The sequence below is a fragment of the Lytechinus variegatus genome, chromosome 3, assembly GCF_018143015.1.
Source record: "Lytechinus variegatus isolate NC3 chromosome 3, Lvar_3.0, whole genome shotgun sequence".
In the NCBI taxonomy this organism is placed as follows: Eukaryota; Metazoa; Echinodermata; class Echinoidea; order Temnopleuroida; family Toxopneustidae; genus Lytechinus; species Lytechinus variegatus.
Genome location: NC_054742.1, coordinates 33,248,331 through 33,317,101, shown reverse-complemented (window position 1 = coordinate 33,317,101; position 68,771 = coordinate 33,248,331). Strand labels below are relative to the sequence as shown.

Genomic DNA, 68,771 nt, shown 5'->3' with positions numbered 1-68,771 from the left:
TTTCTTTCATGAGGACATAAAACAATATACTACTAGGGTTATATTTAGATTACTGCCCCAGGGGAATGGGCAGTTAGGAGAAAACCACAAATCCCTGATAATTAAGTACATGGCCTATGGGAAAGTTGTCCTTGCCTCTTGTCATAATTTACTTACCCAGTTGCCAATTTGAAATCTACATAATCATAGGGATTTCAATTTTAAAGTGGCCATAACTTTCTTATTACTGGTCCAATTTCTTTCAAACTTTCACCATTCTGTTTTATCTATTTTTCTCCTTTCCAACACTACATTTTATGACCAAGGCTGGATTCCCCTTTAACTGTGGATATAGATATCGGGCTGGTGTTAAATCAGGCACCGATGTGTGACGTTCATGTCCGTCATCGAACATACAGAGGTGGTTACGCATACAACTTGATGGATATAGATTGACCCGGTGATATTGAAAAATCTTACGCATTTTATGACTACAAGTAGATTCAGTTAAAATAACCCTACTTTGAGGGGGGGGGGCTCCATAATGCGTTATAAGTCTCTATATAGAAAGAAAAAAAAATCATCAGTATAGCCTCGAGAGATTGATTACTGCAGTAATAAATCTCTCGAGGCTACTGATGGATTTTTTTCTTTATATAGAGAGACTTATAACGCATTATGCAGCCCCCACCCTCTCCCTAAACTAGGGTTGTTTTAACTGAATCTACTGCGTCATGATTGGAACATCCGCGCTTTGTGGTATTTACGTCATCACAATTGTACCCTTTGTATTGATCTTGAACCAGGTATACACGCCCACTAAACTTGTACAAGATGCTAAGTAACATGTTTAGTGTAGCAACCAAAAAAAGGTCTTATGGTAAGATTATTGACGTGTGCAAATCATAGAGTTATACTAATAGATTTAAAAAAAAAACGCAAAACCGTGCAAAAATTAAACTACCTCATGATATGTTTCATATTTCCAAAGACGATGTCTATGGGTTCCATGTTATTGGTATAATAATAGGCTTCTTACATGTTTTAAAACAAGTTACTTGTTTTAAAACAAATCACCTTAACAAAATTTGGAAACTAAAATTATTATGGATTAAACTAAACATATGTAAAATATCGATCATTCTTATAAAAAAAATAAAATGCGCAGATTTCTAGTATATTGAATGAAGCCTGTATTCGGGATACCCCATTTTCAGCCGCATGATTCACAATAGTCTATAAATACGATGTTTGGTACAATGTAGATTTTATGTTAATTGTCAAATATGATAAGTGAATATATGACTTTTGCGTTACATTGGCATTACAAACTTTATGTGAGCGATAAACGTTCGATCGAAACGTTAAAAAAAGAGTACTCGATCCATGGTTTCTAGGCCCAATATGGAAACTCAATTATTTTGTCGATGTTAGTTGGCGCTGTACTATTTGCCCAAATCTATTTCATTGTTACCATGTGATTCTTTAATATTTTTTTTGGGGGGGGGTGTGAGCGATATACCATATTCTATAGTATGTATGAAATTCATAGGGGAAGGCGGGGTAAGTTGAGCATAGGGGCAAGTTGAGCCACCAGCCCCAGGCCAATAATGAATGAGTCAGACACTGTGGTGGTGTCATGTATTTATGACCCATAGCATAATCCCTAACCCCACCACATTGTTTTCAACTTTGAAACAAAAAAGTAGTTTTTTAGAGGGAAAAATATGAATTTCAGCCAAAAAAGTAAAAAAGAGTGTGAAATAGATAAGTGCTTTATAAACACACACGTCTTTAAATATAATAAAGACATGATAACAACGTTATTAGTCCAGGTATGGATCTTCATTCTTGTCATAGTCTTTTATATGATAGATGCATAATAAATGTGTGGATACAAAATTATCGCACTAAGTTCGGACTGGGGTAAGTTGAGCCAAACAGCATGAGGCAAGTTGAGCCATGGTAATTCCTATGGTAATGTATCTTAAAAAACAAACAAACCATAAAAATCGATTGAAATGCTGGCTGAAAGGAGCAAATTTACATGACTGCTCTTTTCCTTTTAAAGAATGTTAGTATTTATAGAGAATTAGCAAGTGAAAATACTTTAAACAAAAAATTGACATGCTGGTTCTCCCCTCATACATTTTGTACATAGTTTTTGTGGCTCAACTTACCCTAGAAGGTGGCTCAAACTTACCCCATATATGGGGCAAGTTGAGCCATTTGACATCGTTTTTTTCAAAGGTCACGATGACTTTCAGTGTGAGGATAGAAAGTTATATATAGGTGGAAAACATTTGAGAAGAATTAAATTTCAAGGCAAGGTACTTATTTCGACAAGATTATTAATCATATCAATTCTAACATACAAAAAGCAAAAACTGTCACAACTTACCCCGCCTTCCCCTACTCTTTCGTTAACGAGTATTTACACGGTGAGCCTATACCATTTACTTCAGATCTAGAGGTTCAGATTTGCATTACTGTTATTTCTGAAAGAATTATCGATAACATTTGGTCGAAGAAATATGCAAAATATTATGGTCTAATTGCTAAGGAAATGCTGATCGAGAATAATTATCCATTTTCTGAGAAAGTTGAAACTGCTCGCAAAGAAAATCATAGAATCAAAGCTTGAAAAGATCATTATTTTGAGATGGTTCTTTGTCAAACTTTCATTAGAATTTCTGCTCATTTTATGACGTTACTAACTGAAAACCAGTTTGACTGCCCTGTGGGTTTCTGACTTGCGTTGCATTAGTTTGCAATAAATGTTCTATTAGGTATCTAACTTACAATAATTACCGCCAGCTGTCGACAGTAATCATGGTAACAGGAAGTCATTTCCAAATAAAAGGAAATTTTGAAAAATAAGATTTAAATGAATTATCATGAGAAATTTATCATGAAGGAAAACACTCGTGGAATATTCTTTTTCAATTGTTGGTTTATTTTTTTTACAACTGCTTTAAAGCCACCAAGTATGGAATTTGATGCACCCATCTTCAAATGGGACAGGGGATCTTTTGAAAAAAATGAATAAATGAAAAATAAGCGTAAATAAATGATTACATGTATTACGATTTTTTGTTTTGCATTTGAATCACTTGTACTCTTAACCCTAAATGCACCACTGGTATGGGGAGGGGATGGGGATTTATGTGAAGTCCTCCTGTCTTCCCTGCATTCAGTAACATATGTATTTTGTTATGCAACTAAATAATTACTACGAACGCGAAGCGCGAGCATGAACATTTTAAATACTTTTTTTTAAAACAAGTGTACAAATATACGGTTTGAACTGTTCGAAAAGGAACCTGTTGATTGAGGATTGCTTTCAGTTAGCCATGAAGACGTTATATAATTCAGCAATCAAAGAATGCGAGTGCGAAGCGCGAGCTGAAAATTTTTGACATTTGTACCTAAGTAATGGAAATTCTAAGCACTATTTGTAACTTAAATAGGATACCTATATTTTTAAACAATTGATGCAAACGCATAGCGCGAGCGGAAATTTTCGAAATTAAGTAAAACGAGAACTATTTATGTTTTGTAAATCATAAAAAAGATAAGTACTTGGGGATCTTCCTTACAATAATAATTCGAGCGCAAATCTCGAGTTGAATTTTTTTTACTTTTGTACATAATAAATGGAAAATTTGATTCATTTTTTGTAATCGTGAACAGGATAGCTATGTAACTAAACCATTGATGCGAGCGCGAAACGCGAGCGGAAAAAAATCGAGATTTAGACCTAAATCACCGTGGTTATTTCATCGAAATGCACAGTGGTCATGCATATCAAGTGTAACAAGCGCGTCTGCCAAAAATGACTATATTGATTCTATATCGACTACATTGATTTTACATCACTAGCTCTGTTTGTTTCTACCAGAGGGCACAAAAATGTGATTGACAGTAGATAAGAATGTGAGATCTGGTCTCATGAAATGCGAAATGAATTTTATGATATGCCTATGATGGGGGTAGTCACACAACGCCACTGCCTGTGTCCCATCGTCTTTATCTCACTATAGGGAAAAAGAACGATCATCCATAATCATCAGAAATAAAGATAAAATCAAGAACAGCAAGCGAGAAAAATATCACATATTGTGTATGGACAAAAAATTAAGTACGGTGATTCATGCCGATCTATCAATCAAGCCAGCCTGGGTGACTTCTGTATGGTCAAAGAAATTAAAGCAATGTAGGCCCATTTAAAGCCGAAATGGAGGAAAGGCACTAGCGTACCTAACGGGGGGGGGGCAGACTGCCCCCCCCCCGACGATTCACAACTCATACAGGGGACGTATCCCTGCCCCCCTGACGAGTCACAACTGATCCCCAAATTAATTTTGTAATGTAAACATGCAATGAAAACAGACGTGTGCCCCCTCTTTTGAACCTGAAGACCTTTTTTTTTTGCTTGTCAATTTTTTTTCTGGTAAGAAATCCTTCATTTTTGGTTGAAGACCTCTTTTTTTTTTTTTGCTTGTCAAGAAATATCCTTTAAAAAATTAACTAACGCCACAAATCTAGACCATGCTCTTTAACAAAAATAAAATAAAATACATGCCAAATATTTTATTTCAGACCTCAGATAAATAAATACATGTAAAAGGGGAAATACATGATAAATAAATACATTTACAATGACGCAAACACATATAGAAAAAGGGCAAAACTTCCATCGAAATCGTATAATGAGAATACACAGTGTGATACAAGATCCAACTGATTTGTTGTGTACATTTGAAAATGAATGAACGGATGATGTCATCAGCCTATTATTTTGTTTTATTTTGTTGTATGATAATCTTTTCCGTAAATCATTCCAGGAAGGTCAACATTTTATATAGCCCATTCATTAATTGCAAAACACGATCTACATACTTTATTTCAGAAAAATATCAGATTTTTGGTGGAATATTAAAGGTCAAGCCCACCCCCCAAAAAAGTTGTTTTGAATAAAGAGAAAAATCGAACAAGCATAACACTGAAAATTTCATCAAAATCAGGTGTGAAATAAGAAAGTTAGGACATTTTAATCTTCCACTTACATATATTCTTCACAAAACAATTATACACACAACTGAGTGATATGTAAATGAGGTAGTCGATGATGTCCCAACTAACTATTCCTTTTGTTTTTTATTGTTTGATTTATACAATATTTAAATTTTTACAGATTTGACGATAAGGACTCAAAACTTCAAAATAACATGTTCACGAGGAATAAAACTTCGTATCATATGGCAATGAGGAGAAAATTATATTTCATATTCCATGTAATGAAATACAAAAGAAATAGTGAGTTGATGATTTCATCAGTCTCCTCATTTGCACACCGACCAGGATATGAACATAACTATTTTGTGAAATTGAGCGAAAATTTAAATTGTCATAACTTTCTTATTTTACATCCCATTTTGTTAAAATTTTCAGTGTTATGCTTGTTTGTTTTTTCTCTATTAATTTATTCAAACCAACTTCATGACAGGGTGGGCTTGTCCTTTAATATCTGAATATGCTAGGGTAATAATATCCAAGTCCTTTGGAAGCGCATTGGGACGTTATAACACAATGCGATATGCGCTATACAAGAAATGCGTTATTATTATAATTATTATTGCAATATTTAGATGACGGATTCAATTAGTTATAAAGACAGAAATCGTTTGGGTTTTTTTCACATCATGCCTACAATCATATCACACTGACATTATATCCACTATCACCTAGTCTGCTGGGCAAACCCTTCACTCGAAATATGGGTCTGAATGTGCAGCCTACTCATGCCTTGTGTACTGAAGGCTCCTGTATTGGAACAGCAAGTTTTCTATGTGCTAGTCTTTGCGTGGAGGCACACTTGTTGATCAAAGTTCCAATGAGGGTCTGTGCCTGCAGACTAACTATCACCCGTGTACATCCCTTCCCTACAAACAGACAAACACACGTAATTACACGCCGGATGGAAGAGAGAGGGGGGGGGGCGATATTGATGCAAAAGGAAACCAGAAAATGTATTAGTTCTAGCCTTCCGAATGTATATCAATGACTACATTATTTTATCTTATATCAAATATTAATGATATGATTTGCGATTGCTACAAATAGATAGCAGATCGAGAAATATTATTTTTTTACCAATTTTCTAAAATTTTCGCCACGAAATACCTATTGTACCGCGCATTGGCTCATAGTCTCTAGATTAACATGATTAAGACGGAGGCCTGAACATTGATTTCCCCTTTGGCAATCTCTACCGAACAAAATCCTGTCCCCACTTCCAATGCCAACTATCTATCATCTTTATTTATAATTCAATCACATTTTAAAATCAAATTACCTTCCCATTGAATTTTATCTCAAGTTCTGCTCACATTCTTAATAAGACGATTCGAGTTTGATTTGCCATTCATATTTGTGTAGGCTATCTCGTAGAAATCTGTAAATTATGATAGACATACCATGAAGGTTGGTAATATCAATACTTATAATATCCAATATTTTTTTAATTATCATCATTTGTGTTATTATCATTGATATTAGGCCTACAATTTTTTTTATTTTTATTGTTCTTGTTATCATTATGTTTATTATTATCATCATATCATCATTATTATTATCGTAATTATTACTAGCACAAGCATTATTATTACTATTAGCATTATTTGATAAAAATGTTATTATAATTGTATTAGTTCGTTATAGTTTTCTGTTTCCGTGTCCAAAGCATGTCCCAAATGGAAATTCTGCAAGAAAGCCATCTCAGAAGTTTCATAGAATAATTACTTCAATATTATTCATCTACGATTCTTGCATACAATGTTGACCCTACGCCGTGGAATATCTCTAGTATCACATTCTGTGCCGTTCACTATTAAAAAATTGCGTATTCCTGCATAAAAATTGGAGCAAAAACATTATATGATTGCACGTATTACTCGATATTGTATTATGGGACAAAGTGCATTGATCAATTTACAGTAACACTTTCGACAGTGTTTCTTAAATTGATTAGTTTTAGGCATTCAAATACTAATGACGAAACATCGTGTATTGTATACTAGGAAGGGCAATGCATGCATTTTAACGGTAATTTTCGTGTTTCTAATAAAGGATATTAACATTTTTTGTATTACATAATGTTAATTCTTTCCTCTTAGTGAAAACAATGAATTGTATAATTTGTTTTAATCAAAGAAAATAAGAATATAAACTATGCATGAATGCAGTTTGTACCAACTTAATGAAACTGCCTTACATTAATTAAAAAAAAAAAAAATAGACTTGTTTTTCTTTTCCATACAAGTCATATTCATGAACATGGTTTTTATATGTTTCCTTAATTTATATTTTCAAGTAAAAGTAGTTCACAAGCAATGTATAATTATGTTTGGCTTTACCTGTGCCCGGGGGTGAAAAGCCGGTCTCTCCTCCCGATATAACCGATTGGGGGAGTGCAAGTGGAAAACTACACCGGGGTTTTCCCTACTCTTACGAATAGTGCAGTGGGTTCTTAACACACAAAGGTGGTGACTTTCCTCTACACGGGACCTCCATTTAACGTCCTATTCGAGGGACGGACTGTTTTCCATTGTAACATAGCTTGCATCTATAACATATAGGAGAGACGTTCACGCACAACACACTGGCTTCAGTTATCAGCCCGGGACTCGAACCCACGATCTTTGGTTCAACGGGCAGACGCGTTACCGACTGAGCCAACAACGCTCTCTTCAAGTTAAGATGAGATTCCAAAAGAAACACTCTTGGTGGCGCTCCGTTTCTCTCCCTCTCACCATGTAAGGTCTATGCTCTCACACAAATACACTCAAAAACTGGTGTGTTGGCTCAGTTGGTAGAGCGCCCGTCTCACAACCGGGAGGTCGGGGGTTCAACCTCGGCCGCGTCAGACCAAAAGACGTTAAAAGATGGGAGTTGCTGCTACCCTGTTTGGCGTTCAACGATTAAAGGGATAGAGCCTCGTCAATCTGGCGATGCGCAGTGGCTGCCGGGCCCACGATCAATTGGGCAAAGCAAATTTTCGGAACATTTCATTTCATGTCTATTTCGAACAATAAAATATGGATTTTCATTTTTCATTTTTTGATCCCCACCTCCAAACAAGTAGTAATCCTCAGCTCCATATTATGATTAATAGCATGATTACACAAAGTTTCTCTCCTCCCCCGATCTCCCCCCCCCCCCTCCCTCTTCCTCTCTCTCTCCACCTCTCCCTTAACTACCTCCCTCACTCCCTTCTCACTATCTATCAATTTTCTTTTAATTTGTAATTTCGCTAACCACCTTCATTTATTAGACCTTCTTCGAATAGTTTCTATATAGTCATGATCAAAATAATTTATTTATTATAGACTAATGAGAAATGGTATGTACAAGCGAATGGAATAGGAAAAATGCTTTGAAATCCAAATTGGTTTCTTAAAATAAGATGTAGAAATGACCCCAAATCTACCCTCTTCTATTCTATTTCAGGAAGATCTGATTGTAAATCTACAGTTACGGCACTGGAGGTAACTTTGATTACATAAGAAATATTGATAGTCTAACTTGGTCCCTTGGGGTGACGACACAAGTATTCTTTTTTTTTCATAGAAAAGGAGAACGATGAGTTACGTTTCTTTTTTTCAATGAAAACAAACGTATCAAGTAGGCCTATTCATAATTTAAATACAATGAAAGGAATTCTCCCACAATGGAATTTTGTAGAGTGTACGTTGATTCCTAAAAAGAATAACAATATCCTTATTTGTATTGTACGCACTGTGCAGTATCACACCACTGGTAGATACGATAATGAATTCATCACGTGACTACACTTTCCTTCTACCTCTTTTCTTATCGTTTCAGGAATACTGTTCTTCCAGGCATTGATGACCTTATCTGAATCTCGTGTTCGTGAAAACGGACGATCCGCCTCTGATTCACTGTGAGTATTGTTCTTCACCCAACTAAGTACATTCGGGTGAATCTTCATTCCTAAATGCTGATACATCCGCTGTATTTCGTCGAAAGGACTTTTCGCTACATCCTCAAAGCGCACAAGCATGTATTTTCCCTTTAACCAACTTGGTTGTTCATCATTGTACTGTAGATTTCTAGACATATGCTCGCAAAGATCCGTGATCTCGTCTGCATGAGGACCCTTCCGTCGCTTCAAATCATAGTTGGGCTCTCTGAGTTTACGACGAGAATTTATGACTGCCCTAGGATCGCGGACGAGATGGATGATCTTAAGGTTCAAGCTCGGATCCTCAAGGAAACTCCTAAGGTCCTTGATGTCATTTACTCTTATTGTTTTCAGAACGGTGTAAGTGTGATCGGAGCACAGTTTAGAGATGATCGATCCAACCTCTATCCTGGGGATCGTCGGTTCTGGACAGATGAGCTTACATCTGTTCAATGCTTCTGATACCTGGCAAGTTTTGCAACCACCTCGTCTCAGCCAGTTATCAGGTCCTTGACTAGAACTTATATAGTTACAACGGAGAGTGCGGTTCCACACAGAGAGCATTGCTGCATCGGCCTGTTCGTTTTTCATACGGTGATTCAATACATCGAAAGTCACATGAAGTAAAGGCTCATACATGTAAAATATATCTGGATTCGAATTAAACAATTCTCCAACAAAAGATGATCCAGAGCGTTTTGTTGTGACAATTATTATTTGGCCACGTTGTGGTGATGCTGTTGGGGACGGTGTCCCACTCATTGTGAATGGCAATCGGCGTATTCCTTCTGTATTTTGAAAGTTTTGAAGGTGTTCTTCAGATGAATTTTCCCTGGATATAATTCCCTCTCTAGATATCTTGATAACGTCAACGAGAGTATCATTCTGGATGTGCTTTTTAGGATGTGACTCCTTTGAATCTCCCAATTTGTTTCCACGATACTCAAAGATACTGCCATCTTCGAATGAATCATTAAAAGCATCATTCGATATGGCACGCGAAAACCCGTATAGTTGTCCAGAGTTCACAACTTCCTTCGTTACTGCGAACTTCGGCATAAATCCCCTCTCTGTGAATGTAAGCAAGATTAAAACATGACGCTTTCATTAATACACTGTTTAAAAAATGACATGATTTTACAAGGGAAAACAAACAGAAGATTTTGCAGAAAGCAATAACAGAATCATTCTGTAAATTCATAAAAAACGTGATTTTTTCTGCAAATTAACAGAACGGGTCTGTTTAAAACGGGGAAAATGCTGTTTTCTTAAAGGAAATTTGCAAGGTTTCATCCACCAAATACCAATTTCCTGTAAGATTAAGCAATCTGGTAAGATTACAGGTGTTCTCGGGCTCTGCTGCAGGAACTTATTTTATTTTGAGGATAATTTTTCTAACAGTGTAGACACAAGTGAAGCAAAATAAATCAATTTAAACAGAAAAAGAAAGTCGAATAGCACAGGAGATGAGGGGAGAAAATGTCAGGTATAAATCAATATCGGTCTTCAAAGATTGAATGAATATTTATCACGCAACAGTAATATAATAAACATAATACAAAAAACTAACGATGTATATTATCAAATCGTCACTTCATCGATAACATGTACACTCTAAAAAATATTCGGAAAGAGTGCTCCATGAAGGTAATTATTTGTCCAACTAACATTGGGCATTTTTTATTTATCCAGTGTGATGAAAATTTTGCCCATTCTAAAGATATTGCTGCTTATTTTTCAACCTTTCTAGACAATATACTTCCCGCATTGGGTAAAATACTGCCCAAAACTGGTTGGACACATGATTGCCCTCGTGGTGGTAAAAAACTAACCCAATCCTTTCCAGAATTTAGCTGACTTTATCTTGAGTCCATACATTACATAATAATGTTATCATCTTTATTACACACTTTTGTACAATCGAAAATGCTGAGTATACCTGCATTCATGGCGATAAATTTCGTTTTTATCACATTCAATTTCATTTTTATCAATTTTTTTAAATATATTTTCAACAGAAAGAATTAAAGTGGTCGCACATAATTAGTACATAAAATACATTGAGGTATACAATACGATTTCAATTTGGGGTATAGACTTGAGCAATTTTAGAAGGAAACTATGGCTCATTGCGTCATCACAGGGATGAAAAACTTGAGGGGCATAGGTTCGCTGCACGTTTCTTTAACCATGCCTTCTTCGCGACTTTACCCGCATTGTATTGTTTTGTTACAGTTTTTATACATATATATTTATTTGATATATCATTCGGACGGAGATCTAACTCCAGTCACGGTTTCCATTCGGTCTACACAACTCTGTCTACTGTACGATTAGTCTCATCACACGTGATCTTATCCCACTTTGTCTACAACTTAATGCCATGTAATCTGTTTACCGTTCCATTTTTAATTCTCATTTATGCTATGCCATATTTTGTCAATTAACCACTTATTTATTACTTTATACTAATCAATACTTTGTCCATTGTTATATTCACCTATAACCATTTTGTCCTATTACTTTTATGCCTAATTTATCTTGTAATTATCTGTGTTATTGTTTGAATATTTTTTTTGTGTCTTTATTACCTTGTGAATGCATCGCAATTCGGCCTTTTAAGCAAGGTTTCCACTTTGGCGAGTTAGAGTTGCGAGTCATACGCGAGCTGCGCGAGCTCTAACTCGCCTTAACTCGCACAAGCTCGCGTGAAATATACATTTTTTTCTGGAATTTGCTCGAGTGACAAAAGACTCAACATCGAGTTCACTACGCTCGCTGTACGAGTGAACCGAGCGCGAAACGAGTCAGACCGAGCTTAGTATGACCTTTATACGACTTAAGGCGAGCTATAAACGAGTTATCAAGATTTTGTTACGAGTGATAAGAGTTTCATACGACCAAGGGGCGGGACATGCACATTTTTGGCACTCAAAGATGGATGCCGGCGGCGGCGTCAACACCAAATCTTAACCGAAGGTTAAGTGTTTGAAATGACATCATAGCTTAGAAAATATATAGACCTAGTTCACGAAATTTTGCCATAAGGGTAATCAAGCATTACTTAACATCCTGATTGAGTTTCAGGTCACAAGACTAAGGTCAGAGGTCATTTGGGGTCAATGAACTTAGACAATGTTGGGGGAATCAACGTCAAAATCTTAACCTACGGTTAAGTTTTTGAAATGTCATCATAACTTAGAAAATATATAAACCTAGTTCATGAAACTTAAATATAAGCTTATTAAAGTATTACTAAACACCTTGCTTGAGTTTCAAGTCACATGACTAAGGTCAAAGGTCATATAGGGTCAATGGACTTTGGCTAATATGGGGGTATTTGTTAAATTACCATTATAACTTTGAAAGTTGATGAATCTGATTCATGAAACTTGAACATAAGAGTAATCAAGTCTCACTGAACATCCTGTGCGAATTTCAGGTCACATGTCCAAGGTCAAAGGTCAGTGAACTTTGGTGATGTTCGGGCGCGATCTGTTGAATTACCATCATAACTTTGAATGTTTATAGATCTGATTCATGAAACTTGGATATAAGAGTAATCAAGTGTTACTGAACATCCTCTGCGAGTTTCAGGTCACATGACTAAGGTCAAAGGTCATTCAAGGTCACTGAATTTTGGCCAATTGGGGGTATTTGTTGAATTACCATCATAACTTTTAAAGTTTATGGATATGATTCATCAACTTGGATATAAGATTAATCAAGTATCACTGAATATCCTGTGCGAGTTTCAGGCCACACGACCAAGGTCATTTGGCCAATGGACTTTGGCAATATGTTTGGGGGTATTCGTTGAATTACCATCATAACTCTGAAAGTGTATGGATCTAGTTCATAAAACGTGGACATAAGAGTTATCAAGTATCACTGACAAGTCTTAGGTCACATGATCAAGGTCAAATGTCATTTATTGTCAATGAACGTAGTATTGTATCATTAAATGAATCGTGTTTTGTGAATAATTATTTTATAATAGTTTTCAAAGTCAGCACTGCTGCTATATTGAATCGCGTGATGTACGTGAGACTGCCAGAGGCGCTCCACTTGGACCTGGTCTAGTTTGGTGTCTTGTTCTTTTACCTGGCTCTGCTCGTCATTGACCTCCTCTTCCGTTTCAATTGTCTCTTCCTCCACTTCTTCTACTTCTACCCTTCTTTCAATGACATCTTCTTTCGGAGTTTCCCGACCTGAATGGCCACAACTCGTGGATCTTTTGGGTCGAGGCATATTTCTCTCCTTATTTGTTGGTAGTTGTAATAATGGAGTGACAACAGCCTTTTTAAAAGTCCGTGAACATGCGTGTGTCAGTTAAAATGTGCTCTCACTTTTACTCCTCAAAAAAAGTTTGGAAATCTGACTTTGATCGATAATCCCTCCTCGGTTTTAGTAAATATCGATTGGTAATCAATATCAATAAATAGATCATTAATTTCTTTTAAAATTGATACCCTACATGATATGATTATGGTTCACGTGGAGGTGCAGTGCCTTTAAATGGTGGGCAAGGTCAAAATTCAAAAGTTGCAAAATGACACAATATTGAAAGTCACTGTTCTTTTCTTCCATGGTGATGAGTGAGTTTCCCAGCGGTTTCTTTTGTTTTCATGCACCTTAACATCAACATTAAAATGGAATCAAACACTCCTCTGCACAAGCAAACACATAACAAACAAACCAACATAAACCACAACAAAACATAAGAAATGAAGAAGCAGGGGCTTGATTTGAATGGATTTTCATCTCTATTGACACAGACAAAAGAATCATGTTCTGTATTGACCCTTCATGACTATTTCTGCTAGTTTTGCAGCTTTTCAATTCAGACCTCATCCAACACTTTTGAATTTTGCTCTTTTTTGATGGCATGATCATAACAAGCATGTTATCATTTTAAAGAGAATCAACTGATCTTTTGAAAAATATCAAATATGCATTGTGTAAAATTTGGAATTGGGAGAAATAAGTGGCCAAACTCAGATTTTCAAACTTTTTTGCTCGTTTTGCAGCTTTTCAATTCAGACTTCATCTAACACTTTTGAATTCTGCTCTTTTCGTAATGGCATAATCATAACAAGCATGTTATCATTGTAAAGAGAATTAAATGATATTTTTAATAATGTCAAATATGAATTGTGTAAAATTGGGAGTTGGGAGAAATTAATGGTCACACTCAGATTTCCAAAAAAAATTGAGGGGTTTATATATAGCAAAATGGATATTTATCATTCAGCTGGCATGTAAATGAGCACTCGCAACGCACTCTGAATAAACTCATACGAAACTCGCTGTAACTCGGGGTGCTCGAGCTAAAGTCGCGTTAATCTCGTGGGCACCTCCACTTGACTCGTAAAACGATCGCAATGCTCGTATCTCGCTCTAGAGAACTCGGAACGCACTCGCGTATACTCAGATGTGGCGAGTTATTACGAGTTATTACGAGTTTATCTCGAGTTTTTTACGAGTAATTGCGAGTTCTGCGAGTATATAACGAGTTTAGGTGAGTTCAGCACGATTTACAGCGAGTTAGCAAAATTTTTGAACATGTTCAAAAATTTTGAAACTGCTCACGACTTCAAGGAGAGTTTTCCCGAGCTTGAACGAGCTCCGCCGAGCCATGCCGAGTTGTCGCGAGTTATCCCGAGTTTCATGGTGAGCTTTATGCGAGTTATCGCGAGTGCCCCATTTTGGCAACTCGCTATAACTCGCCATAACTCGCGATGTTAACTCGCCAAAGTGGAAACCTTGCTTTAAGCAAGGTTTCCACTTTGGCGAGTTAACATCGCGAGTTATGGCGAGTTATAGCGAGTTGCCAAAATGGGGCACTCGCGATAACTCGCATAAAGCTCACCATGAAACTCGGGATAACTCGCGACAACTCGGCATGGCTCGGCGGAGCTCGTTCAAGCTCTGGACAACTCTCCTTGAAGTCGTGAGCAGTTTCAAAATTTTTGAACATGTTCAAAAATTTTGCTAACTCGCTGTAACTCGTGCTGAACTCACCTAAACTCGTTATATACTCGCAGAACTCGCAATTACTCGTAAAAAACTCGAGATAAACTCGTAATAACTCGCCACATCTGAGTATACGCGAGTGCGTTCCGAGTTCTCTAGAGCGAGATACGAGCATTGCGATCGTTTTACGAGTCAAGTGGAGGTGCCCACGAGATTAACGCGACTTTAGCTCGAGCACCCCGAGTTACAGCGAGTTTCGTATGATTTTATTCAGAGTGCGTTGCGAGTGCTCATTTGCGTGCCAGCTGAATGATAAATATCCATTTTGCTATATATAAACCCCTCAATTTTTTTTGGGAAATCTGAGTTTGACCATTAATTTCTCCCAACTCCCAATTTTACACAATGCATATTTGACATCATTTAAAAGATCATTTAATTCTCTTTACAATGATACCATGCTTGTTATGATCATACCATTACGGAAAGAGTAGGATTCAAAAGTGTTAGATGAAGTCTGAATTGAAAAGCTGCAAAACGAGCAAAAAAGTTTGAAAATCTGAGTTTGGCCACTAATTTCTCGCAATTCGAAATTTTACACAATGCATATTTGATATTTTTCAAAAGATCAGTTGATTCTCTTTAAAATGATAACATGCTCACGGTTATGATCATGCCATCAAAAAAGAGCAAAATTCGATAGTGTTGGATGAGGTCTGAATTGAAAAGCTGCAAAACTAGCAGAAATAGTCATGAAGGGTCAATACAGAACATGATTCTTTTGTCTGTGTCAATAGAGATGAAAATCCATTCAAATCAAGCCCCTGCTTCTTCATTTCTTACGTTTTGTTGTGGTTTATGTTGGTTTGTTTGTTATGTGTTTGCTTGTGCAGAGGAGTGTTTGATTCCATTTTAATGTTGATGTTAAGGTGCATGAAAACAAAAGAAACCGCTGGGGAACTCACTCATCACCATGGAAGAAAAGAACAGTGACTTTCAATATTGTGTCATTTTGCAACTTTTGAAATTTGACCTTGCCCCACATTTAAAGGCACTGCACCTCCATTTGAACCATAATCATATCATGTAGGGTATCAATTAAAAAAAAATAATGATCTATTCATTGATATTGATTACTCATTGATATTTACTAAAACCGAGGAGGAATTATCGATCAAAGTCAGATTTCCAAACTTTTTTTTGAGGAGTAAAAGTGAGAGCACATTTTAACTGACCCACGCATGTACACGTACTTTTAAAAAGGCTGTTGTCACTCCATTATTACAACTACCAACAAATAAGGAGAGAAATATGCCTCGACCCAAAAGATCCACGAGTTGTGGCCATTCAGGTCGGGAAACTCCGAAAGAAGATGTCATTCAAACAAGGGTAGAAGTAGAAGAAGTGGAGGAAGAGACAATTGAAACGGAAGAGGAGGCCAATGACGAGCAGAGCCAGGTAAAAGAACAAGACACACAAAACATCATTCATATAATAATACAACACTACGTTCATTGACAATAAATGACATTTGACCTTGATCATGTGACCTAAGACTTGTCAGTGATACTTGATTACTCTTATGTACAAGTTTTATGAACTAGATCCATACACTTTCAGAGTTATGATGGTAATTCAACGAATACCCCCCAACATATTGCCAAAGTCCATTGGCCATATGACCTTGGTCATGTGGCCTGAAACTCGCACAGGATATTCAGTGATACTTGATTAATCTTATATCCAAGTTGATGAATCATATCCATAAACTTTCAAAGTTATGGTAATTCAACAAATACCCCCAATTGGCCAAAGTTCATTGACCTTAAATGACCTTTGACCTTAGTCATGTGACCTGAAACTCGCACAGGATGTTCAGTAATACTTGATTACTCTCATATCCAAGTTTCATGAATCAGATCTATAAACATTCAAAGTTATGATGGTAATTCAACAGATCACCCGAACATCACCAAAGTTCACTGACCTTTGACCTTAGACATGTGACCTGAAATTCGCACAGGATGTTCAGTGAGACTTGATTACTCTTATGTTCAAGTTTCATGAATCAGATTCATCAACTTTCAAAGTTATAATGGTAATTTAACAAATACCCCCAAATTGGCCAAAGTCCATTGACCCTATATGACCTTTGACCTTAGTCATGTGACTTGAAACTCAAGCAAGGTGTTTAGTAATACTTTAATAACCTTATGTTTAAGTTTCATGAACTAGGTTTATATATTTTCTAAGTTATGATGACATTTCAAAAACTTAACCGTAGGTTAAGATTTTGATGTTGATTCCCCCAACATGGTCTAAGTTCATTGACCCCAAATGACCTCTGACCTTAGTCTTGTGACCTGAAACTCAATCAGGATGTTTAGTAATGCTTGATTAACCTTATGGCAAAATTTCGTGAACTAGGTCTATATATTTTCTAAGTTATGATGTCATTTCAAAAACTTAACCTTCGGTTAAGATTTGGTGTTGATGCCGCCGGCATCCATCTTTGAGTGCCAAAAATGTGCATGTCCCGCCCCTTGGTCGTATGAAACTCTTATCACTCGTAACAAAATCTTGATAACTCGTTTATAGCTCGCTTTAAGTCGTATAAAGGTCATACTAAGCTCGGTCTGACTCGTTTCGCGCTCGGTTCACTCGTACAGCGAGCGTAGTGAACTCGATGTTGAGTCTTTTGTCACTCGAGCAAATTCCAGAAAAAAATGTATATTTCACGCGAGCTTGTGCGAGTTAAGGCGAGTTAGAGCTCGCGCAGCTCGCGTATGACTCGCAACTCCAACTCGCCAAAGTGGAAACCTTGCCTTAGCCGCGATGATGTCTTGATTTTTATTAATAAACCATTTATCTATCTGTCATTGGATTTTTTCCAGTTCGTCTTTTTTGGCAAAGCGTCATTTTGTATGATAAAATAAATCCAGTAACTCTTGTGACCAGTTTCAATAATCATATTATGTTGCCTCGTTTTCATATTTACATAGACCCATTCCATGAAAGTTAGCAAAATGGTAGGCCTAACTGTATACCATCCGATGGTAACTTGAAACCCCAGCATTTTTTACCATTGTATTTCCCAAATAATGGCAGAGTAATCATAACTGTAATCATATTTCTATTTCTATCTCTATCATTACACAACGCATACAAATTCTTGTCTTTTGATTTGTTGAAAGCCATTCAATATTTGTTCCATATAGGGCTGCATGCAAACTTTATTTTCCATTGCAAGGTGACCGGCGGTGCATTTTTTTTTCAATTGTACGGTTGAGCTCTCTCCCTCAGTGCATTTTGTGTGTGTGTGTTACAAAAAAAACGTATTGTACAATAGGAAGATATGTTAGGTAGATTACGGTTCTAATGATACAGCATGAGGTCGAGATGTCCGAAAAACCAAAGGGTACGCCACATGGCGTGTGTGACAAAATTTCCCGAGCGAGCAAAGCAAGTAAGAAAAAAGTTAAATTTCAAGATGAGAATCTAATTTTGTGATTTTTTTGGGGGGGTTTGTGCATCTGGGGGAGAGCATGACCCCAAGTCCTCCCCCCACCCACCCAACTGTATGCCAGAGAGGACGAGATATGAATAAAGGCTGAAGAAAAAAAGCCAGCGGTGGTCACCAGCGCGGTCGAGTAATGTCCTTTTTAAGAATGAATTTTTTTCTTCATTTGTTGCTTCAATGCTCTCTTATATGGATTATGATTTACTGATTAAAAAATTGAGCGGAGGAATTTAACAAATTGTAACCATTAGAATAAAAAGTCTCCAATTTAACTTTTTACTCGAAGGTAAAACGAATAAACCGATCCTTTCTATCATTATTGCTACAAATCTACTATTATTTACGGCTTGTATCTTTAAATTCTTTGTATGATTTACTGGAAGGCGCATTGAACATTTTGCCTAAGAAGTGTAAAATGAAGAACATGTAACATTATTGATCACCACGATAGACGCAGTTCTAGACTAACTTTTTTTTATGGGGGGGGGGGGCTTCTTGGGGTCTGAGATTTTTCGACGTTGGTTTATACTGACCAAGCAGCCAGTCCCCCTCCCCCTAAAACACATTTCTATATCGTGCGAGGGAGCGTAGCGTCCGAGCGAAAACAATCAGATCATTTTCAAAATGCTTGAGCACTTATGCATCAAGACCTGTTGGGTTGTAAGTGGGGGCATTTAAAGGAGTTGTTTTGATAACGTTATTCTCCAAATTTAGAGACTTTGATCGTAAAAGGGTACAATAGAACATGACAGGAGATTGGGTTTTAATGTCAATGACAACCCTGATAAATATTACGAGGAAATTTGGTGACCAGGGAGAAAATGTTTGAAGTGAAACCATTTGGAGCACTTTATGAACTTCCAAATAAATGTACATCTGCAACATCGTTAAATTACTGAATTGGATACTCAACCTGTATTATGATAGGCTGCAAAATACTACGACCCCATGATCACTATCTGTCTACACAATAGAATATTACATATAGACTCATTCTACATGTTGCTTCTTTCGGGACAAGGTGATCGCCATGAAAATGTTAGCGATGATGCAGCAAACATATCGACTTGCCCTGCCCAATATTTTTGACAAAATGAAAAATTTAGGATTCCATTGCAAAAATCTGTGTAAAAAAACATCTGAAAGCGCTATAAATTCATCAAACTACAATATAAAAATATTAATAAACATATATGAATTTGTAAGTTTTTTCGTTTTGCTTGACGTGAAAAAAAATCTGCATTATATATACGCGCCAAAAATTTTGGACAATATCTTTGCCAGCTCTCACCATCCGAAACATGGATCGACACTCTTGACTCTAAACTATTAAAAAAAGTTTTAAATAAGTGTAACGTCAATCAGATAGCATTATAGCGACGGGCCATATCCTAAAGAATGACAAAATTTCGGACAAGAAAAAGATTTAGAGTAGAAAACTTCAATTTTATGGTATTAGTATTGTTGTAATCGTGGTATATATATATATATATATATATATGTGTGTGTGTATATATATATATATATATATAGGGCCCATTGTATATCTATTTTTTTTGTCGAAAACTTTTGGGGGCTTCAGTCCCCAAAGCCCTCCCCCTAAAAAAAAACGCTCCTGCACCACGTATAAATCCAGGGGGTAGTGCCCCCTTTTTGTCCGTGCGTCTATACACAAAGGACAACATGCATGACATGAGGAAAGCAGAGTTATCGTAGGCGCGTTCATTTTTAAATGTATCTTTGGACAGAATTTTAACATTATTATTTATGTACTAATTTCTGGACGCTCCCCGTTCTGATATCCTTGATCCGTCCTAAATGGAAATGACGATGATCATCAATCATGTCATACCCTTTTATATTAACATAGGGGTTGATACGATATTTGCTCCTGCGACAATTTTGCCGTGCTTAATTTCGTGTAAGATGTAGGTTTAGGGTTATGTTTATAGGGCAGCCCAGGGTTAAGTTGGTCGCCTTTGGTCGTTTGATTGGTGTATGGAATTTAGGGCTGAGCAATCGTCGCCGGATGTCATGGAAACCATTTAGGGACTCCGTTTCTTGGATAAAATACCACATTTTCACTATTCTGTGCAATCATAATTATGATAGAGTTTTCAATCTGGGTGTAATGATTCACTTAGAGTGTAATGAAATATCGATTCAAGTAATAAGTGTGTTTGCTTCAGCTGTTTGCGATCATGTGTATGTACATACGTACCTACTTGAAGGATTGAGAATTAATTATGTCCGATATCAGTGGCGTACCATGGGTCAAGGAATGGGGCACCACAACATTTTTTTTAGTTACTTAGTGGGCGTTCGAAAGCGCGCTAAATTGCCAGTTATGCTGTTCTATTTACGACTGTGCCATTAAATGGATATGTATATCACTTATCAAGTAACGCGAGCGCGAGCTCAAAATTTTTTATATTCAGACCTAAAAGAGAGACATTTATATAAGCATTTTTTTAAATCATGATACGTACGCGTCTCACTAAACAATCAAAGCGAGCTAAAGTGCGAGGTGAAATTTATGTACATATTAACCCCAACCAAAGAAATTTTGAGGATTATTTTGTTAGAAATTCATCAATGGAGAATACAAGTCTCACCATCATAGTTATCTAATGCGCTTGCTGATTTTGTTAGAATTACACCTAAACACGTGAAGCACTTTTTGTAGTCATTGTAATCATGAACATGATGCATATCTCACTAATCAAATATTGCGAGCGCAAAACGAGAGCTAAAATATTTTTATATACAGACCTAAAGAGGGGCATTCTAAGGCTTGTTTGTAGCAATTCACTAAGACCATACGTACAGTATTTCACTAACCAAATGATGCGAATGCGAAGCGCAAGCTGATTTTTTTTAACATTCAGACCAAAAAAGGGACATTTTAAGGATTATTTTAAGGAATTCACTAGTTCAAACGTAAGCACGGACTGGAAATGTTTTAAAAGCGTACCTAAAGGTCAAGTCCACCCTCAGATTTTTTTTATTTGAATGAATAGAGAAAAATTAACAAGCATAGTATATACTGAAAAATTAATCGAAATTGGATGTAAAATAAGAAAGTTGTAGCACCTGCCACTCCCCCCCCCCGGCCCCGTGGTTACACCTCTGTCTGACAAAAGGTTTAGGGCTGGAATTAATTCATAATTTAGCGTGACTTTTGAAATATGCCTGTATGTATTTAACAAGTAAACGAAACATAATAATTACATCAAATTATTTTATAATAAATTGGGAGTAGTTTTGCTCAAAAGGTAGGCCATGTATATACATATTTTGTTATTTAGACCTTATACGAGCAATGATTTTTTTTTCTCTCTCTCTTCGCAAATTTGCGGGAAAAAAACGTGGCTGAATTTTATAGTAGGCCAATTCTCTGGACAATGCAGGCATCTTAACTCACCTGCAATTTAAGCAGTGTGCCATCCCAGAAGAAGGGGGTAATATAATAAATTTATCAGTTTCCAAGAATAGGACTATGATTCCACCGAGTATGATTATGGTGGATAAATAATGCTAATTTGTTTAACAATGATAACAAATATATGTTCATAGATGGCAACTTTCTGTTCATGCAAGCTTATGCATGTAATTCAAGATTTAAAGTCAGTCAGGTTGTTGGTTCAGCTATAGGCTACTATGTTGGATTCTGTACCCTTACTCTCCAGCCTGGTAGTGGTTGCAGTAACGTAAGAAAACACTGCTCTTCTATCGCCGACACTCTGCCGATGGACAGCATTTCCGTGAAGCACAGAGGAACAGATGACTACCAAGGAGTTTTATGAGATGGAGAACCATCCAACACATTCGCTTTAAAGCAACTTTGATGCCGCAATGCTAAAATATGTTTAACAGTCGTGTTCTTCATTGGATTTTTCTTGCAGATTGTAGACGTAGGACTTTACGTAACTAGAGACTTACTGGTCAGATACAATAGGAATTATGGTTTTATAATGATAATTACTTTTCGCTGCCTCTGGTCAGACACTCTGAGGAGACGGACACATGGCTATTTTTAAAACATTTTTTGAAACATAAATTGATATCATTCGACTGGCCGCACGTGGCCTCAACTGTATAACACATAACATAAGAAATAGATATAGTTCCTCAAGCGCAGTGTAGGCGTTATTTATAGGTTAAAATCAATTTTACCTGAAATGATACTCATAACAATATACAATAGTATTGTTCTACCTTATTTGACATATTGTAATGTCGCCTGGGGAAACACTTTCAAGTCTTATCTTGATAAATTGAGAATATTGCAGAAAAGGGCAATACGACTGATAACAAATTCTAATTATAGACATCCAAGTACTCCATTATTTCTTCGTCTGAAAATGCTACCACTTAGTAAACTTGTGTTGTTTAATTGTGCATTGTTCATGTTCAAACTACAATCAATGCCCCAAGAATGTACCTTAAAAAAATTATTTCTTCAGAATTCAAAAATACATAATTATAATATACGTCAAAAGGATCTTATTCGTCAGCCATTTGCGAGAACAAATGTCACTCTGACCTCCTTTCATATATCATGTATTAAAGAGTGGAACAATTTACCTGTTTGATATAAAAAATAGTAAAACTCTTTTCATGTTCAAAAGATTATCCAAAACTTATTTTCTTGACAGATTTTGATTATTTTCCTTCAATATGTGTTTAAGTTAATGTATTTGCATTTAAGTTGATGACCTACTCAGAATCTATGTTTAGCATGTATATGTGTGGGTGGATGTGGTTGTGTGTGTGTGGGTTTGTGTATATATGTGTGTTTGTAATAGTTTATTCCATTCTATTTTTAGCATCTTAACCTTATTATACATTTTTTCTCTCTCTCTCCTTTGTATCTTGTAGATTAGTATATCCTATGTTTTATGTTAATAATCATAAGTATTCCAGGGCCCTACTCACAAGCTTTGCTTTTAAAGGGGTCCTAAAAACAAATTCGTATATGCTATAGTCTGATTGATGTATGTTCATGTACTCATTTACGTTGTATGTACATCTATCTTTATTATGATGTGATGTTTTTGGTTTTGAATAAATAAACTTGAACTTGAACTTTGTAGTGTGTGGACATTTGAAAAAAAAAATGTTTATTTAAAAATTGTCAAATTCGGAGGGTTTTTCTAATTTTAAATCTGTTACAATACAATATTTCGCCCAATTTCAGAATATATGATAAGGCTTTGAGATATATTTCGTCTTTTTTTAATATCCAGATTTTGTGATCAAATAAAATTGGAAATATTTGCAATTATCTATTTTTAACACAAATCACTTTAAAGTTTTCTAATGAAATTGGCGGCATTACAGGTAGCCACCAAAGGATATTGTGGAGCGGTGACTTTTTTGTATTTCTTTAGAAATCGAAACTATTTTGCTTTTCGTTGTCACTCCATCTTTTTACTTCCCTGCTACTACTGTACTCTGGCCTTATTTCATGGTCCAATACCTCCATTTGAATGTTAAATTACTTTGAATTTATTTTGTGTGATCTTGCTGCCTGTAGCACCTGGAATAAGGCCTATGCTAACCCTATGAAAACTTGTGCGAAAGTTATGTAATACAATCTGAATACTTTTCTATTCGCCTGCTTCGCTTTGACATTCGAGAAAGTTCCAACTCCATTACAACTCGCGCTACACAAAATACAAGGCATTTAAAAAAAAATTACCCTTAAATTGTATTCCAGAGCGCTTTTGCCTCGGCTTAAACATAAAAATAAAGCACAGCATGATAATTTGATAAGTCAAAGTGAAGTAAACCAGATTACAACAGACTGATGAATTATCCTAATAATAATGATAATAATCGTTTAATAATTATATGTGACTTTAGAATTTGTAGTAACTATCCTATTGTCGATATTGTCATTACTTTGAGGCCAATTACTATTCGTATTATAGCATTCGTTTCTATCTATTTCCAGCTGTCCTCATCGTCATCGTCGTATTGGTATAATTGGAAAGTAGGCCCTTTATCAATTATTTTACTCAATATAGAATCGTCTACTCACCCCACAAACACAAGCAGTAGTATACACCTGAAAAGTGGCCTGCAAGTACCAGTAGATATATTCCTTTTCGTGTAAAACCTTTTGTAGTTGAACCCATTGCAAATTATTCGTTGCTTTGCTTCTTCTGAGACTATTTTATATTTATAGTTCGCCGCTTCAGCCTGAACTTATCCTTTCGTTAATTATGATTTGCTGTAAATTAAGACAATTTAAAGTTAAACAAGATCATCATGTGTATCACAAAACTTTTAAAAAGGGGAAAATCAACACGACTTCCAATGCCCATAATATCTAATAAATTAGCCTCGAGATTACGACCCTGAACGGATCCATCTGGTTGCAGAAATGCAAACGAACCAGTGCAACAGCTGTCGTAAACCAACGCTGTACTGTAAGGTGCTCTACAGCAAAGCGCTGCGGAGGTTCCCCCCCCCCTGAAATTTATGATAAATTTTAGAAAAAATCCACCAAAAATATGCACCTTCCTGAACATAAGGCTTACACGCTAAGAATAAGGAAATTCCCTTAACTTTGTTTCAGCTTAAAAATTATTGTTACAAAACACACAGGTACTCCAGGAAGAAATAAAACTGACGGTGAACATATTTATTTGCACCATGGCTGGCCATGGCGGGTAAGGTACTTTACCCCGTCCCTCAGATAGGACAGAAGTTGAAAATACCGTGTTGAGATAGAAACACATCAGTACCTCACATCCTTGCACTTCATAGAATTTTGAATGGTAAAAAATAATGTGTTTTGGTAACACAATTATCCAATCATCGCAATTATAGATGAATCAGAGCCAGAATATACCAAAATTCTAAATTTCTAAACGAACGGTTGCTTGTTTCGCTCTCCTGCAGAAAATATACGTCTGCAGTCTACATGTACATTGCCTATTTCAATAATCAGAAATCTCGTGCAAATCTCGTGCTTTGCTTCACTTAAAGGAAAAGTCCAGCCCAACAAAAACTTGATTTGAATAAAAAGAGAAAATTCCACAAGCATAACACTGAAAAAAATCATCAAAATCGGATGTAAAATAAGAAAGTTATGGCATTTTAAAGTTTCGCTTCATTTCACAAAACAGTTATATGCACATCTCGGTCGGTATGCAAATGAGGGATTGATGACATCACTCACTCACTATTTCTTTTGTATTTTATTATATGAAATATGAAATATTTTTATTTTCTCGTCATTGCCATGTGAAATGGAGTTACATTCCTCCTTGAACACGTGGAAGTCCATTATTTTAACATTTTGTGCTTCAAGGAGGCAAGGAGGTTCTTATCGTCAAATTCTTAAAAATTGAAATATTGTATAATTCAAACAATAAAAACAAAAGAAATAGTGAGTGAGCGACATCATCGACTCTCTCATTTGGATGTAACTGGCTCGTAAATATAACTATTTTGTTAAAAATAAGCGAAACTTTGAAATGTCAAAACTTTCTTATTTTACATCCGATTTTGATGAAATTTTCAGCATTGTGCTTGTCTGATTTTTCTCAATTGATTCAAATCAACGTTTTTCTGAGGAGGACCTGACCTTCAAATTAGGCCTACTTTTAAACATACAGCTCCTTCAATTAAAAACCCAATTCTCTTCTCGATATAAAAGGGTCGTTTCGGGGGTATTTTCCTACGATTTTTTTTTTGCACATGCGCACTATGATTACTTCACATATATCATGAATATTTTCAGGAATTCAGAAATTAGGGATGGAACAGAAAATTGTGCAATTGATGAATAGGCCCTATTTTAAAATGACATGTGTAAAAATGTCCGAAAATGGCCAAATTAGATTGTAAAATTTACGATTTGCTAACTTACAGCTTTAAATAAATTTTGCCCTCTCCGCCATTACTGGCCCTAAAAATTAAGACCCACCTAAAGGCGTACCCCCCTCCCCCGGAAAAAAATATTTCGTGTCAGTCATCCCCAGAAATCATGAACACCTATCATCACCCACGGAATGGAGAATTAATGCATGACGAAGGGGGAAAAAAGGAGAATGAAAACAAGAGAGATATTGATAATTTTCAAATTCATAATCATTAACATTGTTAATTGGACCTGAACAAATGTACATGCACGTGCACCCGGCGATTTACATTATTGGAATGAAGAGAAAATTTAGGAACTCTGTGATAATTTTGCGTACTCAATTTTGTTTTAAAAAGACGTTTATGACGCTTGATCGAAATATCATTTAAATTATTATTCTTAACTTCTTCAAAAATGTATAGACCTAAACTATGATTTTCAAGAGACGAATTAGCCTAGCACGGAAATCACCGTCTTGCATGTCTCTCCGATCATCTTAGAGATGTTAATGAATGTTCATGATATTTGTAAAGTGAACATAGTGCGCATGTGCAATAAACAAAAAGTTCGTCGGAAAAATAATTTCGCCACTTTAACCCAATATAGGTCTACTCAGGCTTAAATCTTGTTTTGATTGCATCCTTGAAATACATCATCGTCCTATACGGTATAACTTAATCTTGCTTATCTGTAATCTTGAGAATTGTTATTTGGAATGCGATGTCTTTTTTTTCATTGGAGAAATACACTTAATATGATTTTGCAAATTTGGCAAAAGTATATCCTGAATGCGTCGTTCAGTGATATAATTCTCATAAGGGAAATAAGTCATTTCCCGGAAATGATTAATTCTCATTTAAATCAATAGTCCTTCTATAAACTGGACAAATTCATTATAATATTTGACGAAATGGCGCACTGCAACGAATCCTCACCTCATGTGTGATCCTTTTCTTCCAATTCTCCTTTTCAGTATCTCTCCCACCCACTCTCTCTGTGAGTGAGTTTGTCGTCATTTTCCGAAATATAGCTAATTTGACAGATTCAATTATTTTTCTTTACATTTTATGAGTTTAATATCCCCCGTTTTATGCACTTCCTGATTCATATGATATACATGTACATATTTTCCCGTCAAATGTATTCTATTGACGTATTACTTTGAACGATTAAGAAATGTTTATATAAAAAAGGAAGCATTTTGCAATCACCCGAATCACACTTGACTTTTAACTTAAGATTTTAAAATGAAAGTATATTAGACTAAATGTTTTATTTTGTTTATCGGAGACTGTCTGACCTGAAAATGCAATCAAAACGATGCAAAACGGCAGCCATTTTGAATTTATGCAAATTCACATTGTTTGTTCAAAACTTCTCTTTTCTTATACTTTTGATATGTTATTGATATATGTCAGATCTGAATATTGTCAATGGGTGATTGAAAGCATAGGTTAACTGGTTGAAAATATGGCAATACGATTGCAGTCAAAACAATGCCAACCGCTGCTATTCCTACCCCAGTTTTAGCTCTGCCATTTTTACCTTTGCCATTTTTACCTCTGTCATTTTTACCTCTGCCATTTTTACCTTTGCCATTTTTACCTCTGCCATTTTTACACCGAGCCGCAGGGGGGGGGGGGGCAATCTCCCTATATACCAACGAAAATATTGGGGGCATGTCGTTTTGATCCCCACCCCATAACTTCGTAAGTGCAAAAAGAAAGTAAAACTATAATGTTAGACAGAAATTGGCAAATTAACCAAATGCAGTATAAAATTTTGTTTTTACATATAGTAAAATTATAACATTCCGCGCACTCAGCACGGGAATGATTCCATCTATCATTGGTGCTTTTGTTAAGGTACATTAATGCAGGAATTTCAATATATAGGCATTCTTTTTTGCTAATGAATAAACCAAAAAATGGCAAACGCTCTTTTTATTGGCGGAGGTGAGTTATGTATATTATAACTAGGTTAAAATTCCCCTTTTCATGACAGCTTTATCATAGGAAGAGCAAAAGGAAGGTAGTTATTATTTTCATATCATGACAAAATGTCCTTGAAATGTCCCGATTCCATGTAAAGATAATATTTAAACAAAATTCTGCTCGCGCTTCGCGCTTTCACCGTTTATAAAATGCTCACAATAAACACTTCACAATTCACCTACACAGTGCTTGAAATAATGCTTGATTTGACCCTTCTGATTGGATTGTCATATTTTTTTCAGCTCGCACTTTGCGCTTGCATTATTGATTTTCATAATAAAAGAAATGCATTTAGAATGCCCAGATTCTAGGTCTAAAACGCATTTGAATGATTTACTTTTGCACTTCAGTTATCATTGTAGGAAAATACTTAATGTCTTATTTTGTGATTTACAAATCATGAATAAGTGCCCCATTTTAGCTCTAAATCTATTTTTCCCCGCACGCGCTTCGCGCTAGCATCATCTGCTTCGTTCTGTACCTATCGTGTTCATGATTACAAAAAGTGGCTACAATGTCCAGCTCTTAGGTAGGGGTGACTAATTTTTTTTTAGATCATTTCGTCCATTTTCTCTTCTTTTCCCTTTTTTTTCTCATTAGGCCTACTCCAAGGAATTAAGAACACGAAGCGTATGAAAATGATAAATATTATGAATAAAACACTAATTCATTAAAATGGAATTACACTTACCGACTGTTTCATTATGAAAAAGGCATAGGCCTATGTAAACTCTGCAGCTTTATAGAGCCTTCAGCTCGAGATCATGTATCGCCATCAACTTCGCCAAGTGGTGCTGTACTTTGCTTAAGAACGAAATCATAATAATATGAGTAGGTATCATATCACTCATGACAACAGTGATTCAAACTAGAGAGTGAATTGCTGGCAATGAAGTTCGTACTATACTATCCATGATTGGCGCCACTTGAGAGCTTGAATTACCTTGGCCAACTTATCCGCAGCCAATTTGCCGGTAATTTTATTGAATTTAAACAGGTATGAATTATGTATTGACCAAATTATCATTGTCATAATGAGCCAAAAAAAAATTAAGTGTGTCATAATGGCGTGTCAGGTAGTTTTTTAATCAGCCCCAAATCGTGACCTTTAATACAAAAATCGAATTCTATCACAGATTTTTACATACGATTATCAAGAATATGAAATCGTATTTCACACATTTTGTTTCTTGGTGGTGAAAAGTGTGGGGATCCATGGCCTCCGTGTCCAATCTGTACACTATTTGACAATGCTTGTACAATGCAAAAGGGGTTAAGTCCATTATTCATCAAATTTGATTTTTATGTCTTAATGTATAGATTTTTAGTAGCTCTATAAGACGATACCAAAGAAAAGTTGAAATTGTTATTAAAAAGTGAACTAAAATGGCAGAGAATAATCTTTTTTTTCAAAAGGGGATATGTCCATTTCAGTTTAGTTGCAAAAAGGTTAGGCTCACTCAGATTTTTTTTTGGAAAAGAATATCTTGAAAAATATGAAGACAGCTAGATTTCTCTTATACCCATTTTTATGTTTTCATGGTAGGGTATTGAAAATTCAGTTTCTCATAAGAATATTGCAATATGCGAGAATTGAAAAAATGATTTTCTTGGAGTGGACCTGACCCCTTTTGCAACTAAATTATTTGTCAAGAGGGGTTAGGTCAATTTTTGCATAATTTTTTTTATTGTTTTCTGTCTCTAAACCTCTGAATATTTAGTCACTCTGATGATAGCAAAGACAATTAGAAATTCAAATGAAAAGGTGAATTAAAGTGACAAAGAAAATTCACTTTTTTAATCAAAAGAGATTGGATTCATTTCAGTTTACTTGCAAAAGGGGTTAGGTCCACAATGATAATTTTTATTGAAATGTATAGAAAAAAATTGAAGATATGGAAATTTTTTTATACCCAATTTTATGTTCACATGATAAGGTAGTACATCATATATATATATATATATTGTTTATTTATCTATTCTTATTTTTTATTCATAATATATACTTATAAAAGGGGCCTTCTTCCTACAAGCACTGCTTTTTTAGTTTGTTTCCTTCCCTTTTGATTTCATGGTATTATTGTTTAGTAAAAAATTATTTAAATATTATATTTTGTAAATGTCAAAAGATCGAAAGAGGAAATAATTGAACTGAATTTAAAAATTGAAAGGTGAGTCAGGATCCGATGAAATTAGCCTATACGTATACAATATGAGTGCAGCGGCGCAGCGCAGCGGACCTCTCCTTTACTATGTCTACCAAAGTCGGGATAAAAGCCGCGCGCAGCCTATACCTATCATAATGCATGTGTAATTACATAAAATATTTGCGTGTGGAGGGTTGTGGGTTGAGAGTGTGTATGTGTGTGTGGTGTGTGTATAATAATAACAACTGATTTCATTGTGTTCTTTTAAGATATATATGATTTATGATTATATTAAGTTAGTGAAAATATGAAATGTAAAGTATTATATGTGATTTGAAATGTTAAATTGAAATGTTATGTAACTATTTGTTCATAAAATCAGAATAAAAACAGTATTCAAAACTAAAAAAAAATGTTGTGTGTGTGTGTAAGAACAACGGAAAACTCAATTGTGTTCCCCCAACCCATCTTGAGTGGAGATTCAGCCCATGTTCAGCATCCCCAGTCAAAAATCGTTCCCAGTGCCCTGATATGAATCAATATTTTTGGCATTACAATTGGCGTTGGTTTGGCCGTGCAAATTGTCATTAAATATATTTTTATATTTATATAAAATTTAGGATATTTTGTCGAATGTTTTTTTGTTCTTTTCATCGACATTTAATTAAGAAACGAGCCAGTTAGCATTCAAAATAGTCAGTGATTTATTGAAGGGTCATTTCTATTTTTTTTTTTGGGGGGGGTCATTCAAGTTAAGAATACATGGGAACAAATGTTACAAGTGTTTATAAATCTAAAAATGTGCCGGAAAATGCCTGTTTGACGTTGTGATCTACTTATTTCATCCATTCGTTTTTAAGAAGTATAGGGGTCTATTCAGATTGTAGTTAAGTAGGGGTGTCATAAATGCACATTTCGCACAGACGTGTCTATAGCATATTGAGTAAGATGAATCACAAATATATAGATAGATGGTAGATCATTTCTATCCTTTCATGTTATATGCTGATAGATTAAATAAGATTAGATGAATTCTTAAGTTGAGCGTTATAATAAAAAAAAACCGAGTATATCAATGAGCCTTCATGCCCATTGTATGACAAGAATTCATACGGAAAAGCAATAAAAATTTGTTTAAAAAGTTGAAAAAAGGGGAAAATACTCTTTAATATAGACAAAGAGAGACTAACGAATAAAGAAAAGTAATCCCATGAGCATTGCCAAAAAAAAACCGCCTGAAGGCAATGCTCATTGTACTAAATAAGATCATGCTGTCGCCAGAACCGAAAACCGATTTGTGCTGAATAGAATGACCGCTTCGCAAAAGAAGGGCATTGTTCGTTAGTTGAAAAGAAACTACCATTCATTCTACTGAAAACTTCGTAATTTTTTTAGCAAGAAAAAATAATATAAAGCAGAGATATCCCCAATTGCACAGAATCCGCCGAATTTGAAAAAAAGGCAAGTTAACATCAATACTATACTCCCGATTTTGAACGGAAAATCATATAATTGCAAGTGGAAAATATGTAAGAACAGTCACGCATTGTCATGTTTTATCATATATGAAGCTAAAGTTGTTTAAAATTAAAAGTTAAAAATCTCTCATTTGTCAAGTGCATAAACTTTGTTAAAGAAAAACAAAATGTTACAATGCAATACAATGTAATGCAATTGTCCCATAGGTTTGATACAATATAACCCGTGTTGTGGGACAATTGTAACACTTCACCTCCTGTTTTTAATGATATTAACTTCTAAATTCAATTGTTTAACTAAATCCGAACTCTTATTTTTTTTTTTGGGGGGGGGGGCAAAGGCGGACATGAAATTTCATTTGACCCGATTCTTTAAATCTTGCGCGAAGTGAGAGCTACTGTGGATTTATTCCCTACTGACTTGACAATGGTCCTGTTAAACACTGTTTTAAGTGACTCGTGAATATGATATGCACAAAATAAATAATGAGTGCGCGAAGCGCGAGTCGATAGAAATTTTGTAATATCTAGGATAACTATATGTCCTAGGCGCGTTCTGTAACAATGAACCGGATGGTTATATAACTAAACAATTTATTTATTGATGTGAACTTGTATATAGCACGAGCTGAAAATTTCTGATATTCAGTATGGTTCTTTGTGGTGTGTAATGCAAAATGCGTGCATGCTAAAACGCCGAATGAAAACTCGAATTACGAAAGGAATGATTTGTACATATTGACTTGAACACACTGGCTCCATGTAATCCTATAGAGCATAGGCGGATCCAGGGGACCGAGGGTACTATTGGCGGAGCAAGCAAATAGAAAAAAGGGGGGAAAGAAAACGAATGGAAAAGAGAGGAATAAAGAAGGGGAAGCATAAGAGGAGGAAGCCGATGAATGAGCTAGGCTGGGAAGACTTGGACAATAATAAAAAAATCTTTCATGTCGGGATAATGAAATTTTTGCTTGCGCTTCGTGTTCGCATTACCTTTTAACTCAATATGGAGCTTAAAATATCAAATTTTGAAGTCAATAGCCTATACACAAACATATTTCAACTCGGAAAATGAACTTTCATTATTTTGTTCAATTTACAAATTTATTTCTAAAAAGTGCTCTGTAAAAATTTGTGTTTTATGGTCTATATATTAACATTTTCTGCTTGCGCTGTGCGCTCGCAAAATTTGATTTGTCAGGTACCTATTATTTTTGTATTCCATAAAGTCACGAGCGGCGGAAGCCAAAAAATTTAGGGGGTGTCCACCTGAAATTTGGGATGGACACAGGGAAAAAATCTGACAAGTGCCCCAAAAGAGGTTATCAACCTAAATTTTAGGAGTTGCTGACCATAAATTTTTGACAAGCAAAAAAAAAAAAAAAAAAAAAAGGTTATCAAAATTTTTTTTAGGGGGGGATAGTCCCCCCACCCAAAATTTAGGGAGGGGGACACGTCCCCCCCGCTTCCGCCGCCTATGCATAAAGTTATCAAAATATCGCTGTTCAGGTCAGATTGTAAAAATGTGTCAGCTAGCTTTGCACGCTCGAATTTTTTCATTTTTTATTTGAGAGTTACGGTACAGTACCGTAATCATACCGTATGTATTTTGCGGCGTCTTGGCCGGGCCCAACGAACGTAGAGGGCAGCAACACACAAGCGTGTTGCTCTAAGGAAGGTCAACTCGATACGCGCATGTAACTGAGCTGCGCGCATATTTTATTGTTCATGACAACGAAATCAAATGCCGACCAAATACAACAACAAATTAGTAGTGATCAAGGAACGAATATGAAAGAATATGACTACAACGATATCACAGATAACATTAAAAAATATGTTGAGGGATGTACATAAACATGAAAACATACTTTGATATTTAAAACTTTACAAATGCAAGTTTCAGGAAACTAAAATCATTACCAAATCGGTGATTGTTGTTATCAGCGATTTCACCAGACGGCTGAATTAGGTGATTTGTGCCGAGACGATTTTGTGACCACTCGCAAAGCATTTCGGGATTGAATATGTCCCCCTTATTTTCTCTGGGCACTTCGCTGAACCCATCATCTTTCTATGCTTTAGCTACATTATGCTCCGTCGTCTGCTTAGATTTCAACCCCCTAGTCTAGCACTGGTACTTGTTCTGCTAGGCGTCGATCAGCATTTATCTGCTTTCCATATGCCGTGACTCATTTATTTATTTATTTATTAGAGCAGGCAGCAATGCCAATGGGTATTAAAAAAAAATAATTCAAGTATCTATCAGTAGTATGTTATCATTTCTTTTCACCATTTCCCCCAAAACTTATAAATTTAGAAATACATCCCAATCAGTAATAAGTGAAGTCTACATCTAACCTAGATCTTGATCATGTTGATCGATAGACCAAAAGCTTCAGTCTCTGTATTTTGGTTGCTCTGCTGAACTGCGCTGGCTCACTCACCGATGGAGATTATAGTAAAATGTCAGAAATTGTTGAATAAATCCCCAGAAACGACGGTTATTCCTGTCTAGTTGATCGATAGACCCAAGTCTAAAGATCTAACTTTATTTGTCTAACTAGACAAATGCTCTGACCAGTCTCGATCTGTTTGTTAAAGATGTTGTTCCACACTGGATATCTAAGTAGGTCTAGAATATACATAGATCTAGCACGACTTGTTGGTATGAAATAGTCTATGCAACAATAAAAAAAATACTAAAATAATAATAAACTAAAAACAGATGAATTCCACATTGTCTTTATATAGGACGCCTAAATCTAGACCATTTGAGGGTTGGTCCATGCAAGCTAAGTTTGGTTCAATTAAGGCCAGCCTGCATGGGCTAGCCGCTAGGAGGTTATGATTTTTTTACTTAATGCCTACAGGGTAAAGTCTAGATCTAGAACTAGAAGATTTAATGGTTGACAAGTTACCGTTAGGCCTTACCGTTAGGCATGGTTAGAAAAAGCATAAAAATAAAATCACGACGAGCTCAGTCACTTTGCTCTTTCACTTTCGAAATTTCTCAAAAAAAAGTATGCGTTCTGCCAGCCAAGCCCAGGCCATGCAGGCCCAGGAAAATTTACCAATTCTTGCAATATGGCAAACAAATTATGTAAAAGTCTTTGATTGCACAGAATCAATGGTCAAATTAAGATATGGATGCTGTCTATCAAGTCTACTTTCTGCCCAAAATCAGAAATTAAGATGGTCTAATCTATCTAGCCCCCATTTCTAGTCTAGGCCTAGATCTAGTATAACTAAGGTTAAGTCTAACGCAAAAAAATCATGGCACTCTGCAAACGATGTAACATTGTAATCGATTTCCCAGAATTGGCTGATTTTTCTTAGAAATTATTGAAGAAAACCAGGGAAAATGTGAATAGGTGGCCGTTTATTCAAGCTTTAATTTGGCTTTGGAAGTTTGGTTGTTCAATGATTATCGACCTTCGACGCGACGCAGCGCCTGGCTGTGCAGCTCAGCTGCAGCGCAGCGCGCAACCAATGCAATGCATCCGATGCATGGGGTTTTTTTTCGCCGTCCATAGTCTCGGACTCGAAGTTGAAATTAGACCCGGATTTCGGGGATTCAGCTTCTTGCAGAAAGATTTATAGACTTAAAAGTCAAATGCAATTTAAAATTTGAAATCTGACCTTGAACAATCATCGTTGATAAACATCAGCCCTGAAGCAATTGCACTTCAAATCAGACCAGGCAAATTAGATGTCATTGTCTATCTTGCTAGAAGATCTATGACGAGTCGACTGAAGCCCCAGCGCATCATCAACGTCACTAGTAAACTACGCGACCGGCCCAGACTCGGCGCACCCAGGCCAGAAAAAATGACCTCGATTATTATGGTGGTTGTCTATGCATTTATTAGTGGTGCAGCGAAATTCAGCAGAGGAAAATAAGAGATAAGAGGTATCCTCGTCATAGACTTAATATTCCAAAATGAGAAAAAAATGTCAAAATCATGATTATTCAAGCAAAATAATTTCCTTAAAAATAAAATTGATATTTTTAATATTTCTACCCAGAATAACCGATCTAATAATTGTTCATTAAAAAATATTTGAAATTAACAAATGAAAAAAAATCAACTCGACAAATTTCCGAAAAGTCCCCTTATTTTTTAGAGTGGTCACAAAATTCGAGCGGAGTTGACCTTCCTTAGAGCAACACGCTTGTGTGTTGCTGCCCTCTACGTTCGGCGTCTTGGCCGGGCCTGAGGCTTTTTCTAAACATTGGGCTTTTTACATGTTTTGCAATGGCAGCACAACGAAATACTGTCTTTGTCACAGTAGGTACAACAAGTTTTGATGCGTTGATAGACGAAATTTCAAGTGAAAGGACTCTACAGGTAATTTTATCTTTCTTTATCCTTTGACATTTTGGGAAGGAGCTTGTTGGCTGCTCCGCTAACGGGGACACAAGTCAATTTTGCCCTAGACCATCCCGGTGTACACAATTCAACGTGGGTGACGTTGATGTACGGTATGGTAGTGGATCGTATTACCGAACACTTTTCATGAATTTGATCATATCAAACACATTATCCCAATAAAATTCACCAAACTTTCACCATAAATACACAAATACCTACAAAATATAAACATGCAGAAATTTTGCCGAAATTGTTTTTCATTTTTACGACATCAGCTTCCAATCGGACCCCTCTTCGCAAGTGAAATATTTTGGTCACTTGAAAAGGTATCGTATTACCGAACGTGTGTTTTCTATGGGAAAAGTTGGGAAAACAACAAATTCACTGATGAGCTATTTTGACCATATTTTATTGTTTTGAGGATATAAAAACTTCGAAATTGTGATTTGATAATTTTTCATCATTTTTCTATTTAAGTTCCCTTTGGAAGGAAGTTGCAAAGGTTTGAGCGTATTATTAATTTCTGACGCATATAATGCGCGCGTTCGTTAATACAAGGCCGGTCGGTAATATAATCACTAACTATATTCGCTTGTCACTCCAATTCATAACCCAGGGAGCGCCAGCTCGCGAAGCGGGCCGGAGACCGGAAGCTCACCGTGTATTTACCCATACTCACGGGACAAGGCAAAATGAGCCAAACATTGCCAACCTTATTTTGCCACACATGGAGATGTAACTGAGAACAAGGTTAGATCTATATCATAAGTTAACCTAGACAGCTGGCAGCCGTCTGTTTCGAGGAGTTTTTTAACATTTTTTTTTAAATTTCTCCTACAGTAGAGGCGCACGGCCAATATGGGAGACTCTCCAATAGGGGAGACAATCTCCCACATTGGAGACTTGCTTTGCAAAAGGACAAAAGAAACAACACCAACAAAAACATGATTTTTTTCCACCCCAATTTTGTCTCACTGAGGTCAGAAGCCCATTTGTTTTGTGTGTGATTGACAACAAAAATCTTTATCAAAACAAAAGTAGACGGTGAATTTTTAAAGTAGATGGTGAAAAGGGGTAATTTTTCATGAGGAATCTGCTTATCACATTTTTATTTGCCGCCAAGGTAATCCTTTTGCAGCAAATGTAAACAAAGGAAATTGGTCTCCCAAACTGGAGACTGTCTCTGAAATTGGATACCCAAATTCTTTACAAAAGTCTCTGATATTGGAGATAATCTCTCTCATGGGAGACAGTCTCCAATATTGGGCACTTAATCCATCTTCTAATTGTTTGCGATGTCACATTGTGATGTGGAGCATTAATGGAAACAAAGAGCCAAAGATTGTTGGTCCTTTTCAGGTATTCGATGAGGGTACGGAGAAAACAAAGCCTTTCTTCTGCTGGGTAGGCACGTAACGTGATTACCGTTGGGGTGATCCTGGTCTGCTCGTCTTGGTCAACTCGTTGATCACGAACTCAACACACGAATCAGATATAATGCAATCCGTCATATTGATGAGTGATAAGCTTGAGCCCGTTGACCCGAAACGAGAGCTATCAACATAAGTAGTTTGAAAGTTAGCTGTTCAAGGGATAGATCGTGAAGGGGGGTCAGCCCCTTGATATAGTCAAGAACGTTGTTCACATCCCACGTTGTACTATATCGTGGGCGGGGACTCCGGGGAGGGCGTAAATTATATACTCCTTTCAAAAAGCGAGATATGAGGGGATGTGCCCCCACCGCAAACCCCTGACAAGGGGGTAGAAATGATGAAAGTGCGCTCCTGACCATGTTTAGGCTACTGTACGATGCACCCCGGTAGAATTCCGATGTTAGGAACTCGATGATACAATTCAAATCAGAACAAAAGGGATTGACACTCCTTCGACAACAGAAAAGAAGCATTTTTTTTTTTTAAGGGCTGAGTCATAACTTTGACGAGTGGACTTTCTCCACGAGCGCAAGATGACATTCGCAGCTTGCGGCGAAATTCCTTGGGCTTGTAGTTGTCCCCCGATAACTGACAGGCAATGAGGCGCAGTTTCCCGAAGAGGGGGTGGGGTCTATCTGAAAAGGGAAGAGAAAGCAGAGTATTACATGTAGATGCTGGTAACAGTACAGGATAAGCTGTGAGCATGTGTAGTAGTCGAGGATACCATATCTGGGTTTTCCACAGGGGGGCGATTAGTATCACCTCGGCTTTATCATTCAGTATCTTTTGTAGTATGTTAATGGACAGAACGAGGGAAAAGTATATCTCCGAAAACACCCCCAATTTAGAGAGAACGCGTTAGTTGTTAAGGCCTCCGGGTCCGGATGCCAAGATACAAAGGAGTCCACCTGTCTATTGAGACGAGAGGCAAATAGATCAATGTCAGGGACAAAGAAGATATTGCAAACAGGATTAAACACAATGGGATCAATCATCCACTCTGTGTTCTCATTTAAGTTACGGGAGAAGGAGTCTGCTATTGTGTTTTGTTTCCCAGGTTTGTGTTCAGCGGAGAGCCAAATATTCCTCTCCATACACCACAACCAAATGTCACGACTGACGGAATGTAGATCAGGCGAATGACATGTACCAAATTTGTTGATGCATGATACAGCCGAGGAATTGTCAGTCCTAACGTGAACATGTACGGCGTTCAAATCTGAACAAAAGGAACGAAGTGGAAAGAGGATAGCCAAAAGTTCCAAAACATTAATATGTGAATCGAATTCTGTTGAGGACCAGTGTCCTTGTGTATTGACCTAAAGAGTTGGACTATACGCCCCCCATCCCATGAGGGATGCATCTGTCTCTGTGTAAATGTCGACGTTCTGAACGATTGGGGCGGAGGCGCTGGGGGCGTGAGACGCCCACCATGTCAGCGCCAACCTTGATCGAGTATTTAGCTGCATACGAGCATTGAAATTTCCTTCTTGAAATTTCTAGGGCTAAATTTTGTCAATTTCAAGATTTCGCCGGAACAGGGGGCCGGAAGGGACTGCCAATTCCGCAGCTAGTATCATGCCTATAATTCTGGTAACCAGGCGTATTGTAGGGTTGACTTTGTCCAGCAAGTTTTTACAAGACAAAGAAATATGATCAGCTTTGCCTGGTGGTAGAGAAATTGTCAGAGTACGAGAATTTATCACAAAACCAAGAAATTCGATTTGTTGACAGGGTTCAATCACTGATTTCTTTCTATTTACAACAAAGCCTAGAGATTCACAAAGATCTACAGAAAAGTAATTGAAGACTGTGGCGATGATTCTAGACGTCTGTTCCAGGTTGCTAATCAACTTCTTAACCGGAAGCAGTCATCCCCTCTTCCTTCACTTGCCTGTGATAAGTCACTGGCAGATATCTTCAATAATTTCTTTGTTGACAAGGTTAATTCAATCCAACGTAGCCTTTCTCCACGACCTTGTCTGACGGATGAAATTTTGGAAGTCTTTGAACCGGCCACAGCAGATGAAATCAAATCCCTTATTTGTACAACTCCTGTGAAGTCAAGTGGACTCGACCCTGCTCCGACAAAGTTGCTTAAGGAATGTGCTCCAACAGTCGCACCAGTGATTGCAGCGATAGTCAACATGAGTCTCTCTTGTGGCGAGGTTCCAAAAGCACTGAAGTTGGCCCACATCCACCCTCTACTTAAGAAACCATCTTTGGACCGTGAGTCACTCCTTAGCTATCGGCCTATCTCCAATTTGCCATACCTATCTAAAGTATTGGAACGTGTCGCTTTTTCTAGACTGTCAGACTATCTCTTGAAAACGATCTGATTGATGGAAGGCAGTCTGCGTACCATCCTAATCACAGCGTGGAGACTCTCTTGGTGAACTTATCGAATGACATATTGTCAGAGATGGACACCGGACGTGTCACAGCTTTGGTTTGTTTAGACATGTCTTCTGCATTTGACACGGTTCATCATGGCATACTTTTGGATATTCTGTCATCTCTTGGTCTTCGGGGAAAGGTCTTCAGCTGGTTTGAGTCATATCTATCTGATCGATATCAGCTGGTTTGTGTCAACAGTGCAAGGTCAGATCAAGTTCCCCTGACAAGCGGAGTTCCCCAAGGATCAGTGGGAGGTCCCCTACTTTTTTCTGTATACCTCAGTGGTCTTAAGCATATTTTAGATAAGCACTCTGTTATTAAGTACCACTGTTACGCGGACGATGTTCAGCTGTATACTTCTTTCGCCGCTGGTCAAGATAACACTGAACTAGCTATCAAAAAGCTTGAAGAATGTATTAATGATGTACTAGATTGGATGTGCTCACACTCTCTTAAAGTAAATGATGCTAAGTCTGAATTCATGTTGCTTGGTTCTAGGGCTCAGTTATCTAAGTCTAATGTTTGCTCCATAAAAATAGGATGTTCTGTAATCAGAGTTTCAGATAAGTGCAGAAATCTTGGGGTTATGTTTGATGCGAATATGTCCATGTCTACCCAGGTTTCTAGTATATGTCGATCAGTACAGTACCAATTACGGAATTTAGGGTTTATTAGGAAGTATCTCACTAAGTCTAGTACAGAGAAAATTATACATGCACTTATTACATCCCGTCTTGATTTTTGCAACGCTTTAGTATATAATGTTTCACAATCTCAATTAGATCGCCTTAGGAAACTCCAACATAATGCTGCCCGTATCGTCACCATGTCCCCCAAGAGGAACCACATAACCCCCATTCTCAAATCTCTTCACTGGTTACCTGTTGTACAGCGCATTAAATTCAAAATCCTCCTACTTGTTTTCCATTCCATTCACAGAACTGCACCTCAATACAACTCTTCCTTGATTACTCCATACAATCCCTCTCGCAACCTTAGGTCTTCTAGTTCATTCTTACTCGCTGTTCCACAATCTCATAATTCATGGGGGGATCGATCATTTCAACATGCTGGGCCTTTCCTATGGAATAAACTGCCAATAGAAATCCGCAATATTTCTTGTCTCACCACTTTCAAAAGTTCTCTTAAAACCTGGTTATTCACGCAAGCTTTTAGGTAATTGTTTATCTACCCCTCTTTTTAGTAGGTTTTTCTTTCTTTCTTCCTTCCTTTTTTCCTTTTCTTTTCTTTATTGCGCCATGAGCATCTTTTTATGATGGATACCGGCGCATTACAAATGTTCATATTATTATTATCTAGGCGTGCCTTAGTATTAAATTGGCATTCGTTGTAATCATATCCTATCAATAATGCATCGTCGATGTAATTACAAGATGCATATCCTAAATTCCTGAGAAAAGCAATCGTTGGTTTAAGAATTTTGTAAAGACTCTCGGTGCACTCGATAACCCAAATGGGAGAACACAAAACTCGAAAAGTTTACCCCTCCATTGGAAACGGATATACTTGCGATGTTCTCGTGCAATAGGCACTGAGAAGTATGCGTCTTTGAGGTCAATAGACGCAAAATAACAATTCGGTTCAACTAAACGTAGGGCAGAATCAAAGGTCTCCATTTTAAAATGGTGATGTGAAACAAATTGGTTCAGGTTTTTGAGGTTGATAACCGGCCGATAAGAGCCGTCTTTTTTTGGTGTAAGAAATATGTTGGAAATGAATTCACCGTTCACATGAATACAGGGTACAATAGCCTCCTTTTTAAGCAGATTTTCAATTTCTGCGTCAATTAACATCATTTCAGGTTCGCTGAAACTGATTTGAGATTAGGCCCGTTTCGGGTACACGTGTACACGCACGGTCAAGTCGGTGCACGTGTACTAAATTCCATCACCGTGTACACGGTAGCATCTGCATAAAGCTTGCGTGGGACTGTGGACAAGCTCACAGCCTCACATTAATTCTTAGTTCTAAGACACTGCACATGTTTTAATCACTAATATGTCAATATATTTCAATTAACCTAGAGTGAGTTTACTTCCAAAATCGCCGATTTAATCCACATTTATTCTGGACCACACGAAATGGGTATGCTCCGGTCAGTGAAGGGCCCGCCCTAGTTAACGCCGACGTTCGTTGGATGCGCAATTTGCATACTGTACCGTACATACATGCACAGATCGCTGCAGAATTGAGTGTAGCTGAAGTTATCGATTGATTTTCATTATTTTATTGCCAATTTGAGGAGCGTGTGTTTGTAGGCTTGTAGCATATGTTTATGAGCGTATAACACGTAACTGGAGCAATGATCGCTGTCGCAATTGGTGATTCTCAAATTGGCTCTAAAAGTGATTGAAGAACGCTTTCGAGAGTCTCGTTACGTGTTATACGCTCATACACATGTGCTACAAGCCTACAAACACACGCTCCTCAAATTGGCAATAAAATAATGAAAATCAATCAATAACTTCAGTTTACACTTAATTCTGCAGCAATCTGTGCATGCATGAACGGTACAGTATGCAAAATGCGCATCCAACGAACGTCGGCGCTAACTAGGGCCCTGCACTGATTTACTTTTGCATTCTTTATTAATTTAATGCGCTGCTAAGCTGAGTAAACTTTTTAATTGCACCAATTTTTGTGGATTGATACTTCTAACTTCTCAGGTAAGCTTTAAAACCGTGACTTAGGCTACATGTAGGAAACACTGAAAACATACTGTAAGTGTAACTCACTCTCACTCAGTGTTTACAACGTGTACACGACCGAAAGACACACCGTGTACACGTGCATCAAAAATGGACTTTCAAACCGGGCCTATTTGAGATGGAACAGTAGTCTGAAAAGGCCAACAGTCGATTTCTATAAAATAATGTTGAACCGTGTCCAAGACCCATGGGTCTGAAGTAATCCGCTTCCAATGGGGGATGAACCGAGACAATCTACCCGAAACAACGGGCAAACTTACCGACGCCGATTGATCTAATCGGCTTGTTTCTTGGTTTGGCAGCCACGCTGGACCGGGTGGAAAGGCGGGGCCCGGTGTCTCCTCGGCGGGAAGTTTGGGGGGAGGCCTTGAATAGTTTCCCGGCATCGAACGGCGGTGTGAGTCACGGTACCCCTCTACTTGATAGGGTCTGGTAGCCTGTCGAGCGGGGCGTGCAAGCCTCCTGCGGCTTTGATGGGGGGCCTGTACACCAATGCCCAGCCGATGTGTTTCCTTTAATTCCTTTCATCTCTGGGGGAGATTGTCCCCAAACAGCAGGCTAGAAGTTGAGGAACCCGCCCTATCCGTGCATAACGGGCGAAAAGCTGTGTCAAGCTCCGACTTGATGAGCTCACGACGCCTCGAGCTCAGGTCGAGGCTTGCCGCCCCCAAAATGGCTATGCCGTCCAGTAGCAGCTTGCTAGCTTGCCGTGAGTTGATTGAGGGGGCCTTATCTGGGTCGAGAAGGCCGTCCGCAGCGTGGGCAAGTGGAGTTATCGCCTTGAGTAAGAGTGACTGGGTCTTCTGAAGTTTGTGGTCGAATATTCGAGTTCCACTCTATAAGACCAACTCTCAGGGTTGACTCTGGGGGCGGATAGGGCCTTACAATTCTCAGGTCGGGGGAAAGCCTCCAACTTCCCCTCTAGAGAGTCCTCCTTCAAGCCGGTGGACATCAAACTTGTTAACCACCTCGGCCAGTTTCTCTGACACAGAAGCGCCGACCACCTCGTCTGCTTTCTCCACTAGTTCCGATTACTCTCCCAGTACACCTTGGTCAGCTCGGTCCTGAGTGGAGGGCTGCTGAGAGACAAGCCACTCGATGTCGTCCTCCACATCATCTCCCTGCTGGTTGGTGGTTGCAGAGGTGGTTGGGAGGAGGGACAGAACAGTCGACTGTAAAGTTGATACAGCGTTGGCCAACTCCAACATGCCGGGCGCATTGCCGACGTCTATCTCCGCCTCCCTCATGTCCCTGGCACCCATAGGTGCAGCGTCAGGGGGCTGCCGCGGGGTCTCCCGGGGGTCAATAGACCCAGCGTCCGGGGGCGGTCTGGTTATGGTACACGGAGCTTGCTTGCCTGGCTTCTTCTTTCCGTCCTTGGCTGCTTGGCCGCCAGCCAGTGGTTGGGAGGCGGATGGATCCGGATCCAGCGGTGGGCAGGGTCCGTTAAGTAAATCGGAGAGTTCCCGAGAGAGGTCCGTCATGTAGCCTGGCGTAGATCGGGTGAATGAGCGTGCTTGCTGTGCTTATATACGGTTGTGCTCATTTGCATATATATGAATGACAACCTTTTGTTGCTTTGAATTTGTGGCGTTTTGATCGGTAGCAGGTGTGCAACCCCATACATGATTCTGAACAATTAGGCTTACGAAGTAGAATTGACCTCGAACTAAAAATGGAGTGATTAAAAGAAATGAATCATTCTTACTGAAAATCCCTTACATGATCTACACATAATACTAACCTCTTCAGGACAGCGTGTATGCTTTTAGGGAGAGTACTTCTTCAAGGTTCAACAGTCACGGAAAGTTTTTTTTGTTAATATTGCGTTTAGAGGCCATCTTGGACATATTAGATTTGATCTGAAGATGATCTAATATTGCAAAATTATTAACAGAAATTGAATCAACATACCAAATAACTCACGGAAATGGATATTAATCATGATTCTGGGACAAAGGGTTCAGAAGTTTATTTTTCAAAATGGCATCTTCTGGCGGCCATCTTGGATTTAACCTGAAGATGACATTATACTGCAAAATAGATAGCAGAAAGATATTCTACACACCCCTAAACCCCAGAACAGAGGCATAACTGGTTATTCTGGGGCAAGAGGATCAAAAGTCAATTTTTCAGAATGGGATCTGGCGGTCATCTTGGATTCGACCTGAAGATGACCTTATAATTGCAAAAATGATAATAGAAATCTGTTCTACACACCCTAAACCGCTAAAAAGGAGTCATTACTCATCATTTTTGGTCAAGGGTTCAAAAGGTAGGTATTCAAGATGTCATCTGGCGGCCATTTTGGATTTATACAAATTAGCAAAATTGTCCAAACAGCAACTTTGGGCAACCAATCTGAATTTGTTCTAGGACCCCATAGGAACACGAATCAAGAAAAAAACTTCATCAGAAAAATTGTAGGTTGGTGTATTGAGCCTATAGGACTGTCAAATCGACTAAGTGTCGGCCGGACAACATTTGGATCCCTAAGTCTCGCCTTCACCTTTGGTGGGCGAGACAAAAATGAAATAAACTTAAAAGAGGGTAGGGGCTATTTTATCTCTGCGAAGTTGATTTCGTCAATATTTCTAGGTGAATAAATCACAAATATTGGCATGAAAATTAAAAAGGATATATTCATTGAGAACAACACCTTAAAATTATTCCCTTACAATCGGGAAATATTTCATAAGACTTTTCTTGACTAATATTGTCTTGAAATGACAACCAAACTGGAATGGTAGAAGGATTTGAGGGACCTGCACGTTATGCTGCAGTCAGAGGTCACATGGTATTAAAGGTCAAAGGGCATTTTCAGGTCAACGTTAAAGTTTGCATGCAAGACTCTCTTATGAAACTCCGCAACCGTAAGTAACTTTTCTACCAAACTTGGATGGTATATGAACTTGAGGGACCTGCATGTTATGCTGTGGTCGGGGGTCACATGGTGTGGTCAAAGGTCATTTTCAGGTCAACGTTAAAGTTTACATGCAAGACTCTCTTATGACGCCTAACTCCGCAACCTTAAGTTGCTTTCAACCAAACTTGGATGGTGGATGGACTTTGGGGACCTGCATGTTATGCTCCAGTTGGAGGTCACATGATAAGGTCAAAGATCATTTTTTAGGTCAATGTTAAGGTTTACATGAAAGACTCTCTTATGACAACTAACACTGCAACCGTAAGTCACTTTTCAACAAAATTTGGATGGAACATGTACTTAGGCGACCTGAATCTTTTGCTGCAGTGGGAGGTCACATGGTAAGGTCAAAGGTCATTTTCAGGTTAACATTAAAGTTTACGTGCAAGGCTCTTATGACAAGTGTTATTCCACCCCAGTCATTTCACAATGAAGTTTTGATACAATTCTGTTGCGTGCCCTTGCAAATCACGATATTTTCATAAGTGGGCGAGACACAAAATCGCTTTTGCATTTTTTATATAAAGGTCAAATGGTGTTTTAAGTAACTGGAGACCTAAAAAATTCCTTACCTACATGTAAATTCTTGAGACATTGTATTAGGTCATGTGCATGATTGATCTTCTTTGCGCTCGCATGTGAACCGTATACGTTGAGCTGAACAGAGAGTCTTTCTGTCACTCCTACCTTTCCAAAATTAAACAGTCTCCCCGATTTGACACAGTTTTTTAGATGCAGGAAAAATAATGCTCTGACAACCAAACTTCTTGTCAGCATCAGTAAAAATGTGAATGGGCTTTTAAAACTAATACTAAAACTGATCTAAAGCTGATATTAGATCGATTTTAAAATTGATTTTAAATATTGATTTTAAATCAATTCTAAAATCGTAATTGTACAATATATCGCATTGTCAATCCTTATTTAGTCCTCCTTTAGGGCTATGTCTATGGGATTTTAATGTGTTTTTAATACAGGGAGAGCAGTAAAGGAGGAGAAAATATTAGGGATTGGCAAGGTGATTTCATGGCTAGCCAACTGTCTGAAATATGTTTGAGCTTTTAAAATCGATTTGACATGCATCAGTTTAGTAACAGACCAGGATTGTCTACATCACATGATCTTGTTGGTCTATTACATCATCTCTATGACAATGCAGAAAACAAAAAATCTGTGTCCACTGTTGTATGCAGATTTTAGAAAGGCGTTTGATCACCTGGATCACAATATTCTAATTAAAAAAAATGATTAATGTGCACATAAAACCATGGATTATAAATTGGATTTTAAGTATTTTGGAATACCGCAAGCAATGTACATTATATCATGGAATCAAATCAAAGTTAATCATGCCGGTGTGCCCCAAGGGACACGACTTGGCCAAATCCTTTTTTTGATTATGTGATTTATGTGAAAATATTCCTATCCACTATATGTGATGATTATGTGAAAATATTCCTATCCACTATATGTCGATGATTTGTCTTCAGTATGTTATGTCGTAAATCAATTGACACTTTCTTTTACAATCAGTACTTAATCCAGTGCAATCCTGGTCTCAATTAAATAATATGTCACTCAATCCCTCAAAGTGTTTTACCTTACATATTACTTTTATGAAAAACCCTATCACTCCTGAGGTTCTTGCCATATGTAATGTAGAAAGTATCAAAATTCTTGGAGTTAATAGACAATCTTAGTTGAAGTGGAATTTACATGTACATGTCAATGACTTGGTTAAAAGTTGCAATAGAAAATTATATATGTTAAGGGAACTTAAAAAGTTCAATTTACCTTTGAAGGATTTAGTGACAATATATATGGGTTATATACAACCAATTTTAAAATATTGTTTTCCAGTTTTCCATAGCATTCTCACAGCAAAACAGAATAATACAATTGAAAGAATGCGACAGAGAGTATGTTAGATTGTCTTAGGACATAATTACATCACAAACACAAATGCATGTCAGGTATGTAATTTACCAACACTTGAGGAGAGACAACTGACACTGTAAAAAATTTGCAAAATCACTTTTGACTCATCTTTTGTGTAAGACATGGCTACCTCAAATAAACATACAAACATATCTCTTCGTCATACAAACAACTATCAACAATTTCCACACTTTGCCAACTGTATATGTCTTAAACTACGGATGGCTGGCTATGCATACCGCTGAATAAAATACTTTCGGATGAGCTGCGGACTGACGGGCATTGTAACATGAGAGCTAACACGGCTCGACTCACGTTAGCTTGCTCCATGCTACCGATGCATGTCGTGTCCGACCGCGGCCGGGTCCTGTCTTGGGGCCATTGCATGCAGTAATGTCTGCATATATATGGGAATGATGCGATGTAATATCGATGTGGCAGATATGGCATGTTCCGACTCAGAGTCCTTGTATAGGACACAGTAGAAGTTCAGATCTATTCTAAGTTAGTTGAGCCACATGGCTAATTTGCTTGTTTGTCATGTTAAAACAGTAGTCGAGTACATTTTGTTTAAGGCACTTGCCGGCTTAAAATTAAACTCGAATTTAAATTTCATTTTATTTTCCCAGCGTGTTTGTTCCATTGAAGACAACGTTAGAAAAAAAAATTGCATCGAAATAAAAACAATCGCCAAAAATCCAAAACCCCAAGTGATTTCGAACGCGACTCGAGTGATTGCAAACTCGCCCGCGACGTAAGTGATTGTAATAAGCCGCTCCAAGATACATTTGAGCCGAAACTTATGTAAAAGGGCTAAAATTCTGTTTACCCTCCACGCGCACAATGTACTAATGGTTCGTGTATTTATATTTAAAAAAAAGAGACAAATTATTAAAATAATTAAGAACAGGAGCTTTTTACTTACAGTCTTATATTGTCGCCATCTTGCCGTCTTTGTGAATCATTTGATACTCCCTTTGAACATAAGTCTCTCTCAAAAATGTGACAAACTTAATACAGTCTACAGGGACCCAATCTGTCACATCAAGAATTTCACTTTGCCATCATGGCAACTACTGTACCATGTAACATGACTCTGCAGCCAATCACAGTTGAGATTGCCATTGTAGTTCTGGACTGGTAGTGGCATACATGTAGTTGTAAAACTGCCCCAGATTTAATCTGTTTTGTTTCTGTTTTTTTTTTCTCTCATTCCCAGGTTTTGAAGTGTCTTGGTTACGTGAAGGTCATTCTTCAGATAGGACGAGGGAAGATTGAGCCCCAGCAGATAAAAAATAAAGATTTTTGCCTTGAGGTTTACAGATATAAGGACTCCATTGCAGAAGATATTCAAAATGCTGATCTTGTCATTAGCCATGCAGGTATTTTAAGAGTTGGTTTTGGACAAACGGTCTACTGACTAGTAATTCATAAAGTTGTAAATTGTGTAAAATTAGGCTTGACTTAATTAATGGCTACATGTATAGTGGCAGAATGTGAATCCAATGGGAAAGGATAAAATCCCCTTCTCTCTCCCCACCTGTTTCTCTTCTTCCCACATCTTATTTTGCCAATGAATTTGTTGACATATTGTTGAGGGCAGGGCGTCACTCAATTTTCTAGCAATGTTCCTCCCCCCCTGCCTGTAGTCCCCCAATGATCCTACTGGGAAAAAATATATATATACAAGGGATTTGAATGTACTTTTAAAATCTGGTGTGATTGGCTTGATTTCAGGAGCTGGGAGCTGCTTAGAAACCCTAGGAGCAAAGAAACCACTTCTTGTTGTTATCAATGAACTCCTCATGGGGAATCATCAGTTGGAACTTGCAGATCAGCTGTACAAAGATAAACACCTATTTTACACAACACCTAGGTATGGTTAATCACAGTTATTTTTTTTTAATAATTATGTTGGGGGCTTTCCCATGTCATCAATCAATGGGTCTATCAATTTTTGTCTCGCCCACCAGAGGTGAAGATGACACCTAGGGATCCAAATGCCGTTCGTCACAAACATTATGACACAGTACTCCGCAACTGTTAGTCACTTCGATGACCTGCATGTTTTGTTGCAGTCAGAGGTCTCATGTTAAGGTCAAAGATCATTTTCAGTTCAACGTTAAAGTTTACGTTCAAGACTATCTTATGACACAACTGTGCAACCGTAAATCACTTTTCAATTAAACTTAGATAGTAGATATATTTCTGGGACCTGCATGTTGTGCTGCAGTCAGAGGTCACATGGAAAATTCATTTTCAGGTCTAAGTTAAAGTTTACATGCAAGACTCTCTTATGACACATAAATCTGCAACCTTAAATCACCTTTTCAACCAAACTTTGATGGTAGGTGTACTTTGGGGACCTGCATGTTATGCTGCAGTCGGAGGTCACATGGTAAGGTAATTTTCAGGTCAACTTTAAAGTTTACATGCAAGACTCTCTTATGACACACACCTCTGAAACCAAAAGTCACTTTTCACCCAAACTTGGGTTGTTGATATACTTAGGAGACCTGCATGTTATAGTGTTTAGAGGACATATTGTAAGGTAAAAGGTCAGCTTGAGGTCAACTTAAAAATTTTCATGCAAGACTCTTATGACAAATGTTATTCCATCCCAATAATTTCACAGTGAACTTTTGGTAAAATTCTGTTGCATGCCCTTGCAAATCACGATATTTCTAGTCATTTCCACAAGTGGGCGAGATACATCATTGCTTATGCCCTGTCTTGTACATGTATATATGAAATTTCTTGTATTCTATTTGCTAAAAATGAAATAAATGAAATGAAATAAATTTATGCCAAAAACATATTTTAAAAAGCTTGCCTTTTTGTTGGTGTAGAGTAAATGCCATCTTCAATCTTACATGCATGTACATGTATATTGTATGTTCTTGTAGAAATGTAGTTTTACCTCAGATCATTGTAATGGTAAATCCTAATTAGGTGTTTGATATATAAAACAGAATGTAATGAAGTTCTTTTTGCATTGGCTGAAAGTTGTGGAGTACACTTCAAATCTTGATGTGGTTTGAGACCATCCTGAGTGATGACTTAGTCTGCAATGGGTGTACAGTAACACATTATCAAAGTCAACTGAGATCTGCATATATGCAGAAGTGGTTTGAATCATCATACTACATGCTGGTGATTTGATACAACATGAATTTAATTTAACATGAATTTTCAAGCTACGTGTATAAATTTCCTTACTTATAAAATATTTATAGTACCCGTAGACAAATACACTACTATTTTCAAGCTACACACATGTAGAATTTTCCTTACTTATAAAATATTTATAGTACCGGTATACAAATACACTACTCTTGGGCAAAAGTCTTAAATGTCAGTTTCAGAATTTTTATAGTAATAATTCTTACAATAAAGTGTTTGTCAATGTACAACATTAATAGATCTATTGACAGAAATGTTTTTGCAGTTTTACCCATGTGTAATGTCATATTTCATGAAGAGTGGTGCAAAGTTGACCATTGTGGAGATGCAAAATTGCTTTTCTAAGGTTAAATGTGTAAATTTTCAAGGTACATGTAGGTTCAACATTGTATGCCTGTTCCTAGTCAACTGTAAAAGCAGTGGGGGTTCAAAGTATCACTGAATATCAATTAATATCATTTGAATGGAGGCAAGATAGATAAATTTGATATTAAAAATGTTGCAAACCTATTTGATTTCCTAACTGTATTCTAGTCATTTTTTAAGTGATGCAGAGCATATTCTCCAACAAAGTCCTCAGTAACAGCGCTGAACTTTGCTGCATGTGAAACTTCACAGTGCTCAGTGTTGTCAATACAGAAACGGGATGATATTATACGGGGAAAGCTGTTAGGCAATTTTCTTGCTCTGGCCCCCCCCCCCAAAATCTCTTCAAAAAAAGTTCAACATTTCTCTGACAGTGTTATCCTTTCTCTTTTTTGTCCTTCGATAACAGCAAACTAGCATGTGATCTTGAGAGCATGGATTTCTCTCTACTAAAGCCATTCCCTCCTGGTGACCCATCCAAGTTTTCATCATTCTTGGACAAAGCTTTAGGAGTGTCCTGAGAATCCATGCAGAGTAGCTACAGTATTTGATGCATTCCAATGAAAGGTTCATTAACTTTTCCCTTAGTTTAAGCAGAAATACACTAAAGAGATCAGCACAATCCAAGAAAAATCCAATAATTAACTTGTAGAGAGATTTTTAGTTCTTATTGTTTGAATACTCTCTTTCACTAAATCTAAAACATAACAATAACTTGATTTCCTTATTTTCCATGAGTATCATATATCTATCATGAGGTCAAGAGGAAAGGTTTACAAAGTATAGTCGTCGTAATTTCCCAGTACAATTCACAGGACCAATATTGCAAATTTTGAGGGTACAAATCTACAGTGTAATTATTAGACTATTTTCCATCTCCCTTTCAAGACAGAAATTTTCTTTGTTTGGAGTACATGTGTGCTTCACATTTTCTTCTGAATTTGTGTTACTGCCACTAGCAGTAAAATTTGCAGCCTCATCCGTAATTGGGTAGCCACTCCACTCACAGATTTCTTTTGAGAATTTTCAGTAATATATTGTTGAATTGTCCTACTCGTATTGCACTTGCATTTATTTACCAAGCGCAATGTGACATCACATATTAATTCCTGCAACGATGCATTGTAGACGGTATATGTGCAACAGTATGAATGTTTCGCATTCAGCCTTCTACATGTATGTGCCTGCATACAACAAGCTAAGTATGCATTGTACACAAAATAAATGAATCATTGTAGTTGTAATTACAGTAGAGAAGCGGCTCAAGGCAGTCAAAGCTCAATTTATTCTCATGTGGTGCACCCTGAGTCTCTGTCACAAGTGGGATGTAAACCGTCAATTCTGTACACTCAGTGGGTGGGAAGATCGCAAGACCCTATTGGCACTCAGAGACTATATCGATGTACATACATACTTTACTGGTCTTCAGGGCAAAAGCGCAAGAACATATAAGAACATGTCGACAAGAACGTGGGAGCAGATCCACCCAAATACAAATAAAATATCACTGTTAAGTGGATACATATATCCAGGGAGAAATTATTAGACTATGCTATCTTTCATATGGTTTCTGTTTTGTGAGAGTGAAAATAATTGATAATAAATCAATGTCTTTTCTAGATCTACATGATATTTATAGAAGAAATGTTTCATTTTTATATCATTATTTTATTTCAGCAATGAAAAATACATCAAATTGGTACAATGTAATAGAGCACATAATGAACATAACAGAGTGTAGATTGAGCACCACATGTACCACCAGGGTCAAATAAATTGAACTGAATTACTGTAGTCAATAAAGATCATATAATCCTATCCAGTGGGTGCTTACATAAAAGCAAAAGCAGATAAAAGAGTATGAACAAAGAAGAAGCTTAAGAAAAATATATCAAGTTCAAAGTTATTTATTCAAAACCAAAAACATCACATCATTAAAATTGAACTCCTTTACTAAAATTAATTGACACAATTATCATTAAAATAGCTTATGCAGAAGCCGAGATATACAATTTTGACGAAAATGTATGGGGTCGGTGACCTCCTTGACCCAAATAAATTTTTGGTTGGCACCCCCTCAATTTTTGACCGATTCTGAAAAAAAAATGTGTAAAAGTGCTCAGGAGTACAAGTTGCATCTACTGAGCTGGTTCTCTCTGTGATGTGAAACATTGACACTCTATAGCTCACCATTATACACAATCTTATTTGCAAATCAGTTTTTCTATCCTTTCTGCTTGTACATGTCCCATCTTGCTATGAAGAGTGAATTATAGAACTTAACAACTTTCCTTAGGAATTTACGCATCTGGACTAAGAAATGTAAATTGCCAAAAATCTCGGCTTCCAGTATGAAATGCTGTTCTTGTAAGACCAGTGAGGAGAAAGACATTTGATCATATCCCTGAACTTTATCTGTTTTCTCTTTCTGTTTAAGCTTCCGCTTCTCAGTGGTGTTGATGTTGTGAACCTTGTCTTTTAGGTCCTTCCAATTCTTGCACTGAAGGAGACTGTCGCTCCTTTGTATGACTGATAGACGCAGCTGCTTTCCTGCTTGCAAGAAGCACTTTATATCAACTTGACTCCACATAAAGCATTACTCCTTCTTTTTCCACCTGGTGGTCTTGCCTCCCCTCCACCTTGAATTTTACTTTCTGCTCCAATTTCCTGTCCTTTGTCAGGTCTTTGAAGGAAAGTTTCTGCATGAACCTCATCGTCCTCCTCTTCCCCATCTTCTTCAGCAGCATCCAATTCTTCAGGACTAAATCTTGCATCTGGGTTTATCTTAACTTCATCTAGAGACTTTCCCTTGTGCTCATGAATTTGCCCTTTCTTTGCAAAACACAGTATTTTAATGATTTTTGCTAGAACTGTCTCAGTGTGGAGGCGATAGTATTCGCGATGAGTATGAATGTTGTGCCCCATATGGTTCGCAAGCTGCTTGAGTCCATTCCTCAAATCAAGAATTTAAGAGAGAGTAGTTAGATGTTTGCGCAACTTTGTGCACCTAATATTTTCATGGTTTGTCAGATTTGCAAGGTCAGCACGATCTCGCATGACCTGGTAGGCTCTCAAAGGTGTGCTAGCCTCAGATACTCTAGAAAAAAACAAATTTTCTCTCTATCGTGACCAGCCAACACATCTATACTTTCTTGGTCAACTGTCTCACTCTCGTTTTGTTTGCACTGTCCAAAAACGAACCGTTCATACTCAACATTCTCTTGAGGACAGAAATGTTTCTCCAGAGCACTCATTGCTGTCTTGTACAACTCACCTGTGTCCGGCAGAGACTCGAAGACATTGCACACCTCTGGCCCGGCGTAGTGAAGGAGGAGTGCCCGCTGCTGCTTCGCGTCGGTAATAGCGAAAGCTGTGAATAAATTGTCCAGTCTTTTCACGTATTTGGTCCATCTTGAACCAACTGTAGTGGGCTCATAGTGTACAGAAAATCTTTCAACTTGTGGTAGGTTCATTTTTCCTCATCGCCAATATGATAACTGATTAAGTTCATGATCAACAAAATTACATGGACAGCTAATGTGACTTTGATTGTTCGGTTTTTTTTTAATCACCTCTCGATCCCCTGCTCATTATCGATAAACCCACTCAGTATCAATAGTTCGATACTACAATTTTAAATGACAGGTCATAATGCAGTGACTTTTAAATCATTACATTTACAGTGATATCAGACCTGCCAATATGACAAAGTGGAAGAAGTGGTTCTTTAAACAAACATCAGGATTTGTCTCTATTGAAGAGGGACAGTTGAGGTATGCAATTTGTCAAAGTTTAACCAGAAAATAAACAGATTTCTTTAAATATCAGGATGATACCTTATTAAAAAAGAAATAATAATTTGTAATACTGTGTTTTAATTCCTTAACTAAGAGGTACTAGCAGTACCTAAAACTTTGCCATTGTTATTCAGAGGTCAAAAGCCATCTGGAGAAATATTTTAGAACTTGGGACTTTTGGTGATATTTTCCCATCACTAAGGCCAAGGAGAATTTTCTGACATGCTTCATAGAAGTACTTCAAGTCTTTGGGATATACAAGATTCAGAGCATATATTAGCCCCAGGCTTCTCCAACACAAGGGATGTCACCTCAGATCCTTCAACGAACACTCCAATATCAGCTGGTGGCTCAATAGCCATCTCCCCTTCTCACCTGATGACATAGACAGCTATTGGGTTGCTCTTGAAGGATGCCTGGACATGCTCATCAAGCAAATTATCCTGCAGGGAAACATAAAAATTGAAAAAATCCAATATTTCACAATACCCATTTTCCCAGGATGGGCCACATTTGAAACAGTGGATAGTCATGTAATGAATAAGTCTATTAAGTTACCTTTTTAGGAATTATGAAATTGAAAAGCTCAATAAGACGGGAAAGGGGGGGGTGTGATGTCATACCCCAACCATCTTAATATCCAGTACATTTGGAGACGAGCCAATCGTATCAAATTTAAGGCCAATAGTAACATAAATGCTTGCAATGTATGTACACCTGTTTTGTCCCCAGAACCAAAATTATACAAAAAATGCAAACGAAAAATGAGAAGTGAAACCAAACAAATATTAGGGGAAGGCCCTAGAATGTGCTCAGCAAGACATCAAATTAGATTTGACTTTAATGTTCTAAGTAAACTTAAGATTTTGTTGTCAATGGAACAGCTATACAACCCTCTTCATATACCTGACAAATGCCAGGTGGATTAACAATGACAAACATGATTCCAATCTTTTGCAGTCAGTTATGCATATGACTCCCACCCATTCATTTTAGAACGTACCTTTGACAATTAATTTGAAATTAGGGTGGACAGGTATAGTACTAAAACAAAAAAAAAGTTTTTTGTATTTTTCATTTTGTCAGAACGTTCTTACTGTCAACAATATACTCCTCATTGAAAATGACATTCTTTGTATTAAATTATATCTCAACATGATTTTGTTCCTTCTAGCATATATAGTCATATGTTCATCAGACAGGTTTCTTTAAAGGAAAAATACCTGAAATGATGAAGCTCTTTAAAGACAAGTCCATCCCAACAAAAAAGTTTATTTGGATACAAAGAGAAAAATCCAACAAACATAACACTGAAAATTTCATCAAAATTGGATGTAAAATAAGGAAGTTATGATATTTCAAACTTTCCCTTGATTTCACAAAACAGTTTTATGCACATCCTGCTCTGTATGCAAATGAGGAGACTGATGACATCATCCACTCAATATTTCTTTTGTATTTTATTATATAAAATACTCAAATTTTCTCCTTGTTGTCAAATGAAACAATAATTCCTCCCTGAACATGTGGAATTAGCACTGTTAAATACTATATGGTTCAGTCAAGTTGGTCCAGATTGTCAAATTTATAAAAAGTGAAATAATGTATAATTCAAAAAGAAAAAAAAAAAAATATTAAGTGAGGGAAATTGACTTTTTGATTTGCATGTCACTGAGTTGTGCATATCACTGTTTGTGTCTCGCCTGCAAAGCAGAGCGAGACTATAGGCGCAGCTTTTCCGACGGCAGCGTGGTCAACATTGAAATCTTAACCAAGGTTAAAGTTTTGAAATGTCATCATAACTTTAAAAATATATGGACCTAGTTCATGAAACTTGGACATAAGGGTAGTCAAGTATTACTGAACATTCTGCCTGAGTTTCAGGTCACATGACCAAGGTCAAAGATCATTTAGGGTCAATAAACTTAGACCATGTTGGGGGAATCAATATCGAAATCTTAACCAAGGTTTAGTTTTTGAAATGTTGTCATAACTTCTCAAGTATATGGACGTAGTTCATGAAACTTTGACATAGGGGTGATAGTGTATAATTGAAGATCCTGCGTGAGTTTCAGGTCACATGACCAAGGTCAAAGTTCACATAGGGTCAACAAACTGGCTGAATTGTGGGTACCTGTTGAAATACCATGATAACTTTGAATGTTTATGGATCTGATTCATGAAACTTGGACATAATAGTAATCAAGTATCACTGAACATCCTGTTTATGTTTCAGGTCACATGATTAAGATCAAAGGTCATGTAGGGTCAGTGAATTTTTTTCCAAATTGGGGGTATTGATTGCCATCATACCTTTGAAAGTATAACTTGTGCGAGTTATAGTAGTTTTCAAAGTCAGCAGTGCTGCTGGATTGAATTGCGTGATGCTGGTGAGACCGCCACAGGCATTCCACTTGTTCAGAGTAACAAGCATGTGACATTTTGCGGGGGGAAGGGTGTGGGGGGAACCCCCTGCCATTGTTAGAAATTTTGGAATTTTAGAATGTGAAATGGGGTTTTCCTTCACTTTTGAAGTGCCTTTTACCTGTCCACAAAGAAGAAAAAATCCCCATTTTGTCCCAGTGTAATGAAGCATGAAGCAGGAAAATCACACTGATAGGTAGGGAATGTTAAATAATGAAGTAAATAAAGTCTCTGCTCGAATAACATTAACACTTGAAGATGATGTTGAAGCAAAGAATGTGGAGACACTTACCGTACTGCTCGCTGCATTTCTGATGAAGATGTGTTTTTTTGTTCTTAAATGTTTTTCAATGTTATTTAATCCACCATGACACAGAGAGAAGTCGGTACGCAAAGTTGACAAAATACTCTCCATTACCCGACCGTGAAATATCTGGATATTTCTCAGAATACTCCTTGTATTTCCGATCGGAATCACAGTCACATTCAAAATCCAATCGATGCATTGGCGATGGTACCCTCTTTCCACACACTAAATTTGCAATTTTAGCTTTAAAATTCCACGGAAAAACTATATCCTTTGGCCATTAGCATTAGTCCGACGATCGTTGAGCTGGATCTTACGTTTGCACACGTATTATGCACTTGTAAATGCATGCAGTGCGGTATACTCGCGACGTCACAGCATGCATTGTATATTGTATTTGCATGTGTTGTTGTTTTAGCTGTGTTTGCACGCGCTTTTGCAATTTGCACACCATGTGAGAGAGGCAAAGTGAAAAACTACATACAAGTGTGTGTTCAGTTGGAAAAATAATGCTAATTGGGATATCGCGATATCCATGTGTCCGCAAGCTTCAGTTTGGTCTATCCTTCGCTCCAGCCGTTTTCAATTTTATCATTGTAAAAATTAATGAAAACAGAATTATGGGGTTGATATTCATAATGGGATTCGGCAATAAAAAATCGGGATGATTCTGCCAAAATCGGGATGGTTGGCAAGTATGTCATAAAGCCTTCCATAATGCAACTCGTCTAACAGTCTGTTGTCAAGGCAAAAGTCTTAAAGGCAGCAGACATTGTTTTGCAACATGGCACTTAATACCCTGGTTCCAGATATCCCATCAAACTCCTGAATCCCTGGTTCTCAATGATGCTTATTGGTAGGCCATCTGTTGTTTTCATCTCCCCAATTAATAATTTGATCCTGTTACTTCTAAATTCAGAGTAGCCAAGTCTGCAAGTGAACAAAGTTACGGATTCTTGACTGTTAGATGGACTAGATGTGGGTGTATCATCTATTTTGTGTGCCGCTTGTGTCGACGCTAAGCTCTGGTACTTCTTCCGTTATAGCTGAATGTTTTGTTACACATCTTACATTTTACTCTATTTGACCCCTCCCCTTTCAATAACGAGTAATGCACAGGTACTGTATGTGGAGTGTATGAGTGCATCTAGCCTTTAGTCGAGTAGAACCACAAGACGACTGTCAAGTTAGGTATATATGCAGGTTTTTTGCTGAAAATTATAGAATAGATTATCCTCTTCAAGAATCCGAAGGGTGCCACCTAAGCACCCTTGGGCATTTTTTTTATTGACATCACTAGCCACGTCCACCTTTTTTCATTACTCTAAATTATGACTTCTCTAACTTATGGAAAAAAGTATGCCATATTTGGTATCAAATGAAAGCTAAACAAATTTCAAGCAAAGGTCAAATAGAGGTAATTTAAGGTCAACCAAGGACACATTGGCATATGGAATCCAAGCATTTCAATTTAAATGCAGAACACAGCATGCTTGCAATTTCGAAATTTGGATGTACATGTGATTTCGTGGTCAAAATAATAGTATAGCGTATTTATTTCATGTTTTGGATGTAAGCAACCTTGGCACCCTTGATTATTTTTTAAGATTGACGTCGTATCATTTGGGGGAAGGCTCATAATCTTTGGGTGGTCTTTCCTCTTGCTGAATAAAGAGTATCTCAAACTGTTTAGAGATGTTGCTGCCTTCCCACTGTACAAGTAGGATAGAAAGTCAATTCCAGCTTTGGTCTACTCCAATTCTTCTGCATCAGGCTCAGTAAATACTCGTAGATCTAAGTTGAGAAGTAGATTGAGTGCGGAACTCGTCCCCTTTCCTATGGGGTATGACACAGTATCACAACCTGATAGAGCATGTATAGCCAACAGATCATAGCACTTAATTCCTAGCTTTAAAGCTGTAGCATTGAAGTTGATTACCTTTCCATCATACTTCTTCATGGAAACTTGTGTAGCAGGCTTGTAGACCCAAAAGAAGAACACTAATAGTACATGTACGAAGATATCAGTGTTGTTGGCAAGAATTTGTATATGCTTCTTTTGCTTTGACAACTCCAGAAGATAGCTGATGATTTTCACATCAGCCTCTTCATGGTGATACTCTCAATCATCTCTGATAAGAAGCAGTTTAGAGTTGGACCTTGGCATCTCATATGTACGTGATCAGGGCACTCTTTTTCACATCTCTTTTCATAATGACATCTTTAGAAGGTAGTATTGTATTGCTGTTCAACACATATTCATGTGATTTACTACCCTTGGCCCGCCTCTGACGCTCGTGTGATTTGATTTAATGTTTATCATATCAATCAAATACGACGTAGTTGGTGTGTTTTTCAAACGATCTTACAAAATTCTCTGCCAAGATCTTCAGAGTTGAATTTCTTGGCCACATTGTGTGATAGCTTCGTTTTCATCCACCAGTTCTGCATCTACAGGACCAAGGTAAGACTCGGCAAAGACTGCCAATTTGTGAACAAGGACTGCTTCGCTTCCTTTCCTCATATCTCCATACTTGTCAAAGATGCTGGATGGAACAGGAGCAAGCTCATACATGAAGACTGCAGATAGTTGGATATCTCTGCTCTGTGAGATAACGAGCAAGCAACCATACAATTGTTCCATGTTGTAGGCACCACCCTCGCCAGCTTTGGCTCTCTTCATTGCTTCCATTGTAACCACTTTCTTCTTTACTGGATTGTAGTCTGCAGCATCCAACTTTCTCCTATTCTCACCCGCTTCCTTGTGGCCACTTGTCTGGTTACTACTGACTTCTGATGACTCTTTGAACATAAATCTGTCAAGAGGGAAAGAGTGTTGCAAAGATGATGAGATAAGATCCACTCAGACTCCTGTTCAGAAGACGGATTGCCGACCAGACCACCTTTGGACTTCCCATACCTGATGTATGTTTGCTCTCCAAACTGATCTAGAAAGACAGAATTCCAAACCCCTGTCTGATGCCGACAGACATCTTCTCCTTGCAGGAAGGCAGCCAGAATAGATTCTGGTAGTGTTGTCATCTTAAATACATTCCATGTAATGTATCTTGCATAGTTCCAATAGCTAGCTGCAAAGAAATAGGGGATCATTCTCCTCAGGGCATACAAGTGTAGTAGCCAATTCTATCTCTTCCTGCATAGAGATACAGGTGTATGATTACTACCGGGGTGATGAAGCAGTCGAGTCAGAGTAGACCTGTTCTTGATTGGCAAGTTTTCTCTAACTCCTGTTATTTCATCCACTGTCGTGTAACCATCCTAAGGTACCATCCAAAAACCTCTCTCTGCTTTTGGCCATGCCTTCCCATCGTTATGTGGCCAGGACCAGCTCTACATCTCAGCACACAACAACCTCAACTTCTCCAACTCATAAGTCACCCCAAACCCTCACAATCGATGACACATCTTTTAAAGATAGGGAAGCCGTGTTTGTGTATTTGATCTCAAGCCGCGAACTTATTATTATTCCTAGTCTACATTCAGACTTGGGTGCGTCACACCTCCAACCTTTAAGAACAAAAGTTATAACAGATTTTTCGTGACAAAATAGTACACAATCAATAGTAAATGTGGTTATTGAGGAATAAAAGTTCCAGACTTATGAAAATTTTGATGCTAAAGCCTTTTGTGCGTGCATTCGTTAAACTCTTTGTGATATCAATACCTTGGTTTAGAATACACTCAATATTTTGTTTAATTAGAACATTCGTTTTGAGAATGTTAGTATCCAAATAATCAAATATGATCTATGTACTCACTGAGTGATTGAGTAAAATAAACTTTCACATCCAAATAACGGATTTTTATTTTTATTATTTGAGTATCCTCAAAAACCACCGACAAGTGAAAACATCATTGTATGAAAAATGCAATACAGCTGTACATCATGCTCATTCATTATTGTCACACAATTTTTTTTTATCTCTTATTAAAAATACAACCAACATAAGATTGGTTAAGTTGAAAACTATATACTTGGCCAAAAGCAGAAGAAAATATCAGCAAAAATCAATGCAATAAAAACGCAACCCCAATTACTTGTTTTGGGTACAATTTCTTTGTGTTCAATTTTTGCATCCATAAAGCTTACAAGCCCCCAGTGACAAAGACTGAGCATAACTGTACATGTATATCTTGATACAAAATAGATGGTGGGGCATAATGGAACACTTAATTTTAAACTTGCATTATGACGTCATCAAAGACACAAAAACAATAAAAACAACGGTTTGAGATGGGTGTTGTATGCACTTTATTATGTCAACAACAAAACCACTGTAAAATTCCAGAAAAACTCCAAACGAATTTTACAAAAGAAAAGTCCAACTTGCCCCATCCCTGGGGCATAATGGCACTCCCCCTTGGGGCAAAATGGTTCTACGGGTCCGTATTGCCCCTTCAGAATTCTAACGTTCTCTGTTTAGTAATATACCTAAGCATATTTGGTGGGCAGAGCTGCATAATGAAAGTCTAAAGTAGCTTCAAACATTTCAAAAATTTATAGGACAACACTGGAAAGTAATCGTATTAAACACTTGAAAAAATGTGCATTTCTCTCTAAATTTCTTAGAATTGAATCTGGGACAATTTTTGTTCTGATACAACCACTATTGCATTGAAACCAACTGCTAGGCCCATGCATACTTTGAATTCTGCTAGCTTATAAATATAAAAAAAATAACTGGGAAACTTAAAAAAAAAAAAATATATATATATATATAAATATAACACATGTCTGTGTTTTTTACTTGAATCTGGGGCAAATATGTGTTGCGATAAGACTACTATTACGTTGAAACCAACTGCTAGGCCCATACTTTGAAAACCACTGTAATGAAAACCTTTGGAAAACGTAATTTTTCTTTCACCAAAGTGACAATGAAAAGTCATGTAAACTGCTAATGTATATCAACTTTCACACTGACAAACTATAATCCTGACACTGATGTCTACCTTGTGTCATATCTAGTCCTGATCTTAATGAAGTTTTTTTTTTTTTTTAAGAACAGAGATCACATACGAATTCTTCATCAGAATCACCCTCTTTTCCCGCGCAAGCTTCATGTGCCCATCCAAAACAGAGTGAGCACTTGATCATGCCATCCTTGCCTGCACTCCACAGTTCACTGCAGTAGATACACTCGGCATCATCATCTTCAGTGGATGAAGTGTCATTCTCTGCTTCTGGTTGTTCTGTCTTGCGCTTTCTTTTCCCACCGGTTTGAGGCTGGACTACAGAAGATCGCTTGTTGCATGTGCGCGCTTTTCCTGGATTTCCCTTCTTTGCCCGAGTTGTCTTTGAGAGGATAAGTTCAGACTTGTAAGGGCTTTCTGTTAGGACCACAGCTTTGCCACGTCGTGCATTCGATCTCTTGGTCCTGGAGGTAGTACTAGCTTTAGGAGGTGGGGAAATGACAAATGGTGATTGGTACCGAGAAGTTGAGGGACCTGCATTACCGTTGTCAGTATCAGGAGTTGGTGGAATGGCAAGCAGGTTTGGAGTCGTTTTGGAGCCTTCTGTAGCTGCTCCATGAGTTTCCTTGTCAGGTTCTTCGGAGTCTACTGTGTCAGTCAACTCTGGAATGCCTTCTTCACCATCAACCTTATCCTCACAACCTGGAGCAGCTACTTCAACTCTTGATTCACTGTGTTCTTTGTTGTCTCGGTCATCCATGGGAAGATCTGTCACATCTGCCACTAGGAATTCATGAGGGAGGAAGACATCTCTGTTGGTAGGATATATTCCTGTTTTGCGGAACCCACTAGCTGCCACCTGGGTAGTTGCTGCCCTCATGTATGCATTGCCAAACAACTCTGCAACCTGGAAGGACGTGACAACTCGACCTGGATTGTTTCTCAACCATTTTTCTAGTTCTTGGTCGTAGTATGTTGACAGTGGCTTCATGAAGCTCACATCAAGTGGCTGCATTCTGTGAGAGCAATGTGGAGGCAGACACAGCATTACAACACCATTGTCTCTGGCAAGGTCTATGACATCCAAGTTTCTGACATGTGTTGCATGGCCATCAAGTATCAACAACACTGGGTTGTCCTTAGAAGTGCCAGATGATCGGATGAAATGCTTGAACCATTTTGTGAATATGTCCATCTGCATCCATCCACTCTTGTGACACTCATGGATTGATCCTGGAGGAGCTTCATCCATTAGTTCCATCTTCATTCTGACACGTGGGAAGACAAACATTGGTGGGATGAAAGACCCTGTAACGCTCATGCACGTTTCGACTGTGACGGTCTGACCACGTTCCGCTGAAACCAAGGACCCAACTTGTTTCCTTCCGGTCTTTGCAAGAACTTTTGATGGTTGATGGTTTGCTCATGCACGTTTCGACTGTGACGGTCTGACCACGTTCCGCTGAAACCAAGGACCCAACTTGTTTCCTTCCGGTCTTTGCAAGAACTTTTGATGGTTTGCTCTGCACAGTACTGATCCCCGTTTCGTCAACGTTGTAGATATTGTTTGGTGGAAACTTGTGCTTGTCCATAAGAGGTTCGAGCAGGTCAAAGAATTTGTTTACGTTTGTACGGTTGAACGAACGTGCTCTTGCTGCAGAGGTGGCTTCTGGTTGTCTAAGGGAAATCGGATGGCGTTTGATGAAGGAATACATCCAGTCTTTTCCAGCCATTTGCTTCTCTCTGTTGAATTGATGTGCGATCCCATTTCTTTCGGCTAGTTGAAAAGCAAGACGACGTAAGTCGTTCGATGTCAGTCCGTACATCATCGATTCCATTGATGGATGTAGTCTACAAGGTCTTTCTCAATCTCTTCAGGAAACGTCTGAAAAAATGATGAAAAGCAAAACTACTTTTATAATTTTTAAAATTGAACGGGACATTTTTATTTGTATATTTTTCTAGATGTTATACAAACATATACTGCAAGATTCATTCTAGAATTAGGAAATATATTAGTGAGAAGATTGGCTGGCATTCTTTTGGCATTTATTTATTTATTTATTTATTGTTCTTTGCCAAATTTATAAAGTGAAATTATATTTTTTCGCATTAGACAAATTCAAAATAAACCTACCTTGAAATTCCCCATTGACTTTGTTGCACCTATTGCAGATTTATTAAGTCCTTTGACTCTTCGACGAAGAGTGGTTTTTGGTACTGAGAACTCGGCGCTGGCTTTCTTTAACCCTAGACCATTGTCTGTAACGGCTTTAATGGCAGCCTTCATGGACTCTTCATTCCACGTCTGTCTTGTCGATTTCCGCTTGTAGCTTCTAACCATTTTTAAGACGACCTGCAAAAATAGACCCACAACGGTTGCTTTCGAGGTATTATCCAACTACCACTTGATACCCAGAGAACTGATTAGCAATTAAAGCACATACTTGCTGAACAATGACTGGTATTTGGAAATCAAGATTGGAAAACGTTGAACGTTTTAAGAATACGAGTATCCGAATGTAATGATGAAGATAGGCCTACATACATGCGCACAGGCACAAAACATCACACATACGGGCATCAGCATCTCTTGTACAGTGATAACAATAGCCTCTTGACTCCCAAATTTTCCCTCAAAATTTCACGTTTTCAGAATGTGATCATAATCAATCTGTGTGTTTTCTGTATGGAAACGACATTAAATTTACATTTGGTAGTGAATATCATGAATCAAAATGCAAAAATAAAATTTTAAGAAAATAATTTGATCAAGTGATTCACTTTTGGAAAGGAGCACAAAAACTTATCAGTGCCTGATCCCATACATAACACATGCTATGGTAGCTTCAAAATTTTTTACCATGATTTTGTACAATTGCCTGTATGTGGTCCATATAGCATAGCATATGCATGGACCACATACATTAGTAGGTGTGCAAAACATTCACTTAACCATTCAGTCTTAAAGGCCAACAGGGCACCATGTTATTGGAGTGGTTTATCTAAAAAAAAAAAAATTGTCTTTAAAGCCTAATTAACATAATCGGCAGATTTTTTACTACATAATTTTGCAGTAATACTATACCGATTTTCAGCACGGCCGGCCAAGATCAGAAGGGGGCCATTACCCGCCATTAGCCCCGCCCCTACCCCCGGGAATATTAATTTGCAAACAAGCCCAAGTGAGAAACGGGTAAATACTATCAGACTAAATTTCCTATAACAATGAAAATTCAATGTGCTTTCACATGATACATGTACATGAAAGGAAATTTGCTACAGGTACAGTATGTGGGAAAATAAAAATTGCATGAAACGTGTGCTTGAAAATAGCAAGTAGAGTTTCTTCATGTCAGCATAAAGAGAGAGAAAAGAAATGACCGATGCTCACTAAAGTGGTTGGAGGCTGCAGATCTCGGTTGGGGACAATTACAAGTTGTCCTCGTCTCACAGTCTTCTCAATTTTGGCAACTGTTGTCTGATCTACAAAAGTCAAGAACTTGTTCTTCTTGCAACAGGCGATCCGAAATCCTATTCTACCCAGAGGATGGTTTGGATAAATGGAGATAATTTTGTCCTCCAACTGCTGTAGAGTCCAGCTGCGTCTTATCTCCACAAGCCCATCATTATCCAGAGTTGTTGGATAACCTGATGAGAGATAACCAATCAATTCTTGCAACCAAAATTAAATAAAAATTAAGAACCGCAGATGGCATATGCAGTTTTCGCCGAAAATAATTCAAGTGAGCCAGGATACCCACTTCCGGTTACAGTCATTTGTGCATATTACATGTGTATGTGCTAATTTTTGTCAGGTTTTAGATCGAAAATAGGCGAATTCCTTGGCTGATGGGTTACAACTCCTGAACTACTTCCTATATGATTGGACTTGAAGGAGGTCGATCAGCAGGTATGTATGCTGGCAAAATAGACGGGCCAAACCTCGGGTTATCATTGGCGATGCTCACAATGAAGTCATTGATCTTGTTGGCAACATCATGAAAGTAACCGTAACGCGAGTTACCGGAATTAATGCTCCCTGTATATTACATTGTACCTGTCCATTATTTCTGAACTTTCAATTGTATGTCCTCATCAGAAAGTAAAATTCTAAAAAATCCAAATTCATGTAGAAAAATGTTAGGTTTCTTTTAAGATGTGAACGCCAATGAGGTAAGATCTAAGGATAATTTAAAATAAAAACTGGAATGCCTCTGGCCGTCTCACCTGCATCACGCAGTTCAATATAGCAGCAGAGCTCACTTTGAATACTACTCTAACTCGCACAAGATGTTCAGTGATACATGGTTACTCTTATTTCCCTTTTTTATGAACTAGACCAATAAACTTACAGAGATATGATGGTTATTCAACGAAAAACCCCAACATGGCCAAAGTTCATTGACCTTACATGACCTTTGACCTTGATCATGTGACCTGAAACTCGAACAGGATGTTCAGTGATACTTGATTACTCTTATGTACAAGTTTCATGAATCAAATCCATAAACTTTCAAAGTTATGATGGTAATTCAACAGATACACCCAATTCGGCCAAAGTTCATTGACCTTTGACCTTGGTCATGTGACCTGAAACGCGCACAGGATGTTCAGTGATACTTGATTACTCTAATGTCCAAGTTTAATGAACTAGACCAATAAACTTTCAAAGTTATGATGGTAATTCAACAGATACCCCCGATTCGGCCAAAGTTCATTGACTCAAAATGACCTTTGACCTTAATCATGAGACCTGAAACTTGCACAAAATATTCAGTGATGCTTGATTACTATTATGTCCAAGTTTCATGAATCAGATCCATAAACTTTCAAAGTTATGATGGGAATTCAACAGATATCCCCAATTCGGCCAAAGTTCATTGACCCTAAATGACCTTTGACCTTGGTCATGTGACGTGAAACTCATGCAGGATGTTCAGTGATACTTGATTAACCTTATGTCCAAGTTTCATGAACTAGGTCCATATATTTTCTAAGTTATGATGACATTTCAAAAACTTAACCTCAGGTTAAGATTTCGATGTTGATTCCTCCAACATGGTCTAAGTTCATTGACCCTAAATGACCTTTGACCTTGGTCATGTGACATGAAACTCTAATAGGATGTTCAGTAATACTTGATTAACCTTATGGCCAAGTTTTATTAACTAGGTCTATATACTTTCTAAGTTATGACATCATTTCAAAAACTTAACCTCAGGTTAAGATTTGATGTTGACGCCGCCGCCGTCGCCGTCGGAAAAGCGGCGCCTATAGTCTCACTTTGCTTCGCAGGTGAGACAAAAACATTGTTTTAATTTTGACCCATTTACGGTTAAATGCCTTGTTTATCATGAAAAAGCATGCGTAGGTATTGCAACTCACCAAATCCACTGTTGATCAAGAAACGGCATTCCGCCTTAGGTGGAAAAAAGTCTGCGTTGCCTCTTTTCAGTAGGAAAACTTTTGGCTTCCACACCATTGCCCTAGCTCTTCCCCTTCTTCTGCGTGTGTCTGGTTTGATAAAGAGAGAAAAAATTGGTAGGGGGTGTTTGCCTACACTTTATACATTTTTTATTTGGCAAAAATTAAACAAGCTCAGGTATAAAATCTATACATGTGTACAAAGGCAAACGGAGATAAACACAATTTTAGTTATTCCAATGAAGGAAAAAAGGGAAGACTTAAGTAGTATGAATTTAAATAGACTGGGTTGCACTGTACATATGATAGACTAAAGGAAAAGGAAAATTTGCCCTTTTTCTGTTAGGCTTAGCCTTGGGCCCCTAGTAAAACCCAGGATTAGCCTACCTGGGCGATGTTTCACCAAGATAATAAAGACTTTACGGGCGACTTTAAGAATGACTGGTATAAGTTCTTGCGCAAAATACATGCAGCATTATCAACCATTAAGCCCAAGATCTGATACCAATAGATCTTGAAATTGTTCCTAAAGCCTTAGTTTCATATCTTGGTGAAACACCGTCCCTGAAGTCTA

At 37.5% G+C, this 68,771-nt stretch overlaps 3 protein-coding genes across 5 annotated transcripts; 1 reads left to right on the top strand and 2 right to left on the bottom strand.

Moving 5' to 3' along the window:
- Positions 1-8,720: 8,720 nt before the first annotated feature.
- LOC121410820 (carbohydrate sulfotransferase 1-like) lies at positions 8,721-29,183 on the bottom strand. Its single transcript, XM_041603134.1, has 3 exons — positions 29,026-29,183; positions 24,508-24,699; positions 8,721-10,035 (listed from the first exon to the last, which is right to left on the bottom strand). Exons 2-3 carry the CDS (start codon positions 24,602-24,604, stop codon positions 8,789-8,791), a joined length of 1,344 nt encoding a protein of 447 aa, XP_041459068.1. The 5' UTR covers positions 24,605-24,699; positions 29,026-29,183; the 3' UTR covers positions 8,721-8,788.
- Positions 29,184-33,546: 4,363 nt separating this feature from the next.
- Positions 33,547-52,929, top strand: LOC121410819 (UDP-N-acetylglucosamine transferase subunit ALG13 homolog). Of its 2 annotated transcripts, none has more exons than XM_041603132.1 (5): positions 33,547-33,571; positions 36,160-36,311; positions 48,978-49,140; positions 49,496-49,634; positions 51,717-52,929. In XM_041603132.1, exons 1-5 carry the CDS (start codon positions 33,562-33,564, stop codon positions 51,826-51,828), a joined length of 576 nt encoding a protein of 191 aa, XP_041459066.1. In that variant the 5' UTR covers positions 33,547-33,561; the 3' UTR covers positions 51,829-52,929. The 2 variants fall into 2 exon arrangements, with proteins under 2 accessions (XP_041459066.1, XP_041459067.1); XM_041603133.1 differs by having other exon boundaries at positions 33,565-33,585; positions 36,169-36,311.
- A 9,639-nt stretch (positions 52,930-62,568) lies between these two features.
- On the bottom strand, positions 62,569-64,891 carry LOC121410818. 2 transcript variants are annotated; one of them, XM_041603131.1, is made up of 2 exons: positions 64,240-64,891; positions 62,569-64,133 (listed from the first exon to the last, which is right to left on the bottom strand). In XM_041603131.1, exons 1-2 carry the CDS (start codon positions 64,606-64,608, stop codon positions 62,856-62,858), a joined length of 1,647 nt encoding a protein of 548 aa, XP_041459065.1. In that variant the 5' UTR covers positions 64,609-64,891; the 3' UTR covers positions 62,569-62,855. The 2 variants fall into 2 exon arrangements, with proteins under 2 accessions (XP_041459065.1, XP_041459064.1); XM_041603130.1 differs by having other exon boundaries at positions 62,569-64,137; positions 64,244-64,891.
- Positions 64,892-68,771: the final 3,880 nt, after the last annotated feature.

Excerpts from the sequence above, each read along its gene's own strand:
- LOC121410820 (XM_041603134.1), bottom strand. The coding sequence starts at position 24,604 with ATGGGTTCAACTACAAAAGGTTTTACACGAAAAGGAATATATCTACTG. Across the intron at positions 10,036-24,507 it reads CTACTGCTTGTGTTTGTGGG|AGAGGGGATTTATGCCGAAG; the intron begins GTGAGTAGACGA and ends TTACATTCACAG.
- LOC121410819 (XM_041603132.1), top strand. Across the intron at positions 36,312-48,977 it reads CAAGTGAAAGGACTCTACAG|GTTTTGAAGTGTCTTGGTTA; the intron begins GTAATTTTATCT and ends TCTCATTCCCAG. Across the intron at positions 49,635-51,716 it reads CTATTTTACACAACACCTAG|CAAACTAGCATGTGATCTTG; the intron begins GTATGGTTAATC and ends CTTCGATAACAG.
- LOC121410818 (XM_041603131.1), bottom strand. The coding sequence starts at position 64,608 with ATGGAATCGATGATGTACGGACTGACATCGAACGACTTACGTCGTCTT. Across the intron at positions 64,134-64,239 it reads GGAAACAAGTTGGGTCCTTG|GTTTCAGCGGAACGTGGTCA; the intron begins GTTTCAGCGGAA and ends GTTGGGTCCTTG.